Raw genomic sequence first — 67,123 nt, 5'->3', positions numbered from 1 at the left:
TGTAAAATCTTCACCTCCCGCTCACTTTGACCCTCCTCAGTTCCATTCACTTAATAGGACCCATGTGAACATACTGGGCCCGCCTCACTAACCCAGGATACATCATTAACTTGATCATGTTTGCAAGCTCCCTTTTGCCAGACAGCCGTGCATTTACAACTTCTGAGGCTTAGGATGTGGCCATTGTGGGGGGCTATTAATCTGCCCACACCTGTTGTGCTCAGGGATGTAAACACAGAAGGGATGTGTCTGTGTGCATCCAAAGCTGAGGAGCTGGGATGCCTGCAGGATATCTGGGGGAACTTCCCCTTGGCTTCCATCTATTCACCAAACACTACGCACCTCTGATGAGTCAGTCACTGGGGATATAAATGTGAATACTGTATTTCATTGGTTCTAAAACATCTGTTTTTTCACTTTGGAACATATCTGAAATCAGGATGCAGCTTTGATTTGAATCAATGACATCTTACAACTGCAACAGGCAGGGTTTTCTAACACATGAAGACATCTTACAACTGAAGGTATTTTGAAGTCAGTGAAATCCAGGTCTGGACAAAGCACTAGAGTAGGCTCCACTGCTATAGACATTATTATAGAAGGTAGCTGCCTCACTAGAGAATCAAGTATCCCCACCCAGCCCCTCCACCCTTTCCTGGTTCTTGGCCTGCCTCCTTCCGCCCCAGGATGCCCATTGCCCCATGGCTCTGCTGCTCAACTCTTGGCTAACTGACGCCACCAGAACCATGGCCACACCCACGTTCAGCTCTAACACATGAACTGGTCCGTGAACCAGGCCCTCTCCCAGGTGTAACCTCGAGTTGGGCCCTGTGGTTTTCCACCTGGATGCACATGGGAAACACCTGGAAAACACTTGGGAGTTTTTCAAAGACCCAGGCCATCCCTAGACCAAATCATTCATAATGTCTGAGGAGTGAGGTTACAGTTCCCCATAGACTCCAACAGAGAGCCAGGTGGAGAACTAATTGGTGTGAGTAAGGAGAGGCCTGAGGCAGCACCAGTGGGAGGTGGAAAGTGTTAGGTCCAGACTACACAATGACACCTATCGGTCTTCCTCCCAATCCTCCCCAGACGCACTCTGAATGGAGAGGACCAGCCCAGTTCTCGCAGTTTCCTAAAGGAACTAAACTGAGTCAAATATATTGTAGGAGCCCAGGAAATGTAAGCTGTACAGACTCCAAGGCCAGTCAGAAAAGACCTGGTGCCAAGAAAGGCCTTCGAAGGGAGTCCACTGGGTCGAGGTCAGTCCTCTGATTCACTGTGTAACCTCCAGCGAGACATTGCCCATCTCTGGGCCTGTGCAGACTGGCCCGGGTGGCCTTGAAAGTCCTTCAGGTGCCAACATTGAGTTTAGACTTTACCTCAGAGACCATTTCTATCTGCTTCTAAGAAGTCTGAGACAGCGGGGAGCAAGCCAGTAAGCATCAGCCTTTCTGCTCACTCCCAACAGATGTCTCAGCCCATCCAAGCCTCAAGATTCCACTTCTGGGGCTCTATCCTATATTGGTTACAAGGCAGAACATCTTAGGTCCTTGAAGCCAAAGACCTAAGAACAGCAAAACGGGAACCCTCAGGGGATTCTGGAGAACAGCATGTGAGTGGAGAGATTTTTCAGCTGAGAACAAAGTCCAGATTGGGAGGCCACAGGACACCTCAAAGGCCCGGCCCTGCCCCAAGGAACGGGAAACAAAGGTGAGGTGGTTCGAGGGACCAGAGAGAAACTCTCAAGGAGGAAATTCATGAGAGGAAACGCTAAGGGCAAGAACAAGTCCAAAGGGACCTGGAAGAGGTTCCCAGCTCCACCTTCTGGCCATCAGCACAGCCAAGGCCCCTAATACACAACTAAAGGCTTTTATTGGGAAAAGGAAGTTGACTGAAAAGTGGCCCCCAACATCTTCACTGCCTGAGGCAGCCGGGGCCTCCTCCACAGAGTCCAGCAAAGAAGGGACCACCAAACTGGGCCCTCAGGAGGCTCAGGTGTAGAGGTCAAAGTCAATCCGTTTGGAGTTGTAGAACTGGCCACCCGGGGGGTCCAGCTTCCGGCAATAAACGCCATCTGGGAAATAGCCTTCGTTCACCCAGGTCTGCAGGAAGAGAGGGCAGAGCTAGGAGAGGACTGATGGGGTGGGGGGAGGGAAAGAGGCACAGCAAAGTAGAGAGGAGCTTACCTGCATCTGGGTGCTGGTGAAGGGCCCGTACAGCTCAGCATCCCCTGTGTTCTCCCACTTATATTCCCACATCACGTCTGCAAGACCATCTCCAGGTAACTCTGCTTCTAAAATAACAGGCCAAGTCATTTGGGCCTCCAGTGGCCTGCCCCCTGCCCACAACCCCCCTCCTCTGCCCTTCAATCTTACCTTCCCTCTGGGCAGGGGTTGGGGTCTCCAGCTCCCCTTCTGTCACTTCCTCAGCAAACATGTCCAGGGAGGGGGGCGGTGTGGGGTCACGGGATCCCTGGGTCTGGCACGCCAACCCCTTCAGTCGCATGGCCAACCGTTCCCTTGTCTCCTGATACACTCCCAGGTTGCCCTGGGCCACCATCTGGTCAGCCAAGCCGGAGAGCCGGTCGAGGCGCTGGGGGGAACTGGGCCGCCCGGGCCCCTTGCTGCCTTCTTTGCTTCCCCCTCGGGCTCCCAGACGCCTCAGTGCCCCAGCCACTGTCTCTCTTGGCAACATCAGTTCCAGAAGGCCCTCCAGGAGGGCTTGGGTGCTCATTGGCGTCTGGCCCAGGCTGTCGTCCTCCTCTGAGTCTGACGGCGGCCGCTGATCAGGTGGCCGCTCCCTGATCTTTACCTGTAATGGGGAAACAGGAAGGTTTTATTTCTGACAAACTGCCAGCAAGGCCCAAGCCCAGCCATGCTAATCTCCGGGCCTCACCCAATCAATGTTATCCAGCCAGCTGTCTCGGATTTGAGCATCCCGGTTCAGGAAATAGTTGCCGTCTGCATCAAAGTGGCCTTCCTCCATCTCTTCCTGCAAGTTGAAGGGTGTGATCCGCACACCTCCCTCACTGGGGAGCGTGGCTGCTTCCTGACCTGTACCCAGACAGACACAAGAATCCCATGCTAGGCATGCAAGAGACAGGAGCCTCCCATCCTCCATGGCCCCAGAGGTCCCTATTTGTTCCCCCAGCAAAAAGTCAATTCTTGGTACAGCTCACCTTCCACATCCTCTGAGGCCAAGATGTCATATTTGCTGGACCCTTCCTCCTCCTCCTCCTCCTCCTCATCGCTGTCCAAAGAGTGTTTGCCTTTGAAGCGGCTCCCGGGACCCCCTACCCCAGCTACAGGGTCCACCAACTGTGGGCAGGAGACAGAAGTTAAGAAGCAAGTTACTGGCTATGACCCCAAATACTCTAGGATCTACATTCAAACTGAAAATCTTGCAAAACCGTATCTCAGAAATACGCGGAAAAGCTAACCCTTTCCATCCTTTCTTTGTCCCTCCAGATCTCTCTTCTGGCTTCTAATTTATTTTTTTTCTCCCTTCACACCGCCACAGAACAGAGGAGTCTGGCCCCCCTCACCTTTTTCTTGGGGACACTGATTTCATCCTCGTCATCATCTCCCACGCCTTGGAAGGTCACTTTCCTCTTTGGCATGACTGGACAGAAGGGCTTTTCCAAACTGAGCAGAGGGAAAGGGTGCAGATTAAGGGAACTGGGTGAGGAGGCAACTCCCCGCGAGGGGGCCCCCTGCACAACAGATCTTTTACTTGGCGGGTACTAGATCCACTTTGGGAAGGGAGTACAGAATCAGGAGCCGAAAGGGGAGCTGGTAGTCCAGAACAACCCCCCCCCCCACCCCCCCGGGACTTGGCTTAGCATCTAAAAGAGCCGCTGGAGCGGAGACGCAAGAGCGGACGGGCGGAGGAGCTTCTACGGGCACCCCCACCCTTGACGAGAGGAGACGGGCTCGCCCACGTGACCACCCTTATTCCAGGCCCCAGCAGTACTGGGCGCGATGTGCTTCGCGGGTAAACACCCGCTCCACCACCCCCAGCTTCCTCGGAACCCGAGAGGCCCCGGCAGACCCAGGACCTAGCGCCCTGGCAGCCCCGCTCCTCCCTGCGCCGAACTCCCAACTCCGCGGGGTGACTCCCAACTGTCTTGGGCTGTGTACAAATTAGAAAGGCGGCAGGGCCACGGGGACACCAGCAGTCCCGCCGGCACGCGCTCACCTAAGGATCCAGGAAAGGTGGGGGAAGAAAGGGAGAGAGGGTTTCACCAGGGCTACATCCGGGCCACCCGCCCGCCACCACCCGGAAGAGAACTGCGGAAGGCGTCGGGGAAAGCCGGAAGTGGCTTCACTCGGGTTAGATGAACAACTGAAGGAGCGGGCGGAAGTACGCGCCGCGCGGGGAGAGACGCCCCCTCCCAGAAGTGACGCGAGCCGTGTGGGGCGACTATGGTGAGAAGAGGGGACATTTGAACGCCTAGACCCTGATCGGACGAGGATGGCCGGAAGTGGCCTCGGTTTCCTCCTACAACACTAGAGGCTCTGAGGAGAAAGGGGCGCCCAGGTTCACGATGGAGGAACAAAGTCCCAGCAGGGCCGGTGGGTTCCTGCCCTAGTTTTCTCTTTCCCGGGTTGAGTCTCCTTTTCCCCACGGCTGGTTCTGCGCCCTTCATGATCTCATTAGAAATCCTGCCTTCCTACTCTTGGCGTCCAGTTGTCCGCCCTTTGCTAGTCCGAGGCGTAGCCTTGCTGTTGTCCCAGAGGTTCTCCTGGGACTTTCCGAACCCAGCTCCTTTTAGGACCCAGGGGAAGTCTAAAATCAGCCGCCTCCTATCCCCTGGGCAAGTTCCTGGTTTCTGAGGTGGGAAGAGTCAAATAGGAGAGGTGGCAGTGGCACCTGTTCCCAGTACCGAGGCCTGAAGTCCCTTGTGCCCTCATCTCAGGTAGGCCTGGGAAAGGGCCGTAGTGGATATCCGCCAACCCCAACCCCAAACAGGACCCCAGCACTACAGTCCTGCCCAGGTTTTGTAATTTGGCCCAAGGGGCAGAGCTGAGGTTGGGAGGTGGGTGGAAGGTCCTTCTTGAAAACTCAAGAGAGTTTGAATCCCTCTAGACCAAGACCAAGACAGTGCCCAGAAAGAGCCTACTGGAACCAGAGGAGGGCAGTGCTGGGGTACCCCGGATAACCAAATGCACCACTCCTCCTTTCTCCGCTCCTAGGGTTTCTTCCCACAGTGGGCTACCATGAAACTGCACCGAAAGTCCGTGCTCCGTTTCTTCCGTGGGTATAGAACACAGGCTCCAGACCGGGAGGGCATCCTGCTAAAGAAGGGGGCCCGAAATACCAGTTATCAGCGCCGCTGGTTCATCCTGCGAGGAAACCTCCTCTTCTACCTGGAACACCAGGCTGACCACACACCCCTGGGTCTCATCCTATTAGAGAACTGCCAGGTGGAGCCACGCCTTGGAGCCACAGAACCTTATGCCTTTACCATTCGGACTCCAGGGGGAGATGGTGGGCGGGCCTACAGGCTGGCAGCAGAAAACCGGGAGGAGCTGAGAGCCTGGCTGTGGGCGTTGGCCGGAGCCACCTGGACGCGGCTGGCTGAGCTGCTACGCCCCCTGGAGGCCCAGTACCGGGAGCTGTGCCAGGCAGCTGGCCAAGAGCCCGGCTCACCCCCAGAAGACTGTGGCTCCCCAGCCACCCCCAGGACCCTCTTCAGCTTCCAGGAGTTGCACGAGCACTTTGGAAAGGAGATCCGGATGCTGCAGGCTGTCCACAGACAGTTCCAGGAGGCCAGTGACAACGGAGGCAGCAGATCCCCAGCAGGTGGAGGTGAAGCAGGAACGCAACAACTGTGTTGATGAGTGACTAATAGACTAAAGGCCCAAAGGTATCTGCCAAGTCCAGTCAACAGCTTCCAGAGACACCCAGATCCTTGCTAACTCATCACTCCCTCCCTCCTTGTCCTTACTTTAACCCCACTCATCAAATAACAAGGCAAAAGACAGGCCCAGGTACAACAGCAGGTTCTTTTCCGGTTCCTCAAAGCGGCCGCACAGGGTGGGGGCAGAGACAGAAGAACATGTAAACATTGGGTTCCACCCCCTGGGGCTCAGGGGAAGACCCTTACCCAGGAAGGGGCTGGAGGGTTGGAAGGGACAAAGTGAAAGGCAGGGGCCCTGGTCAGACAAAGCAGGGGAGGCCTGAGAATACAGAGAAAGGTGGGTGAAGAGGAAGGAGAGCAAGGAGGGTGGTGGTGGGAGGTGGGAGACATTTCCTGTTCCAGTGCGTGTCCCCTTAAATAAACTAGAGTGCAAGAACACTGAGGAGGAAGAACCAGAGAACAGAAGATGGAGTGAACACCCCCACCTGGGGCCCACCAGGTCCTCTGTACATAATTACAACACAGAGATGTCCAGAAGGAGAGCAAGAAGAGCCTGGGCCCCCAACCAGGAACTGGGGGAAGACAGGCAGGACTGAAGGGGGTAAAGGAACCCAGCTTCACTTCACGGGTAAGGGGAGTGACTGGAGTGTAAGAATCTGAAAACTGCTGACTCCCACTGCCACAGGTCACCCCTGCGGTAACCAAAGGCCAATCAGGAGAGCGGCACCTGGGAAGGGACCCCAGTTGGGCCGAGCTAGAGGTGAGGTGTCCACTGCTTCCCCAGGGAAATGCAGCTGCCCCCCGTTCTGACTGTCCTGGCCACGTGGGGATCAGCGGCTGGCACGGAGACGGGGAACAAGCCACTTTCCTCAAAAAGAGGGACAGCCTGCCAAGGGCGGGCTGGGAGCAGCACCCCAGGCTAGGTCTGCTCTTGGCTGAGGGAAAAGAGGGGGCCACGCAGTCCAGCCCCAGGGCAGAGGTCAGAAGTACGCATCCTGCCGGGCCTCTGATGCTGAGGACCTGTCCCCGCCGTCCTGGGGGGCAGGCGGTCCATCTGCCTTTCGACGGAGTGAGAGCTTCCTGCCCTGGGCCTTCTTCTCCTGCTTCTGCCGCTCCTTCTCCTGTTTCTGCTGCTCCTTCTCCTGCTTCTGCCGCTCCCTCTCCTGCTTCTCCCGTTCTTTTTCCTGTTTCTGCCGCTCCTTCTCGCGTTCCTTTTCCTGTTTTTGCCGCTCCTTCTCCTGCCTCCGGGCCTCCTTGCCGCTAGGGGCCAGAGGGGCGCTGTTGCCAGTAGGCGAAGGAAGGGATGGACGCAGTCCCTCGGCGGTGACCACGGGCCCTGGGGCAGGCCCCGCGCTGGCCCTGCGGACGGGAGGGGGTGGGGAGGGGACCCCTCCACCTGCCCGGGAGCCCCGGCTCTTGAGGCCAGGGAGGCTGAGGAGGCTGGAGGAGGGGCCCAGGGGGGGCAGCTGCCGCCGGCGCTCCTCGTGGATGGCCCGGGAACCGTGTAGTCTCCGTGAGGGGCGATACTGCAGCTCGCCCCGGGTTTCCAGCCACTTCTTGAGCTGGGCTGCGTTCTCTCGCTCAATCAGTGCTTCTGTCACTTGGAGGTTGGTCACCTAGATGGAGAAGACATGGGTACCAGGGTGAAGTGGGGGCTGGGGATCTACTGAAGCGGGTGTGAGGTACGCTAAGGCCAGGACCTACCTCGTGCACCAGGAAGTCCTCCTGCATGCACTGCTGGGGCAAGTTCCGCAGCTGCTCCATGGTCTCATACATGCCTTGGCAGGAGCGCAGCTTTTCCACCGAGCCCAGCGTGTGCCGCAGCAGCACCAGGGCCACCCGGAAGATGATCTTGACGCCTGCAGGCCCGAAGAGAAGAGGCCATGGGTGATCAGCCTGGGGGTCTCAGCCTGGCCCATGCAGGGGGTACTCACAGCCCCCATCCCTGTGTATTGTTGACCCGACAGATGAGGAAGTGGAGGCCTCAAGGAGAAAATGAGCCGCCATTGGTTTTAGGTTCCTGGGAGGCAAAGCAAGCTGTGGCTGGTGGCAGAGCCAGTAAGATCAAGTCTCAGTTTCTCCAGCCCCGAGATGGATCTCAGCCACCATGGAAACCCCAGTCCCCCTACTGGCCTACGTGGCTACAGAAGTACCTTCACAGAAGAACATATCCCAGACCCGGAGCACTGAAGCCCAGGGCAGGGTGCGGGCAAAGATGCACATGAACCACTCTGTCATGTAGAGCACGGGATCGATGCGCTGCCGTCGCAGGTGCCGATGCGCCAGTGGGGAGGCCCGGCGCAACAGGGCAAAGAAGATCTCTCCGTCCAGCTGAATGGCCTCCTGGAGATGGGATGAACCATGAGAGGCGCCCTGGCTGTGGGCCCCCTGGGGTGGGACTGGCGCTGGCAGTCGGATCCCATCCGTGAGGCGGGACCCTCAGCTCAGTGGGAGGGCCCAGAGCAGCCAGCCAGAACGGCAAGGCTCAGCCCGCCCCGCAGTCCTAGGGACAAGCCGTAGCCCCAGGCGCACCGGCCTCCACACACTCACCAGCCCTGCGCTGTAGTAACCAGGCAGATACTTGTCGCAGATCTGCACCAGGCACCAGAAGGCTTGCTGAGAAAGACAAGAACGAGGGAGGGGTGGGCCAGAGGAACAGGGGGCAGGGAGCTCCCCCATCACCCTTACAGGCCCAGCCCCTCCCCGACTAGGTCCGGCGTCTGCTGACCTCAGCAGGCATGTGCATGAGCAACACCGCGGCCACGGGGGCCTGGGCCTGGCAGTAGCCCTCATCGGGCCGGTAGATGGTGTAGGCCTTCAGGATTCGATACAGGTCCTGCTGCCTGTGGGCAGAGGGAAAGACCATAAGGGCAATCACAGGACTTGGGACTCCCTGCCCCTGAACAAACCCCAACCCCAACCCGACCCCAGACTCCCCCAGAGTTTTACCAGCACACACCTGATCTAGCTACCTTCCCACCTCCTGAGCTTAAGCCAAAGTCTCAGATCATCATGGAGGCTTTCTCCCAGGCTCCAGCCTTCCACCCTTGCTGCACACCCATGTGCTCCCTACCCATTCCCCACAGGCTCTGCTCTCCATCTGCCACCATCCCTAAACCCTCAAGGTCACCTTTTCCAGGAAGCTCTCCTCTGCAGCATCGGCCCTCCTCTGGCACTGTCTGCGTGCTTTAACCTCCCAGCAGGTGCTCTCCCAGGGCAGAGCCTGCCTTATCTGACTGGATTTCAACAGTTTCCCCCCAGGCCAGGGCCTTGGTTCTTGTGGAGTCCTGGGAAGCCAGCTGGGCCTCAGATTTTCCTCTTATCTCTGCATCCAGAAGAATACACGCTCTGCCCCAGATCTGTCCCTTTTGCTTGAGGGTGCTCCATAGCTGTATGAGGGAACTCCAACCCCTCAGCCCCCCATTAGAAAGCAGAGGGCCTGCCACCCCTCCCCACGGCTGGTCATCACATCATATCAACACTAAATTCTGAATTTCACTCGTGTCTAGGCCTTCTCTCCAGCTTCCCTGGTGGCACAGAGGTTGAAGTGTCTGCCTGAAATGTGGGAGACCTGGGTTCGATCCCTGGGTCAGGAAGATCCCCTGGAGAAGGAAATGGCAACCCACTCCAGTATTGTTGCCCAGAGAATCCCATGGACGGAGGAGCTTGGTGGGCTACAGTCCATGGGTCGCAGAGTTGGACATGACTGAGTGAGGCGGCCTCTCTACCTCCACAGTTACTGAGCAGCTCAGCCCTTCATCTCTTAACCAGGGAAATGTTCATAACCTCCCAGATCTTCTCCCTGCCTCCAGTCACACACTCCTGACCACAGCTTACAACAGTGTTTCTCAAAATTCAGTCACTGAAGTGTGACCTTCATTTGTGGTTTATCTGCACACCGCCCCACTGTTATTTCTCTACTTTGTAATAACATCCATGAAATGACAGGTTTGATATACTAGTTATTTCACCTAATATGTATTAAATATGTAACTTCCACAAGTTCTCACGCTACTTTCACCCACCTGCCTGATTCTGTGCCTCTGCCTCCGCCCGCTGCTATGAGTGAACTATTTGTGAATCTGACCAACCACAGCCTTTCCAATGGGTCCCATCCCTTCTTGCCTACACAGGCCATCCTCCCAGCAACCTTCCCATCACTTGGGTATCATCCATTTTTCTCTAACTACAGATGCTGGCAGCATACCAACATGTCATTTCCTCTAGCTTATAAAAAATAAAAAAGTCTATTTACCCAAAGTTCCCCTCTGAATATCACACCATTTCTTCCCTGCCTGTTCAGGCAAACCCACCCAGAGTACAGATTTGCTATCCTCAGTTTCTTTCCTCCGATCCTCCATTTGGGCTTTAGTCCTTGCTCCACACAAAACCGCTTTTATCAAGGTCACCAATGACCTCCACATTGCTAAATCCAGAGGTCAGTTTACAGATTTGACTTGACTTGATCCATCAGCAGCAGCTGATCCTGAAACTTCACTTTCCTTCCAGGAAACACTCTCCTGGTTTTCCTTCTAGCTTTTCCCAGTTTCCTTTACAGGTCCTTTGCCAGCTTCCTATTCGTGAAATGTTAGCGCTGTACGCTCAGTCTCTGAACACCCTCCTTTCATACCTACACTTCCTACTTTGATGACCTCATCTAGTCCCACGGGTGAGATCTGGTCCCATCTAGAGGCTGACATCTCTCAACTTCCAATTTATCTCCAGTTTAAATCTCTCCCAGACTTCTCTGGTGGTCCAGTGGTTAAGACTTCACACTCCTAGTGCAGGGGGCACAGCTTTGATCCCTGGTTGGGGAACTAAGATTCTACATGCCAAATAGCATGACCAAAAAAAAACTTCTCCCTGGATGTTGTGTATATTGTATATCCAGCTTACCTGGCATCTCACCTGGATGTCCAGTGAGTATTTCAAACTTCACATTCACAAAATGAGTTCCTGATACACCCCTCAAGGTTACTTTTCCCCAACCACCCGTATCAGTATATTGTAACTACATTCATGCTAGTTTCTAAGATCAAGAACCTTAAGAGTCTTCCTTATCTACTCTCTCTCTCACACGCACCACTCCACATCTAATCCACTGGCAAATCCTTTTGGCTCTACCTTGAAAATATATTCAGAGTTCAACCCCTCCTCCCCACAGTTCCACTGCTACCACCCTGGTCTATCTACCACTGTCTCTGTCTGCGATTATGGCAACAGTCAACCTGGTCTCTGTTGCTGCCCTTGTCTCCAGTCATCTGTTCTCACCACAGCAGCCAGAACAATCCTAGGGGTTTTTTTGGGCAGAGTTGCACAGTATGTGGGATCTTAGTTCCCAACCAGGAATCCCAGGGATCAAACCCATGCCCCAGGCAGTGGAAGCACGAGTCTTAGCCACTGTACCACCTGGGTAGTCCCAGAATGATCCTTTTAAAACACAAGTCAAATCAGGTCACTTGTAACCCCATCTCCACTCACATTCTCTATTGGCCTTTCTTGCTTTAAACTCTTCTATTTATTACCATTATACATACAACGTATTTTCATTCTTTGTTGTCTATCCCTACTAAAATATAAAAAGCCTGGAGAGGGCAGGAGTTTTTATCTTTCATTCACTGCTATCATCTGTAACTAAAACAGTACCTGGAAGATAGCAGGTGCTTGATAAGCACTTGCTGAGAGGATGAACTTACTGTTAAAGTTTATCCACGTGCTCCCACAAGGAGCTGAGAACCATCTAAAAACATCTGGCACACTACTAGGAAGCGATATATAGACTTCTTGAGGAAGTCTGGCAAACAGAACAAAAATCGAAGGGCCCTGGCACAGCATTTAAGGGCTCTTAACTGCTTTGCCAGTTTCAGCAGCTCTATCCAATGCCACTGCCCAGACAGAGCTTACATAACCCCCCAGCCAGGAAAAACCCTGCCCCTTGCTCTGCTTCCATCTATCCTTCAAAACATCACTCACATGCAACCTCCCCAATGAGGCTCTGATGTGTCCCACCTCCCCCTTACCAATACCCCCACACCACTCCCCCATCACCCCAAGTCAGTGTCTCCCTCCCTGGACCCATCCTTTAGTATGTCTTGACACTCAATTCATCAAAGACCACTCCTGCAGAATTCCTGGGAGGCAAGAACTGCTTTCAGCCCAGACTTGCATCCACCCACCACGGGCTCACACAATCAGGTTGCCTTACCCGTGCCCGCCTCGAGCAGCAAACATCTCGTGGAAAGGGAACTGGCGGTGCAGGTCCTTCTCAATCACATCCAGCCACTTAGGGTCCCCAGGAGCCCGTTCCAGCTCCTGCAGTGGGACAGCTGAGATTACCTCAGACTCTGGGGGTATGGATGATGGCCCTCACACAGACTCTGTCATTGGCCCCACACCCTGGAGCCGTACGCACCTCAAACTTGCCCGGGTTCTGCTCCAGGAGTTCCTTGCTATTGGACAGGTACTGCCAGGCCTTGGCTCTGAGGGAGGAGGGGATCCCCTTCCGGCAACGCAGCTTCACCTAAGGCAGGGTGGCCAGCAGGGGAACAGCTTCAGTGACTGCCACAGCCTCCAAGCCTTCCCCTGAAGCCCTCAGGCTCCCTGGGACACCCAACCTGGCCTTCTATCTTTTAAAGTTACTCCTCCCCCAGGCCCAAGAACCACCTACCCGCAACATGGTCCAGAGAGCAGGTAAGACTAGGTTCCTGGGCTTCCCCAGCGCCCATGGGCCCACCCTGTCCTCCCCACCCCCACCACATCCATGGCCCTGCCCACTACAGCCTTCTCAAACCTTCTGGAAACGCCGTGACAGCCACTTATCCCAGTGACTGAACATCTCCAGCCATTTGAGCTCCCGCTGCCGAGCCACATCCACAGGAATGGAGCTCTCTCTGAGGATATGGGGAGTAGGAAAGAAGTCAGTAGCAGCAGTATAAATCCTGATGCTGCAGAAACTGAGGCAAGCCCTCCCAATCTCCAATGAGAGGCCAGACCACAAACACATTCTGTGAGCTATCAACACATCAGGATGTCTGGTCACTCCGCCCTCCAAGGCCCTAATTCACCACACTGAAAGGAATTCCCTTTGGACGGAATCTCTGAACAGAGATCACATTCTCATGTTGGACCTCTGTACAGAGGCTGTGTTCAAATCCCACTTCTGACACATAAAAGTTGGGGAGAGAGTACAGGATATGTATAAAGTATACTTTGTACTGGGGCTTCCCTGGTGGCTTAGATGGTAAGAACCTGCCCGCAACGCAGGAGACACAGGTTCCATCCTTGGGTTGGGAAGATCCCCTGGAGAGGGGAATGGCTACCCACACCAATATTCTTGTCTGGAGAAGTCCATGGAAAAAGGCGCCTGGCAGGCTACAGTCCATGGGGTCGCAAAAAGTCATACACAACTTAGCAGCTAGCACTTTCACTTTCACTTCACATATTTTACATTAGACCTTCACCACTTACTCACTGTGTGGCCTTGGGCAAGTCACTCTCTAAGCCCCAATTTCCTCATTTGTAAGATGGAGGAAAAAACAGTATCACCTAGCACGGCCTCAGTGAGTAAACAGCAATTATTATCCACAAAATTAAATACAGAACAAATATCTGTCTCCTTAGAAGCAACTGAGTTTCCTTCTACCAGACTCTTGAGATCCCTTGAACCATCTGCAATCTCCTCTACCTCCTCCTCCTTGGAATCACCCCAGAATACCAAGCAAATGAAGCTCTCCTTGCACGGCCTGCTCATTGTTCTAGCAAAGCTTCACACTCAAGATACCACATCAGTCTTAAAACAGTTACTTGGAGGAGCCAGCATTAGGTGAGTGGAATGGAAGAAAGTGCATGTTCCCAGATAGACCTGAGCTCAAATCCCACTTGTCCCTTAGAAATTGGGGAGTCTAGCAAGTGAGAATCAAGTCTCTTCCTTAATCTGTTAAAAGGGATGCCACTGCCTACATCACCAAGTTAGGGGAGGACTACTGAGAAACTGTATATAGAGGACTGTTAAATGGAAGGTTTAATGTTAGTTTCTTTTGTTCCAGAAGCTCCTTAAACTGAAAGGTGATTTCTCATTAATCTCTATCTTAAAAGTCAATTCCAAACTCTGCTAAAGGCCAGGAGGAGTAAGATCCCTTTCCGGCCCTCGAAATGTCACAAGCTAGCAGAGGGATGATGGCAATGTGATGAGGGAAACGCAATGCCAAAGATGCACGAAGAGGCAGCTAACTGAAGTAGGGGCAGCAGATATCAGAGAAGGCTTCCTGGAGGAAAGGACATCTGAGGGAAGCCATGAAGGACTGAGTAAAAAATGGCAGGAAAAGGCCAGGAGAAGGGCATTCCTGGCTGATGATACAGCCTGAGTATGAAAGGAGAAAGACTACCATCACTTCAACAGCACACAGCACATGGTGAAAAGTGGGAAAGAGGACCAGAGAGGTTGTCAGGGCTGATAATAAGGAACCTGTGTCCAGGCTAAAGCTTAAACTTTATCCCCTGGACAGTGGGGAGCCGCTAAAAGTTTGTAAGAAAACGTGCCCCACGGTCAGCCTGACCTCAGAAGTAGATTCTGCCAGTGTGAAGATGGGTTTTAGAGGGAGAAAACCACAAAGGAGAGAGTTAGCACCCAGCACGGTGCCTGGTACACAAGAGGGGCTCACTAAAATCCAATTCAATCCAAGTTCCTTAGGGCAGGATAGCACCATAGGTCACGCGGATCCAAATTATTTGAATGGGGCAATTCACTCGATTGCTCTAATCCTGTTTCTTCATCTGTGAATTAGGTACAACAATGCCTCCGTCATGCATGGGAAAGCACCAGCCTTCCCCACATAGGACCGCGAATGTTGATGCTCGAAGATTTTCTGAAATTTTGTTGTTGTTTTTGGATTATACACCCTGCATTCTTTAGAATACCCTCCCACAGGGCTTCCCCCAACACCAGGCAGGTCCCCCTGACCCCAACATACACAGCCATGACTAAATTCTCCTCATTCTCCACAATTCAGATCAGTCTGCCTGAATTCCCAGCCTGGGCAAAAGATCCCTCCCCTAGGTGCTCACAAAACCCCGTGATGATCTCCAGGCTAAACCTAACATATGATGTCGAAACCAACGGTTTAAGTATTTGTCTCTCCCTCTAGATGATGAGCACCTTGAAAAGACCATTTGATCCTTAGTACCCAGCACAGGGCCTGGCACCGGGGTTCTCTGGTGAAGCTGTACACTGAACTGACCAGCAGGTTAAAGGGGTACAGGACCAATGGGGAGCATCCAAAGAGAGGAAAGGAAGAAGTCAGAAGTAATTACACCCCCACCTTAGGAGTGACTCAGGCGCCTGGAGGGAACTAGGAAAGAGTAAGCCCGGCTGGGGAGATGAGGAAATGGGGAAGAGGCCTCCCCCACCCCCTTTCCTTCAGTGAAGACACAAGCCTGCTCTTCTGTTTCACAGAGATGCCCTGCCTTCGGGTCTCTCTTCCATCAGACTTCCCCAACTCATCACCCCATCAGACCTAGGGCTACGGGGGAGAGGTGCTTGCATCCCTCCAGACTTTGCCCCTAAGGGACCAATGATCTCTATCAGAACCCCTGTCTGGTCAAACCTCCAGACTATCCGGCCTGTAGCTGGAGACTCCCATCAAGGAGCTGGAACAACCGGAGGTATCATCTCATTCTACCTTTCACTTCACAGAGGAGGCCCTAACTACAATGGGGAAGGCACTCACTCAAGGGCGCGCAACACACCACCAAAGGCAAGGCTTAGACTCAAACCCAGAACTCCTGACACCTGGTCTGAAACCTTAACAGGCTGGTGCCACAGAAATGGATGTTCTAGGTTCCATGCCTCAGGATGCTCTAGGCAGGATAGGATCCTTAAGCATCCCACTCCCAGTCACTCCCTGGATCCTCAGAGGAGGATGCGCCAAGAGAGTGTAGGCAAGGTGTATCCTTTCCTCCCCATCCCGCCCCACCTCTGCTTCCTTGAAACAGGCCCACTGGATACTCACAGGCTGCCTGAATACTGGCTGCCCCCAAGGAAGCCGTACTTGTCCGTCTTGCGCAGGGCCAGCCCGTTTATCTCAGAGTCTGAGCCCATGGAGCTCACATCATCCGCCAAGGACTCCAGGGTCCCAGACATGAGGCTCACGGAGTCCAAGTAGCTCAGGGTGTCTGGGGCCTGCCCTCGAGGCCCAGAGATGCCAGGTCCCAGGCTGGACATGGAGCCTAGGTCCTGAGAGTTTTCAGCGGGCTCCGGAGCTGGGGTCACCGTCACGACAGCTACCTGGGCCTCACATGACCCTGGAGGGCCTGTGCCAGGCCCTGAAGGGTCCTCGGGAGCCTGTCCGGTTGATGCTGATGTTGCTGCCGCAGCTCCATGTCCACTTGTCACCTGTCCTGCTGTCACAGCTGCAACCCGTGCAGTCACACCTGAGGCCACTGTGGTTCCCGGCTTGGGGGCGAGAGGGGGTTTGGCTGTCAGGGCCCCAGGAGCCGTTCTTGAAGGGGTCCTGGTGAGGGTCCCGGGTCCAGGATCGGGTGAGGTTATAGCCTCCTCCGTCTTCGGAGGGTCTGCCCCTGGGGCCTGAGCCACGGACATCTCGGCTCCAGCCACAGCCTCGGGCACCAAGGGCTCCGGGTTGGAGACCTGCGCCCTGCGGGCATCGGGTGAGGCCTCCAGAGGCAGTCCCACCTCCGTGCTGCCTGTGACCGTCGGGCTGGGAGCCGAGTCTGAGGTCTGGGTCGGACCCGGTACCCATGCGGGCCGCGCCTCCCCGGGGGCCACCAGGGTGACCGGGGCCGAAGTGGCCGTGGTCACTGGCGGCCCCGGAGCCACCACCAGGACGGGCCCGGCCCGAGAGCCGCGGGGCGGCGGCGAAGGGGCCGCGGGGGCGCCATGACGGCGCGGCGGGGCCACCAGGGGCGCCGGGCCCGTCTCCATGTCCGCGGGCCGCCCCTCACATCCCCCCGCAGCGGCGGCCGCAAAAGGCGCCGCCCCTCAGGCCGCTCCGCGCCGCTCGCCGAGGAAGGGGAGAAGGCGAAGGGCGCGGCCCAGCGCGCGCCGGGGTCGAGGGCGGCGCGCGGGCGGTTGCCCAGCGCGCGGAGCCGGGGAAAGGGTCCCGGGGCGCCAGGCGCCGGGGTCTCGCTCGCGCCCTCTACCTCCCTCTCGCTCTCTCGCCGCCGCCCCCTCCCTCCCGCTTCGGGCGAGTGGCAGACCTCGCGCCTGCGCACACGCCCCGGTGCCGGCCAAGCGGCCTGCTTCTCGGCGCTTCACGCCTGCGCACGGGCAGTCCCATCGCGCTCCTTTTTTCTCCCGCCTCGTCAGAGGTCTTGGACGAATAATAGGAGAGAGGGAACTGGGTTTCTGCCAATCGTTGGGAGGGTGGGTGGGGCTGGAGGTGGGAAGGGGTGGGTAATTTGGGAAGAGGAAACAGAGAAGGAGGAGGGTTATAAAACCAATGAGAGGGCGAGTGAAACCCAGCGGAGGCGGGACGAAGGTATTAACTAGTAGGAAAGCGGGAAGCCGAACCTCCTGGCCAATAAAGATGACTGAAGAGTGACAGACCGTGGAAGGAGGCGGGTGCTGTGCGAGAAGAGGCGGGCCTATGTAAAAAAGAATAGTTAAAAGGAAGCCAATGGAAAGGGAAGTGGGAGGAGGTCAGGTTGACAGACAGAGATAACTATTTGGGCGGTGACAGACAGTATCCGCAGTCAATAGCAGCAGAGGGATTCTTTGGGTGTCCCAAGAAGGTCCGGAAGAAATGACAGCTGCGAGGGGCGGGCCAAATTTGCGATTAATTTGCCTTGTAAGCCAGTGAATGCATCCTCTCACTTTAGTGATAAGGGAGGAAGAGAGACAGCTGTCTCAGCCAATGGCAACATCCAAAGGAAGGGGGTGCTACCAGCAGGCGGTGCCAAGCCAGGGATGTCGGTGACAGCCGGAGACAAGCGCGGGAGGGGGTGACAGTTGGGGACAGCGCTGAGAGGGGCGGGGTTCGGGAGCATTGGTGAAACCCTTAGCCAATAAGCGCCACGCTTCCTTGCCTGAGTCCTCTCTTGGGCCAGTTCTTTCAGCTCCCAAACCCACCACGGGGCACTTGATTAGGTGCTGTCTGATCGAGTACTCTTGCCCTTCACTCTGTCTCTGATTCTTATCCCAGTCCGCTACAAACCCCAGGTGACTATAACAAGAGCCCCCAAATCCTGTAAGTGACCTATCCTTCTGGATCCACCATTTCCTGCGGGTATCCCAACCCCTAGGTCCCTGTCCTCAGATCCATCTATCTGAGCTCCTCCCAGAATCCAGGCTCCGGTTCCTCAGAACTCATCCTCTGAGTGCCCCCTCCATTCTAGTGGAGATCCAAGACCCCAAATCATGGATTCCCACTACCATGAACTCCCATATCTCTGTTCTTATTCTCTGGAGGATGCAGAACAAACCCTCTGGACGCCTCTCTCCTCATTGACACACCGTTCTGTGCTCCTCCTTTTCTGCCAGGAAACCAGACCCCAATCTCATAATCCCCCTACTCCCCCCGCACCCCACCCCAGGCTACCCTAGACCACAAACACAAAGCCCAGACTTTACCAGCCCCTCCTCTCTCTGGGCTCCATCTCCCTGGGGCCCAGGATTCAGGATTCAGCCCCAGAAGGGCTCCAATTTCTGTGCAAAATCCACCATCCTGAAATTTCAGTCAGGCCTAGCTAGCTCCCGGTTTCACAGTTCCTTGGTCTCTGAGTTCTCTGAGGCTCCTTTCCCCAGCTCAGACTCAGATCCTGTGAACTCCAGTGTCTGAGATCTGCCGCTCTTGATCTCATTCTCTTCAAACTCCCCACTTTCCATTAGGCCCAAGCTTCCTAAGCACTTCCTCCATTCCCTTCTATTGAGTTCTCCTCCCCTCCCACAACCCGGTAAGAAGTGGGCTCTTCCCTGCGCCTGGACCCCCATGGTAACCTTATAAGGTGAGGCAGCTGTTGACTGAGGCAGGGAGGGCCCAGTGCAGGAGGCCAAGGGCAGCTGCTAAGTTTAGGGTGGCTCCTTCTCCCTTCTTAGAGACAACAGGTGGCTCGACCTCAGTGCCCAGAAAAGAAACTGTCTTAGAGGCATTGGCATGAGTCTGGAGGAGGGAGCAGGGAGGAGGCAACTTCTTCAGGACATCAGGTCCTAAACGGAGCAGGAGGAGGAGGAGACATAGGTGTCCTTGCCAACCTTGAACCTTCTGGGGCTTCCTCAGCCACTATTTCCCCAGGCCTCCACTGTATGGAATGGACAGGCACTGAGGCCCAGAGGGTTGGGAGAGAGGACCTCAAAATCTCACAGTCAACCAAGTTGGTTCTTGCCCAGATTGGAGAGAGAAGCCATTGGCCATCCAGCCACCAAGGTGGAGGTGATTAATTAGCTTCTCTCTTGGTGTCTTTGACTCCCCTCCTCTTGAGTTCCAACTTTTACATCCATATCCAAAAAAGTGATTAAAGACTCACACTAGACCATGTCTTTCTCCTGTTTCAAAACTTTTCAAGGCTCTCAAGGTCTCAGCCCTCAGTCCAATCTCTGGTGTCCAGGTCCTTGTATCCTCTGCTCAAGCCCCATCCCAATTCTGGCGATCTGAACACTTCTGATCTTTGATTTTTCCAGGCCTTTGCCCATCCTTGCCCTCCACTTAGCATGCCTGTTCCTCCACTTCTACCTGACACTTCTAGCGGCCTTCATAAGGTCATTTCAGTACTCCTACACAGGCCTGCTATGCCCTCTACTTCTGTATTCCAACTGGTGTGTCATTTTCTGCATTTACCCTCTCTCCAGAGCTAGACTGTAAGTTCTACCAAGGCAGGGCCTGAATATTAATCGTAATGATTGTAAGAAATCCCTGGATGTCCAGTGGTTAGGACTCCAGGCTTTCACTGCCAAGGGCCCAAGTTCACTCCCTAGTCAGGGAACTAAGATCCCACTAGTTGTGCAGTGCTGCCAAAAAAAAGAAATTATAACGATCATACATCACTAATTGTTTCCCAATATGTTCACATCCACAAGTTCTTTGGCCTGGGAATTACCTTCCCATTTTACAGAGTGGGAAACCAGGGCCCAGAGAGTTGGAACACAAAACCCAATGTCACAGAGCAGGCTCTCTGCTCCAGGCTTTCTAGTCTCTTCATACTTAGTGATTCCATGCCTCACATCTTCCCTCACAGACTGCCCCCTCTCCTTGAAGGGGATGTAGACTTTCTGATCCTTCAGCTTCCCCAGATAGCTCTCTCCCACTTTTAATCTGTCACTACCCAGATACATACATACTCTTGACTGTGAACTCCACAATGGAGGAGGACTGTGTTTGCCCAAGTGCTCCCACGTGCATCCACATGGTGCACTTGGAAGGACAGCAAGGGGTGTCTTTGGTCAGCCTTCAGCCTCCCTTCTCCAACGCCTCCATGTTTGATCAGACCCAGATCCAGGAGTTCAGAGGTGAATATGGGGAGAAGGGAGACTGAAGTATGGTCCAGTGCCTGGTACACTATTGCTGCTTAATAAATTTACTGGGTTTAAACCTTGCAGGGATACAGGAGCCTGGTTCCTCTCTCTCCTAGTCCTGTGTCTCAGCCTGGGCCCTCTCTGAACACTGGCACATTCCAGCTTCCTTTGGGGAGAAAGAACATCCCTTCCTGCCCAGGTCCTGGCAAGACATGTCGCCCAAGACACCCTCCCTCCTTTGTCCCTCGCTAGGCTCCAGCTGCTGCTGGCCCTCCAAGAAAGGAGAGGCCCTGAGCTGGGCTATTTTGGTATCTGGGGTGGGCACCCACAGGGCTAAGGTTACAGTGGTATGTTAAGGGCTCCCTGGGGCAAGACTATATAACTTCAGAGGGAGTGCTCCAGACGGACTCTCTGCTCCTTTCCAGCCAGAGCCACTGCCTTGACCCCAGGAGACCTAAGACATGGTGAGTGAGAATCCCCCAGCCCAAGCTCAGATCTCTCAGACCTCAGGGCAGCCTAACCCATTGAAAGAAAGGAGCTAGTTCCAAGTCTGGCAAGAGGAAAAAAGATGAATCTTCCTTTTCTTGGTATCGTTAATGGGGAATATATAGAATGATGCCCTAAAGGACCCAACCAAGGATAATCTGCCCAGACACTCCACTCTCAGGAGCCCAGTCCCTCTGAAAGCACACTCCTTCACCTTCCTAAATCCCCTGGAACCAGCCAGGCCAGGATTCCCATTCCCATTTTATAAATGAAAAGGTAGAGGTTCAGACAAGGTGAATAAGTGGATCATGGACACACAGCAAGTCTAGGACTCAGAGGAGCCAGGCTCAGGGCACTCAGAAGGCAAGAAACATTTCCCTTGTTGGGCAGGGTGGAAGGATGGGTACTGAGGGCTTCAGATAGAAATTTGACAATCCAACTGAAACAAGTCCCCTCAGCAAAGAGTCGTAAGGAAGGGGAAGCCTAGAGCCAGAAGAGTTGCTTTAGAAGAATGAACTCAAAGAATCCACCGCCTCCAGAGGAGTAAGGATGGGTCCACGAACCCCTCTGCCCAACCCTCACCCTTCAGGCACCCAAGAAGGCCAAGAGAAGGGCAGCAGCAGAGGGCGGAAGCTCCAATGTCTTCTCCATGTTTGATCAGACCCAAATCCAGGAGTTCAAGGAGGTAAGTATGGGGAGAAGGGAGACTGAAGGCTAACCAAAGGCACCCCTTGCTGCCCCTCCCCCCACCCCTCCCTGGAATGTGCACCTGTCTGGGGGAAGGAGAAGGGCTTAGATTCCTTACTCCCCTCCCTGCTTGGAGTGTAAGAGGACCTCTGGCTGGCAACCAGAATCTCAGAATCTGATCTGCCTGGAGTAAGGATGCTGAAACTTGGCCATGGGAGACCTAATCTCTCCTTGCCTCTGCCCTCCACAGGCCTTCACAGTAATTGACCAGAACCGGGATGGCATCATTGACAAGGAAGACCTGCGGGACACTTTTGCAGCCATGGGTGAGCTGCCTCCTCTACCTGTAAAGATTCAAGGCTGCAGAGTCCTGGGAGTTCAGCAGCTGTGGGTCCCAGTCCTGCCAGGCCACCTTGGGACTCAGTCTATCCAGGATAAAATTGGATGGGATAAAAAAATAAAAATGGATGGGATGATCTGAATTTATAGGAAGCATTATTCTCTGGCTGCAAGACCCCACTCCAGCCCCTGCTTTCCCGACCCTGTTCCAGGGCGTCTCAATGTGAAGAATGAGGAACTAGACGCCATGATGAAGGAAGCCAGTGGGCCCATCAACTTCACTGTCTTCCTGACCATGTTTGGGGAGAAGCTCAAAGGTGAATGAAGTATGACGTGTCCTTGGTCCAACCCCTCAGCTGCCTCTCCTCAGAACTTTCAGGGACTGACCCTTTAGCAACCTTTCAGCTACATGTGCCCTCTGACCCCCTCTAGGTGCCGACCCTGAGGATGTGATCACTGGAGCCTTCAAGGTCTTAGACCCTGAGGGAAAAGGCACCATCAAGAAGCAATTGTAAGTGACACGCTCCAGCTGCTCCCACACAGAAAGCCTCTTTCAATTCCCACCAATAACAGGCACTGCCAGTGATAAGGGTGGCTCAGACAGTAAAGAATCTGCCTGGGCAATGCAGGAGACCTGGGTTTGATCCCTGGGTTGGGAAGAACCCCTGGAGGAGGGCATAGTAACCCATTCCAGTGTTCTTGCCTGGAGAATCCCTTGAGAAGCTCTTCAGAGGAATCTGGCAGGCTACAGTCCATGCGGTCTTAAAGAGTCGGACACGACTTAGCGACTAAGCACCGCACAGCACAGGGATAAGGGAAAAATCAGGACTGTGGAAATGGGCGATGGAACACAGGAAGAAGGGCAAAACGGGAGGTCAGAGTGTTTGGGAGACCAATGAGGAATCCAGAGTGACCCTGGTTTTCAAGATGAGACTGGGAATGGCAAGGGGGATGAGGTGGGAGGGCGTGGAAAGGAATCACGAAGTCCAGTCTCAAACCTCCCGTACATCAATCACCTCTCTCCAGCCTGGAGGAGCTGCTGACCACGCAGTGTGACCGCTTCTCCCAGGAAGAGGTGAGTGGAGGAGGGGTCTGGAGAAGCGGAAGGATGGGGGAAGGGGAACGTAAGGAACCAGTTGGTGATACTCTGCTTGTTTTCCACAGATCAGGAACATGTGGGCTGCCTTCCCCCCCGACGTGGGCGGCAACGTAGATTACAAGAACATCTGCTACGTCATCACGCATGGCGACGCCAAGGACCAGGAGTAGAGCGGACCCTTTTCGGCCTCTGCTAGTCAAAGCCTTCCTGCCAGTCCGATCTCCCCACCCAGACTCCTAATAAATTGAAAGGGTCTCGTTTCTTATCCGCGGCGCCTTCAGTGCGTTTGTGTGAGTGGGATTCAGGTGGCAGGCTGGGCAGACACACCGGCTGGCACGAAAGGAGTGCCCAGCAAATGAATTAATAAATAGTGGCCCGGAGGCCTGGGTGGAGCGGTTCCACCCGCTAAGCTCGCACTTATTCCCGCTGGGAAAGAGAAGACTTCCGTGCCCTCAGAGAAACTCAGTTTTTATTGAAGTCACGGATAGGGCGAAGTGGGGAGGAGATGGGGGTGTTCAGGGTTGGAAGAGGAGGTCGCGCTCCAGAAGTGAGCTGGGGCGGAGCCAAAGGCGGGGCTACAAATTCCAGGATTGGGAGAACCTGAGAACCCGCCCCTTAGAAGGGCGGGCTTTACAGGCTGGGGCTCCGGGATTAGGCGCCTGGCAGCCTGGGGCTCAGGGATTGGACAAGAGACGAACCGAAGGCGGAGGCGAGGTAGAGAAAGCCCCGATGGGGGCCTCAGAGAGCGTCGGACTGCTCGCCTTGAGCCTGGCTCAGCTGCATCTGGGCCTGCATCTTCTCCAACATCTCTTGCATGCGGCGCAGCTGTGCGGGGCAAGATTGCAGGCATTGGGTCCGGACGAGGCCAGAGAGGGGCTCCAAAGAGGACTTGGGGGTCTTGGTCTGGGGGAAAGCTCACCTCTTCGTCTTTCTCGCGAATCAACTTCTCCGTATCTGCCAGAGGCAGCATGGGCAGCGGGATCTCTGTGGCGCTTTGGCGGGAAAGCTTACTAGGGGATGGGAGAGAAGGCAAGGAATCAAAGGCGAGGGCCTTGGTTGAGTCATCGCTGCAAGACAGGATCTGGAGTTAGTTTGGAGTCTAAGATGCGGAGCCATATCCTTAGGTTAGGGAGGTAAGCAAAGGGGATGGGGAAAGAAAGGCCCTGGGAGAGAGAGGTCTAGAAGGTGAAGGTCGAGGTCATGGAGAGTGAGGGTGGGGCCTTGGAAGCACCTAACTCTCCGCGCTGGTTCTCACCTACGGCTGGCTCGATCCCGCGCCCCAGGCCGGGCCAGGCTCTGTAGGCAGCGGGCCCGGTAGCCCTCGTAGAGCAGGTCGTGCGTCACCTCCTTCAGGTCCTGCAGGTGTGTCTGCACGAGCATCCGTCGCAGGTTCAGGAAATCGCAGTGATGTGGATTCTCCACTGGGGGGCGGACCCGCGAGCGTCAGGGAACTTAGATCGGGTCGGTTGCCCAAGGACCTCTCTTGGGGCTCCTAGGACCCCTGGTACCAGAACTTTCCCCAACTTCACATGTTGGGTACGGTTAGCTGGGAGGCGGCCTGGGCTCCCTGCTGGCCTCAGGACGCGTACCCGGCCTTACTCACCCTCTACAGTGCCCCAGGAGTAGTGGCGTCCTCTCACCGGTCGGGGCCCGCCATCCCGCACTACTTCGCAGGAACCGACGACGGCAAAAGGGATGCTTTCCTAGAGCGGAGGAGTCAACGATCTCCATCCTCTCCCCTTCCCGTGGACAGAAACCTTTCTCAGCTCCCACCTCCACATCCGCCTCCCCTGGCTTCTCAGTCTCGTCCTGCTTTGCCTCTGTACCTTCATCTCCGCATCCTGCCTCTTGAAGTCTTCGTCCTCATCAGAGTCACATTCGGGGAACTGGTAAATATTGATCTCTTCCTCCTTCAACTGTTCCCGGATCTTGGAGGAGACAAATGCAGACAGAAACACAGAGGCTGTGAGCCACAAAGGCCACCAGAGACAGTGAGATCTAGATACAGACACAGGATGAAAGAGACAGAGAGGAAGGCGTGAAAAACAAAGATGGTGAGAGATGGGCATCCAGGAAGACTGAAAACAAAATCTCAGACGATGAAAGAGACATGCTGCTGCTGCTGCTAAGTCGCTTCAGTCGTGTGCGACCCCATAGACGGCAGCCCACCAGGCTCCTCCATCCCTGGGATTCTCTAGGCAAGAACACTGGAGTGGGTTGCCATTTCCTTCTCCAATGCATGAAAGTGAAAAGTGAAAATGAAGTCGCTCAGTCGTGTCCGACTCTTACGAGCCCATAGACTGCAGCCTACCAGGCTCCTCCATCCATGGGATTTTCCAGGCAAGAGTACTGGAGTGGGGTGCCATCGCCTTCTCCATGAAAGAGACATAGAGGATGAAAAACTGAGACCTTACCCTAAGAGGGAAAAGACTGATGTTTGGGAAATTTTGAAGGTGAGCAGACACCAAAAGATCAGGAGAGAGAGACATAAGTGGAAACAGAGGGAGAGGGCGCTGAAGAAGCGGGGAAATGGGGGCATGGTGAGCATCCTGGGGCCAGACGGATAACATGGGTCGTTATGTCCACACTCCTGCCCTCAGACAGATCTTAGCCAAGCATCCAGCCCAGGGATTCTATTCTGAGCCTCCAGAGATGTGGCTTCCTGAGGCAGCTTATGACCCACCTTTCTTCCAGTCTAGCCTGACACGTCACGCTCCGAAAAGGCTACCCCAAGATCAAAGAAATCAAAGCTGAGTTCAGCTTTTGTCCTGACTTGGCTTCATGTGCAGACCAAAGGTCAGAAGCCACCACACATACCTTCTGTTTGAGGGCCTGTGTTTCCTTTGGCATCAGGGCATCTGCTTTGCCAATGACCGGGATGATGTTGACCTTCTCGTGCACCGCCCGGAGGAAGGCCACATCTAGGGGACGGAGTCTGCACCCAGAAATTCGTCAGGGCTCAGTTTCAGGGCACAGAGACCCACCCCCCGCCCCCCGCCCTCCCCAAATGTCCCAACCCCCTAGGGTGTCCCACAGACCCCCGGCCAAAGGGTGAGATGAAGTAGAGGCAGCAGTGGACACGGGAATCCTGGATGTTCTTCCGGTTCAGGCCACTCTCATCCCGAAGATACTGCTCAAACTGCTCCTCGATGAAGCGCACCACAGGCAGCCAGCTGGGGGTGTGGGGAGAGTGCCGGCAGTCAGAGATCTGGACCGCAGTGGAGGGCAGGGGGCAAGGCTAGCCAGGACTGTGGGGGTGAAAAGCAGGGTCTTTGGCTTCAACCAAAGATGTCAGAGGGAACTGGCAGTTGAGATGTTGGGAAGCACAAGGCGTTTTGGGCCCCAAGACCACCAGAAACAGCTCCTGCTGTTGCAGGGATGTGAGTAGGGCAGGGCAGACCAGCCCTGAATCCGACCCCTCGATCTCAGAGTAGCCACACTGGGAAGCTGAGCCCTGGGCTCTCCCCATTCCTCACCAGTCTGAACAGTCCACTGAGTCCCCAAAGCCAGGTGTGTCCACCACAGTCAGCTTCACCTTAATACCCCCCTCCTCGATCTCCACGCCCCGGCGCTCGATGGTCAGCGTTTGCGTCAAGCGAGCTATGAGGATGGGGAGAGGTCAGGGAGCTGGCGAGGGGTCTGAAGCAGGACTAATTTCCTTTCTCAGACTCACAGTTGCCCCCCACCCATTTTTCAGGGGAGGAGACTGAGTCTCAGAGAAAAGCAGTGAGCTGCCTGAGTTCCCCAGAATGTCATGGGAGACCCAGAAGCAAAGGAAGAGTGTGCAGTCTGGGAGGAGAGGGGTCAGAGGGCGTGGGCAGCGTGGTGAGGAGAGGGGCATCTTACCACTGGCTTCTGGTATTTGCCGATCCTCATAGAGGTTGGTGAGAAATAGGCTGTTGATGAGGGTAGATTTTCCCAGGCCTGACTCCCCTGTGGACAGGTCAAGCCCAGCTGGTCAGGTGAGGGGACAGCCAAGGTCTCTTGAGGACCCCCTACCGGGCCCCTCTCCAAAACCCTCAGACCTGCCACCATGAGTGTGAAGTCAAAACCCTTCTTGACAGACTTGCGATGCAGCTGGTTGGGGAGGGCGGCAAACCCCACATACTCCTTGTCCTGTTGGTGAGGGTGGGCGATATGAGGCTGCTGGGGGTGGCAGGCAGGGTCCCCCAGTATGACCTGATCTCAGAGGCTAGGAGAAGTCAGCCTACTGTGGGTTGACCTGGACCTGGCTACCGTGGGGGCTGGGGACGGAGAGATGCCTGGATTCCTGGGCGTAAGGACTCACCATGGCCCCGATAGCTGTTGCTGCACCTGATAGCTCTCCCCACTTCCTCTGGTGGGGCAGGAAGTTGAGGGCGGCAAACAAGGGGGCGGGCAGTATAGGAGCTGAGATGCTCCAGCTGGCCCAGAGAGTGGGGAAAACCAAGATCGAGAACAGCTGGTTCTCAATTCCTGGGTCCTTTTGCCCATCACCCTGATAGGAAGCCTCAATCCCTCTGTTCTCTCTACACGTTTATTCCAAGCCCCGCTGTGGCCCCATCACCCTGATGGAAGGTAGGGTTTAAGCAGAGAGGAAGGAAGTGGGTTGGTCTCTCTAGCAAGTGAGGTGAAGGCTTGGATAAAGACAGTTTAAAACAGTTTCAGCCTGGTGCTCTGTGATGACCTCGAGCAGTGGGATGGGGGTGGGGTAGGGAGAAGGCTCAAAAGAGAGGGGATATATATATATATACTTATGACTGATTCATGCTGTGGTATGGCAGAAACCAACACACCATTGTAAAACAATAATCTTCTAATTAAAAAATAATAAAATTCTAAACAATTTCCAAGGGTCTGAGTGGACCAAAAGCAACAAGATTGAGGGTAGGAGGGACTATCTATTTTCCTCCCCAGCTCATGCACTGGATTCTTAAAAAAGGACTTCAGGTCTTTGGATACTACTGCCAGAGAGCCTGCCTTCAGAATCCTAGCGAAGGCACTCCTCTGCTCAAAACCCTTCACTGACTTCCCGGTGATCTTAATCAAGTCTGAGAGTCCTGGCCAAAGCCTCCTGCATCTGACCTTATCACCTCCTCTGATTCGCCCTTGGCAAGTGCCCACATCCTTGGTTCTGTCTACAATTTTGTTTATTTTTGCCTGTGCTGGGTCTTAATTGCTGCAAGGGCTTCTCTCTAGTTGGGACGTACAGGCTTCTCATTGCGATGGCTCCTCTTGTCGCAAAGCACAGGCTGTAGGCGCAAGGGCTTCAGGAGTTGCAGCTCCTGGGCTCTAGAGCAGTCTCAGTAGTGGTGCACAGGCTTAGTTACTCCTTGGCATATGGGATCTTCCCAGATCAGGTATGGAACCCATGTCTCCTGCACTGACAGGTGGATTCTTTACCGCTGAGTCACCAGGGTAGCACCCTTGGCTCTGTCTATATTGGACTTTTCCTTCTTCTGCACCAGGTGAACTCTGTCTTTCAAGAGTTTGATTCAAAGGGTTCTTCTTCCTCCTTTATGAAATCTTCCCCACCCACAAAAGGAAGAGTCATTTTCCATCCTCTGGACTCGCCAGCACCTTTCATAGCCCCTCCAATGCCCACCTTTGCTTACCTGGCTGTCTCTTCTACTCCTGGCTGAGCTTTCTGAGGGCAGGAACTATGTCTTCCTAATGTTTACATCCCTGGTGTCTTGCACAGGGCCTTGGTGCCAATAAATAATATACCAGATGAATGAATGGATGAAAGAGTGAGTGATTGAAGTTAGTCAGGGAAAAGGCAGGGAGGCTACAGAATGTGTAAAAGGAACTTGTCTTTGGAGTCAGAAAGAACTTCCCAGACCTCAGTTCTACCACTTGCTGTGTAATCTTGGGCAAGTCATTTGCCCTCTCTGAACTCCATTTTTTTCATAGTAAGATGAAATGCACACACTTAGACTTTTTATCAGGAATCAGTGGTTTCGGATGACACAGGCTTTGGAGCTAATCATTTATGTAAACAACATACCATATATACATATATATATTAATATATATGTATACTTGTTGTTGTTGTTTAGTCACTAAGTTGTGCCTGACTTGTTTGCAACTCCATGACTGTAGCCCACCAGGCTCCTCTGTCCAGGCCAGGTAAGAATACTGGAGTGGGTTGCCATTCCCTTCTCCAGGAGATCGTCCTGACCCAGGGATCGAACCTGCATCTCCTGCTTGGCGTGCATGTGCACGCGCACACACACGCACACACACACACACACACACACACACACAACTTTAGAACTTATAAACTGAATGATCTCTCTGAACCTTAATATGACCTATAAAGCACTGTTTGGGGTGGGTGGGTGTGTGTGTGTGTGTTAGTCACTCATTCGTGTCTGACTCTGGAAAACTCCATGGGCTATAGCCCACCAGGCTCTCCTGTCCATGAGATTTTCCTGACAAGAATACTGGAGTGGGTAGCCATTCTCTTCTCCAGGAGATCTTCCTGACCCAGGGATAGAACCCACGTCTCCTGCATTGCAGGCAGATTCTTTACCATCTGACCCACCAGGGAAGCCCATTGCTTGGTCTGGATCCTGCCTATTGCTCCAACCCCATTTCTGTCCTTCACTCCTTATGGTTCTATTTTTCATTTCCCATTTAGCCCCTGTTGTGTCCCCCCTCCCACCTTCATGTGTTGGAGCCCTTACCCTCATGACTATATTCGAAAGTAAGACCTTTAAGGAGGTAATTAAGGTTAAATGAGGTCAGGAGGGTGGGGCCCTGATTGGATAGATCTGGTGTCCTTATAAGAAAAGACACCAGCAATCTCTGCGCATGTACAGAGAAAAGGCCATGTGAAGACATAGTGAGAAGGTGGCTGTCTGCAACCCAAGAAAAGAGGCCTCACCAGAAACAGCCTCTGCTGGCATTTTGATCTTGGACTTCCAATCTCCAGAATTATGAGAAAATATATATCTGTTGTTTAACACTTCTAGTCTGTGGTTCTCTGTTATGCCAGCCTGAGTTAATACAGCCTCATAGCACCCTCCTTTATTCTAAGGCAACCACTCTAATGTGCACAATGTGTAATGGTTTTTTTTGTTCGTATATATTTTGAAAAATGTGTAGTTCACGGTACACAAATGTTTACAGAAATAGTTGTATGTGTTTGCATATGTGTTATATATATGTTATGTATGTAATGGGCTTCCCTGGTGGCTCGGAAGGTAAAGAATCTGCCTGCAATGCAGGAGACCTGGGTTCAATCCCTGGGTTGGGAAGATTCCCTGGAAAAGGGAACAGCTACCCACTCCAGTATCCTGGTCTGGAGAATTCCATAGACAGAGGAGCCTGGCAGGGTACAGTCCATGGGGCCACAAAGAGTTGGACATGACTGAGCGATTTCCACTATATAATACATGTTCATAGTACACAAATGTTTACACAAATAGTAGTGTAGTAGTGAAAGACATTCAGTCGTGTCTGACTCTTTGCAACCCCATGGACTATACAGTTTGTGGAATTTTCCAAGCTAGAATACTGGAGTCGGTAGCCTTTTCCTTCTCCAGGGCATCTTCCTAACCCAGGAATCAAACCCAGGTCTCCCGCATTGCAGATTGATTATTTACCAGTTGAGCCACAGTTATCTGTGTTAATATATATTTCTACTTATTAATTTATTCAATTAGCATTAACTTTTAAGATCCATCCATGCTGACATCTTATCCTTGTTTCAACCTCATTTTTATTATATATATGTATATTTCAAATTATTAATTTTTGGCTGTGCTGGGTCTTAGTTGCTGCACGCAGGCTTTCTCTAGTTGCAGCAAGTGGGGGCTACTCTAGTTGCTGAGCACAGCCTCTAGAGTGTGGGCTTCAGCAGTTGTAGTGCCTGAGCTCTGTAGTTGTGGCACACGGGCTTAGCTACCCCATAGCATGTGGGATCTTCCCAGACCAGGGATCAAACACATCTTTGGCAGGCAGATTCTAAACCACTGGACTACCAGGGAAGTCCTTCAGCCTCATTTTTAGTACTCCCTTTCTGTAACCCTGGGAAAACCACCCCTCTGGCCCTTACTTTCCTCATCTATCATATGGGATTGCATACTCCTGCCACACTGAATTCACAGAAGTTGTTCCAAGTTTCATATGCTTATAAAAACATATAGGGATTAAGAGCTGTGTGATCCTGACCATCTTTAACTTTCCTGTGATTTCGTTTCTGTATCTGTTAAATGATTCATTAATAATTTCACCTCATAGGGCCATGATGAGGATTATCTATCTGATACACATAAAACTCTTAGCAGTGCCTGACATAAAAGATGAGCTTGAACGCTAGCTCTTGCTATGACGTGAGCTGAGAGGTGTGACAGTGCCAATAGCTCCAACCTAGCGACTGCTCTTCTGGATCAGTTGCTGAGAATCCAGACGGAGTGAAATCAGTCAGGGTTGCTGCCCTCTGGGGAGACGGAGACAGCCACAAGTAAGTGTAACACCAGTGCTAAAAATGTAGTGTAATAAAGAGATAAACAGAGTACTTTGAGAAGCCGAGGGACGGGATAATTACACCCTTCCCCTGCACCACAACTCTTCCTCCTACACTTCTCATCAGGCTAAGCAGCCCTACCGTTTTAGTTAAAACTCTGAATGCCTCCCTCCCTTGCCCTCTGCAAATATATCCAGTTGATTTTCAAGTCCTTTCTACTGATGAGAAAAAGCAGCCCTTCCTACCTACATCCCTCACTGTTTTGCCCCTGCCCTGGTTTCAGACTCAAATCAGGCTCTTCCCCGAATTACTCAACAACCTTTAAGAAAATAACATGGACACACCTGTCAGAATGGCTATCATCAAAAAGACCACAAATAACAAATGTTGGCAAGGATGTAGAGAAAAGAGAACCCTCGTACACTGTTGGTGGGCATGTAAATTGGTGCAGCCAATGTGGAAAACAGTATGGAGGGTCTGTAAACAACTAAAAATAGAACCACCATGTGATCCAACAATACCACTCATGGGCATGGATCCAAAGAAAATAAAAGCACTAACTCAGAAAGATACATGCACCCCAGTGTCCAAAGTATGGAAGCAATAAGAGCCAAAATGTGGGAGCAACCGGTGCCCATCAACAGATGAATGGATAAATAAGATGTGGTGTTACACACACACACACAATGGAGTACTACCTGCTGCTGCTGCTGCTAAGTCGCTTCAGTCGTGTCCGACTCTGTGCGACCCCATAGACGGCAGCCCACCAGGATCCCCCGTTCCTGGGATTCTCCAGGCAAGAACACTGGAGTGGGTTGCCATTTCCTTCTCCAGTGCATGAAAGTGAAAGTGAAAGTAAAGTTGCTCAGTCGTGTCCGACTCTTAGCGACCCCACGGACTGCAGCCTACCAGGCTCCTCTGTCCAGGGGATTTTCCAGGCAAGAGTACTGGAGTGGGGTGCCTCAGTCATAAAAAAGAATAAAATTTTGCCATTTGCAACAACATGGATGGACTTGGAGAGTAATATGCTTAGTGAAATGTCAGACAAAGACAAATACTATATATTATCACTTACATATGGAATCTAAAAAATAACGCAAGCTAATGAATATAACAAAACAGAAAGATACTCACAGATCTAGAGAGTAAACTGGTGGTTACCAGTAGGAAGTTGGGAGGGACAAGGGTAAGATAGGGCTGAGAGATTAAGAGATACAAGATCCTATGTGTAAAATAAATAAACTACAAGGATATATCATACAGCCCAAGAAATAGGGCCAACATTTTATAATAGCTATAAATGCAGTATAATCTTTAAAAATTGTGAATCACTATGTCATACACCTGAAGCTTATATAATATTGTAAATCAACTGTACCTCAAGAAAAAAAAAGAAAACAAGAGAAAAATAACATGTATATTCGTTTATTTATTGTATAACCAATACATATTCTCATGGGAAAATGAGCAACTGCAAATGGTTAGAAAAACATACATCTAATATCATTGCTGATATAACCTCATTTTGATTTTCATCCTTCTGGATTTTCTCATATGCCTATGTATATGAATAAATATGTAGTCACAAAACTAAGATCATACTATAATTTTAGAAACCTGTTTTTGTCATTTAATATGTCCTGTAAGTCTATGATCATAAACACACATCTACATTATCATTTTTTAATAATTTTATTTCATTATCATTTATATACACTTATATTTCATTTGTATTTATTTATTTATTTGGCTGTGCTGGGTCTTAATTGCGGCTTGGGGGATAGAAGCTGGACCCCATGCATTGGGAGTGTGGCGTCTTAGCCTACATTATCGTTTTCATAGCTGCTTAGTATTTAGGTTGATGGGCTTAGTATTTAGGTGGCACTAGTAAAGAACCCACCTGCCAACACAGAAGACATAAGACATTTAGATTTGATCCCTGGGTCGGGAAGATACCTTGGAGGAGGAAATGGAGTGAAAGTGTTTGGGCTGTATTCTTGCCAGGAGAATCTCATGGACAGAGAAGCCTGGCAGGCTACGGTCCATAGGGTTGCAAAGAGTAGGATGTGACTGAAGCGACTTAGTCCACACAAACACATTTAGGTTGATTCCCACTCTTCCCCGTGATAAACAACGCTGAGCTGGGATGACTATGTTGTGCTATCATTGTGCACTTGTCCAAACCATTTCCTTGGGCCTCATTTGTATAAGGGGAATTACAGAGTCAAAGGAAGTCACACATTTAAGGCATTTGTGCATATTAACAAATGCCCTCAAAAAAGGTTTGTGGCCTGGTTAAGTTCAGAAATGACATGAATTAGTAGTGACACAATATCCCATTTACATGCTTATTAATTCCAACAAATTATGCTTAGTCATTTCTGGGATAAAGACTTTATAATGATAAAATTTGGGGCCTGTTTGGAGAAAGGAAGATCCCCTCTTGAGGTTTCTATGGGGCAGTGAATGGTAGACAGCAGTCTTACCATTTCATAATCACCTCGATTACTTCTTTTTCATCTCACCATCATATCTTCATAACCACCTATGGCCCTACCAGACATCCCTGGAAGGGCTTCTATATCTTCAGACCTGAGTTCAGATTCAGACCCAATAACTCCAGGTTTAATCTTCTCAAAGTTAGACCTTGTTCTACAAGTGACTATGGCATGAGGGCTGACCAGCCTTTGGGGGGTTCCCTCCAAGAGGGACTGGCTCTTTGCCATTTTGGTACCCTCTTACCTCCATTTCCCAGGAATGTGCCTGGTACATGTTGGACCCCCAGGAAATGTTTGTGGAACTAATCATTAACTTACCATCTTATCTGCAGCTTCCCTACTTTCCTATTATGTAAACTTACGACACATTAATCAGAGCTATTATTTATTTTCCTCTTTTGAGGACTGATCATAATCATGGAGATTGTCATGTCATAAATAAATATATATACATATATAAATCTGTATGCAGGTCAGGAAGTAACAGTTAGAACTGGACATGGAACAACAGACTGGTTCCAAATAGGAAAAGGAGTACGTCAAGCCTGTATATTGTCACCCTGCTTATTTAACTTATATGCAGAGTACATCATGAGAAACGCTGGGCTGGAAGGAGCACAAGCTGGAATCAAGATTGCCGGAAGAAATATCAATAACCTCAGATATGCAGATGACACCACCCTTATGGCAGAAAGTGAAGAGGAACTAAAAAGCCTCTTGATGAAAGTGAAAGAGAATGAAAAAGTTGGCTTAAAGCTCAACATTCAGAAAACGAAGATCATGGCATCCGGTCCCATCACTCCATGGGAAATAGATGGAGAAACAGTGGAAACAGTGTCAGACTTTATTTTTTGGGGCTCCAAAATCACTGCAGATGGTGATTGCAGCCATGAAATTAAAAGACGCTTACTCCTTGGAAGAAAAGTTATGACCAACCTAGATAGCATATTCAAAAGCATATTCAGAGACATTACTTTGCCGACTAAGGTCCGTCTAGTCAAGGCTATGGTTTTTCCAGTAGTCATGTATGGATGTAAGAGTTGGACTGTGAAGAAGGCTGAGTGCCGAAGAATTGATGCTTTTGAACTGTGGTGTTGGAGAAGACTCTTGAGAGTCCCTTGGACTGCAAGGAGATCCAACCAGTCCATTGTGAAGGAGATCAACCCTGGGATTTCTTTGGAAGGAATGATGCTAAAGCTGAAACTCCAGTACTTTGGCCACCTCATGAGAAGAACAGACTCATTGGAAAAGACTTTGATGCTGGGAGGGATTGGGGGCAGGAGAAGAAGGGGACGGCCGAGGATGAGATGGCTGGATGGCATCACTGACTCGATGGACGCGAGTCTGAATGAACTCCGGGAGTTGGTGATGGACAGGGAGGCCTGGCATGCTGCGATTCATGGGGTCGCAAAGAGTCGGACACGACTGAGCGACTGAACTGAACTGACTATATAAAGATAATTACAGTCTATATGGGGCTTCTCTGGTGGCTCAGGCAGTGAAGTATCTGTAGAATTTGCTTGCAATGCAGGAGGCCCAGGTTTGATCCCTGGTTTGGGACGATCCCCAGGAGAAGGGAATGACTTCCCACTCCACTATTCTTTACCTGGAGAATTACATGGACAGAGGAACCTGGCAGGCTACAGTCCATGGGACTGCAGAGTTGGACACAACTGAGTGGCTAACACTTCCATTTTTCATATATATATACATATATATATATGTATGTATTTGCCTGCTCCAAGTCTTAGCTGCAGCATGCAGGATCTTCAATCTTCATTGCACATCAGGGATCTTTTAGTTACAGCATGTGGGATCTAGCTTCCCGACCAGGAATTGAATCCGTGTCCTCTGCACTGGGAGCTTGGAGTCTTAGCCACCAGATGACCAGGGAAGTCCCCTTAATCATCTTTGGATCCCCAAGCTTCTAGTGCATAGTAGGTTTTCCATTAGTGTGTGAGCCACTGTGCCTGGAGTTCTTCATTCAGGGTCCCCTTCAGCCAGGCTCTGGACTTCGCTGAAATCTTAGCTGATTGAAAGGATCAGCTTGAAAACACCACCTTCTTCCTTGGTTACTTCAGCCCAAAGAGTCACAACTGATATTTTTTACTGAGTACTTTATACATATTATTCTCAACCATTCAAATTAGGTAGTATCTCCATTTTACAGTTCAGGAAACAGAAGTAACTTCCCCACTCAAGGTTAAAGGGAGTAAATGACAAGATCAGGAATAAAACTTTGCATGAATGACCTTAAAGACAATGTCCGCAGCCACTAAACTCTACAGGTTTCTCTCTGTACCACATTCCTATCATATCTTTGTTCATTAGGTCATTGTAGATTGTCCACATATCTGTATGTCTCCATGTTCTACATGTGATAAATTGGGCCATAAAGAAGGCTGAGCACCAAATAATTAATGCTTCTAACTGCAGTACTGGAGAAGACTTTTGAGGGTCTCTCGGACAGCAAGGAGACCAAACCAGTCAATCCTAAAGGAAATCAACCCTGAATATTAATTGGAAGGATTGATGCTGAAGTTTAAGCTCCAATACTTTGGCCCCTGATGCAAAGAGCTGACTCATGGGAAAAGACCCTGATGCTGGGAAAGATTGAGGGCAGGAGGAGAAGGGGGCAACAGAGCATGAGATGTTTAGATAGCATCACCAACTCAATGAACATGAATCTGAGCAAACTCCGGGAGACAGTGAAGGACAGGGAAGCTTGTCATGGGGTCACAAAGAGTTGGACATGGCTTAGCAACTAAACAACAAACATTTGTGCACGCTCATTCCCACAAAGCCCTCTTCCTGGTCTCCCATACTATATCTTGAATTAGCGCACATAACTCTCACGCCCTTACAGTTCTTATTTATCATGAATTGTGTGCTTGCCCCTTTAAAATGGTAGCACCCCAAAGACAACTTACATGTGCTTTATCTCTTTATCAAACTGTTGGCATAGTCCTGAGGCACTAATAAGTGTTGACTAATATACAAATCTTAATTAACTCTCTCCATCATTAGATGAGCTGCAAACAGAGGCACCCCACCCACTCCCCAAAGGCAAACATGCCCAGAGGAGATACTGGGGATCACACCCCTGGGACCACTGAAACAGCCCCAACCTGGGCCGCACCAAGCTGGGAAACAAGGTTTAATGTTTTCGCTTCTCCCTGGGTCCTTTTGTAGCGCCGTAGGCCTGTCCCTAGTCTTCCCATGGCCTCTTTTCTATGCGTCTGTCTCTCTTTGTCTCTGCCAGTTTCTCTCTTTGTTCCTCTGCCTCCGGGCTTGTTTCTCGCCAGGTGCCCTGCCCAGTTCCTCCGACTCTGCTTCAGCGACTTTATATCTCTCTTATCTGTTTCTACATGTCTTTGTTTCAGGCCAATCTTTTGCTCCTGCGTGTTTGGTCCGCTGCAGTCTCTCGGTCTCTCTGCCTTTGCATCCTCTGACTGGGGGCTCTTTGGGTTACGACTCTGAGTCTCCGGATCCAAGTCTAAGTCCATCGGCCTGACTCTCCCCAGCATTTATCTGGCGTCTGCCACTAGCTCCCGATGCCGCCTCGGTCTCCCCCAGCCCAGCCCAGCCCAGCCCAGCCCCCACCCCCGGCCCTCGGCCTCGCGGACCAGCCCGGCTTTGTTTCCTGCGTCTCGGCGCCCCGCCCCCGCCCCGTCTGGGGTCTCCGCCGCCCTCTGCCGCCCTTTGTCTGCCTTGGTCTTTCCCCCACCCCTTTCCCTGGGTCTGTCTTTGGCTGTCTCTTTGTTTCTCCAGGCTGGGGTGGCTGGAGCTGTCTGCCACCTCCGGAGGTCGGCGCGAGTGGCCGGACACAGCGACAATTAGGAAGAGTCTTCGGCCCTCCGCATCCAGCTCCAGCCCAGGAAACACACGGTTAATACCACAGAGTTCGGGCAATTGGACTTGGCTCAGAGTAGCCCTCTCCGCGGCACGCGGCTGCCCGCCGGCCACCGAGCTCCAGAGGACACGGGCGGCCCCCACAGGCGTGCAGCTCCTCCAGGGTCCTAGAGCGGCCCGGTGCCGCCCGGCGCTTCCGCTTCCCGTCCCCGCCCCCGGCGGCCGCCCCCGGGACGCCCGGGTCCGAGCCCCCTCCTCGTTTGGCGCCGAGCCCGATCCCCTAGCCCCTGGTGGCACGGGCACCGGAGCCCCGCGGAGGAGCTCCGGGGGGCCCCGGACTGGCGGAAGCGGCGGCTGAAGCGGCAGCGGCAGCGGCGGGAGGGGAAGGGGGCGGCTGCGCGCCGGAAGGAGCAGCAGGTGCAGGGGGGACCGGTGGCGCGGGCGAGGGTCACCGGAGCCGCGCCCCGTACCTCGGACACCCGAATGCTGTCCGGTGCCCGTGCCGGCCGGCAGAGGGCAGCGGCAGGGCCCCGCCGTCCGCACATGGCTGTGTGACCGTGAAATTGTGTCTGTCTCCTTGCTCAGGGCGGCGTGCCGGCGATGGAGCGCGCGGTGGAGCCCTGGGGTCCGGATCTCCGTGGCTCAGAGGAGAGAGAGCAGCTGAGAGGCGCCCGCACAGGTGAGGGCCGAAGCGGTGCACCTCCATGGGCAGGTAATGGCCGGGTGGGGCCCCCGGTTCTGGGCTTTGCCTAGCCCAGACCCAGAAAAATAGGACGTGAACTGTGCTGCCAGGGAGGGGGAGGGAACCAGTGTTTCTGAGCACCAGCTAAGCGACACGCCTTGAGGGGCATCATTTCAAGGACTCTCTCCCCGTCCCCTGCAGTCATCATCATCCTCGCTGCTTCAGTCCTACTTCAGGCCTCGTTCTGTCTCATCCTGGCAAATGCAGCGTCCTCCCCTCAGCCCTTTTCTCTCCAGTGTTGCACTCACTGTGCAGCCACATTGATCTGAGTCCTGGTCTAATCCTGTCTCTCTCCACAAAAATCTTCCCTAGCTCCCTTCTGCTACTAATTAAAAGCGTTAGTCTAGCGTTCAATTCAGATCTTCCATGCTTCATCCAGTCCCAATATCCTTTTCCAGCTTTATCACACATTCCTTTCCATGGTTTACTTTTTTTCTGCGCTGTGAAAGCCTAGCCCTATCTCTCTAATGTCCTCTCTCTAGTGACAGCACAGTTCATTCTGAGCCTGCAGTTATAATTATTTGTGTTTTATCTTATTTCTCCTACCAACGCTAAGTATCCTGAGGGACAGCTGTGTGTCTGGCTCCTCTCAAGTACATACAAGATGACTGAAGAAATAAACTGCAGATTGGGATAAAATCTAATTAGTAAATACCAGGCTTTCCACATAGAATATAAGGTAGGGCTTAACAGCAGGCTTGGGAATCAGACCCGAGTTAGAAACCTGGCTTTGTTACTTTAGAACCTTGAGTGAGTGACTTAAAATTCTCAGAGACTGCATGTCTGTAAAATGGGGACAGTTAATAGTACTACCTCATAGGATTGTTTGCAAGGATTCAGTAATGCTTACTTAAGTGATTGGCACATATGAAAGGCATGGTAAAAGGAGGTTACTGTTACTGAGAGGCACAGACAATATAAGGGCTTCGGAAATTCAGAGGAGAGAGATCTTTGCGACCACAGATTGTCAAGGATGCCTTTCTGGGGAGACTGCTATTGAAGATAGTGTGTTAATCGCTCAGTGTGTCCAACTCTGCAGTCCCATGACCCACCAGGCTCCTCTGTCTGTGGAGTTCTCCAGGCCAGAATACTGGAGTGGGTGACCATTCCCTTTTCCAGGTGGTCTTCCCAACCCAGGGATCGAACCTGTTTTTCCCACGTCACAGGCTGATTCTTTACCATCTCAGCCTCAGAGGGAAGGCTGAGCCAAAAGGCAGGATCTACCACTCCTTTTTCTTTCCCCAGGTCTAGGGAGTGAGCATGCGGAGATTTCTCAGCCAGATGAGTTTGAACATGCCCCACAGGAGGATGACTTGGAGTTCAAGGAAGAGGAAGATTTGGCCCCAGGTCATGAAGTAGGAAATGCCTCTCTCAAACCTAAAAGCATTCAGACCTGGGATGACCTGTGGGTCCAGAGGGAGGGGCCTGGAAAACCTCAGGCTCGGGACAGAGGCCCTCGCCTCCTAGGAGAACCACGCTGGGGCCAGGCTAGTGATCGGGCTGCTGTATGTGGCGAGTGTGGCAAGAGCTTTCGGCAGATGTCAGATCTGGTGAAACACCAGCGAACCCACACCGGGGAGAAGCCCTACAAGTGCGGGGTCTGTGGCAAGGGCTTTGGGGACAGCTCTGCCCGGATTAAACACCAACGAACTCATAGTGGCGAAAAGCCCTACAGAGCCCGGGCGCCAGCCCAGGGGCCCCCAAAGATTCCTCGGTCCAGGATCCCGGCTGGCGAGCGCCCCACTATCTGCGGTGAATGTGGCAAGAGCTTCCGGCAGAGTTCGGACCTGGTGAAACACCAGCGGACACACACGGGCGAGAAGCCGTACAAGTGTGGCATCTGTGGCAAGGGCTTTGGCGACAGTTCTGCCCGTATAAAGCACCAGCGGACACACCGAGGGGAGCAGCCCCCCCGGCCCGTGGTGCCCCGGCAGCAACCATCTCGAGCCGCCACGGCAGCTGCACGGGGACCTAAGGCCCAGGACAAGCCATACATCTGCACCGACTGTGGCAAAAGATTTGTGCTCAGCTGCAGCCTCCTGAGCCACCAGCGCAGTCACCTGGGGCCCAAGCCCTTCGGCTGCGATGTGTGTGGAAAGGAGTTTGCCCGGGGCTCAGATCTGGTGAAGCACCTCCGAGTGCACACAGGAGAGAAGCCCTACCTCTGCCCTGAGTGTGGCAAGGGCTTCGCTGACAGCTCTGCGCGAGTCAAGCACCTCCGCACCCACAGTGGCGAAAGGCCTCACGCCTGTCCTGAGTGTGACCGTACCTTCAGCCTCAGCTCCACCCTCCTCCGCCACCGCCTCACTCACATGGAGCCCCAGGACTTCAGCTTCCCAGGCTACCCTCTGGCCCCCCTGATCCCCAGCCCACCCCCTAGCTCCAGCCCGCCCCCACCTCCTCTAGGCACCAGCCCCCCGCTGACACCTCGAAGCCCTTCACACTCAGGGGATGGCCCTTTTGGCCTGCCTGGCTTGGAGCCGGAGCCTGGGGGCCCACAGGCTGGAGAGCCGCCACCACCACTGGAGGGTGACAAGCCCCACAAGTGTCCTGAGTGTGGCAAGGGCTTCCGCCGGAGCTCGGACCTGGTGAAACACCATCGTGTACACACGGGGGAAAAACCCTACCTCTGCCCAGAATGTGGCAAAGGTTTTGCTGACAGCTCAGCCCGAGTCAAGCACCTCCGCACCCATCGTGGGGAACGGGCTAGGCCACCACCACCATCCACTCTCCTGAGGCCACATAACCCCCCTGGCCCAGCACCCACTGCCCCTCGATCACGAGTCCGGGCTCAGCCCTCTGGACCCAGCCAGCCCCATGTGTGCGGCTTCTGCGGGAAGGAGTTTCCCCGGAGCTCAGACCTGGTCAAACACAGGCGCACACACACTGGGGAGAAGCCATACAAGTGTGCAGAGTGTGGCAAGGGCTTTGGTGACAGTTCTGCCCGTATCAAGCACCAGCGTGGGCACCTGATCCTGAGGCCCTTTGGGACAGGAGATGGTCTGGCAAGGCCTCTCAAAGAGGAGCCACCAACGGGACTAGAATGATGGGGTCCAGGGAGGGTGGAGGCCCAAGAGACCAAAGGGAGGGTATCTGCTGCTTAAGCAGAGAAGAAAGGGCCTGGGAGGTGGTTGGGAGGGAGAAGGAAGGGAAGAAACAAAGGGGAGAAAGGAGTGAATAGATAGAAATAGAGATTTGGAGACAAACGATCTTGAAGCTCAGGAAACTGTCCTGGCTGGGCTGGGTCAGGACCTTGCCAGTTTGGTTTATACCCCCAGCTTCTAGAACACTGCCTGGAATACAATAGGCAATAAATACCTGTTAATAAACTAGGGTTAGCCTGAGGGCCCTTAAAGAATTCTAAATTCCTACTGCCTCTTAACCTGTAAATTGACCCCTCCCAGCCTTGCCTTCCCCTCCACCCCCACCCAGACCAAGCATCCTGAACCAGGTTTGTTAGACCTAGAAGCAATGAGACTTCTGAGGTTAAGGGTGAGAGTGAGGCCGGGCCATCTTGACCATCTTGCTGATGGGGAGAGTACTGTTGGTAGGCAGGCAGTACCCAGCCTCAGGCCACTGGACATGGTGGGAGCCAGGAAGAGGACACTTGGAGTGAGTTCAGACCCAACTGCCCTGACCACCTGGACACAACAGAATATGTGAGACAGCGGAATGAGCACTCATTTGCTCTGGATGCCAAGCCCAGGTCCTGGTGGATGGCAGCAGACACACATTGGCTGGGAGAAGGGCAGTATAGGAGTGAGGAAAGGCCAGGGAACTACCAAGGCCTGACAGCCACATCTCCATATGTCTTCTCACCAATAAACTGCTTCTTATCTGAGGCTTGGACTGGTGTGTGCGTGTGTGTGTGCATCGTGAGGGGTGAAAAAGGTGCTGAAGGGTCACCACAGGCAAAGCCCACAAGCCATGTGTAAACTTGCCATCTTTGAGCCCATCAAAGAAATTGGGTCGTCAAAGCTGCTTTTTAGCTCAGGCAACGGGTTAAAAAACGGCCACCAGGTCTGTCAGTTGATGCCCTAGACCTGAGAGCTGGCTGCCCACAGGCGCCACCTACGCCACAGGATCTAGCGCGACCCTTAAAAGGAAAAACGCGACGCCACGGGTGGGAGCGTGGGGGGTCAGTATTAGGCAAGCGCTGTTGCTATGGCGACAAGTACCCGGAGAAAAAGTGGCCAGCCGGTCTGGTAGGGGCGCAGAAGACCCAGACGCTGATGCTCTGCCTTCAGGGAAACCCCGCCTTCCTACGACCCCTTTTTATTTGTCGAGAAACGGGTCATTAGGCTGCATAGCCCAAAGGCGATGTCTCTATCCCCTGGAAAAGGCAACCATATTTCCCAGCCATGCGTGCGTCGTTAGATGCTGGACTCTTAATTCCCAGCTTTTTCCAAGGAGGGCGCCAGTAGGGAGGAAGGGGGGAAAAGGAACTGACCTAATTGGCCAGGGACCAAAAAGACTAGGGCCGCTCACCCATCTAAGAAACGAAGTACAAGACTGCTCTGCAACTTCGCTGGCTTGGCATTTCAGCTAATCTGCGTGCGGTAACGGTCCCTGGGTAGAAGTTCTCGCGACATCTTAACCACTGGCCGGGATTCCCTAGAAACCAATGAAAGCTTGCTGCAGCGCGGTTCCTCCCAGCCTTCCCATCCCTACCAAGTTGTTACACAGACTCGAAATCCCAGTGTTTTGACTTCAGCCCCGGGGTTCTTTGCGGCTTCTGTCCTTAGATGCACACACCCCTCAAAGACTTTAATGGAGGCCTTTGGGAAGATTGTTTCTGCTGGTTTCCATGTCTCCCCACACTACCAGGTCGGCTTCCAAGCTAATCTGCCGTGAACTTTGTAAAAATTTGACCACATCACTCCCCTATTAAAAACTCGGCAGTATAGCAGCATGTCCTGTCTGTAAAACTTAACTCCTTAGTTGGCATTCAAGACCTTCCACTTGTGTGGTTTCAACTCTGTGCCTCTTAAATGTTTTGTTTTCGTAACTTGGAATGCTCCCCACCCCCAATCCAAATACCTTAAGCGTTACTTCCTCCCAGAAGCCTTCCCTAAACTTCCAACCTGGGTTAGAACCCCCTTCCTCTGAGCCCTTAACACATCAAGAGCTTCTTTAGGATAAAGAGACACTCAACAACAGCATTACCTACTGCGTGCTGGGTATAGGGCATAGAAAGATGAACAAGACAAAACTTCTGCCCTCAGTTTCTATGCAGAAGATAAACATTGAACAAATATTTTCAAGTGTGGTAAAGACTACGCAGGAAGCTTGCAGGTAGGAGAGAATCCTACATGATCCAATGCCTCTTCAAAGAAGTGGCAATTATGTTAAGACCTAAAGAATGATGGATGCCAGATGGTGTGTTCTCTGTACCAAGTCCTTAGGGATTCAGGAGCTCAGGTAAGGCAAATAGTGAAATGCAGAATAGTGAAAAGTAAGATAAAGACTTTTCCAAATTCAATTTTCTACTGCCTAGTCCTAAACGGGGCCTGGCACATAATAGCGCTCCCTCAATACTTTGGTGAATGATGTCCTTGAACATGATGTGCTCTTCACAAGAGTTCACAATCTCACAAACTGCTACCTGTTTGTCCATCTGGCAAACCCCCACTCATCTTTGAAGGTCCTTTATCTCTTCAGTGGAGAAGGAAATGGCAACCCACTCCAGTACTCTTGCCTGGAAAATTCCATGGACTGAGGAGCCTGTTAGGCTACAGTCCATGGCGTCAGAAAGAGTTGGACATGACTGAGCGACTTCACTCACTCACTATCTCTTCAGTGAGGCCTGTACCCAATATCCACTCCCTTCCAGGGAGTTATTCACTCATCCCACTAGTCTCCTGCCAGAACACCTATTGTTTCCCTTTCATATGTATATTTCATATGTATATTTTTCATATAAAATATTATCTAGGCTTCCCTCATGGCTCAGACAGTAAAGAATCTGCCCACAATGCAGGAGACCTAGGTTCAATCCCTGGGTTGGGAAGATCCCCTGGAGAATATATTATTGGGTTTAAAAACTTTTTATTTGTGGCTGTGCTGGCTCTTTGTTGCTGCACGGGCCACTCTCTAGTTGCAGTGCGCAGGTTTCTCATTTCAGTGGCTTCTCATTGTGGAGCACAGGCTGTAGTCGCACAGGCTCCAGTAGTTGCGGCTCCCAGGCTCTAGAGCACAGGCTCAATAGTTGTGGCACACAGGCTTAGATGCTCAGTGGCATGTGGAATCTTCTCCGATTAGGGATCGAACCTGTGTCTCCTGCACTGGCAGGGGGATTCTTTCCCACTTAGCCCCTAGGGAAGCCCTACATGTGTGTTTTAAAATCATGATCTTCTTTACTAGACTAAGAGACCCTCAGGAACAAGCTTGGATTCCAGACAGGTACTTGTTCATGATCCTCCTTTTGCAAATGTCTGTTCCCAAATCCTCCCACAGTAGGAGGACCTTCCAGTGGGGACTTTCACTGCTCCCGGCTGAGTCTCCTCACTGATTCTCCAATTCAGGGCGAAGCACGTCTGGCCTTTTGCTAGATTTCCAGCCATAATCTGGCCCCTGCCTGCCTCTCTTCCAACTCCCACATGACATTTCTCCTCACTTGGCTCCAGCCACACAAGTCTTCTCTCTTTCCCTCAGACATGCCAACTTTAATCTCACCGTAAAGTTTCTGTAGTTCTGTCTAGAACATTCTTCATCTAGATTTTCAAATGATTAACCCTTTCTCATCATTCAAGTTTCATTTCATGTATTATTTCCTAAGAGATGCCTTCCCTGCTCACATTAAAGAAGCCCCCAACCATAGCCACCCCCTGTTGCACCATCTGGTCCTATTTCCTTCTGATACTTATCCTTAGCTGAAATTATCTTATTTACTTGTTGACATTTTGTACACCCTGAGAAGTGCCATAGTAGTCAAGGTTTTCATCTCTTTTGTTCATGCCTGCATCTCCAATATCTAAAATGGTGTCAGGCACACAGTAGGGTTCAATAAATATTTGATGAGAGAATGAACACAAAGTGATTTGGGGGATCCTGATTGTATCATACTCATTTACCCTCTTTTCACAGGTCTGAGGAAGAGCAAAACTTTGACCAGATGTAATCCCAACATCCAAATTATGCTCTGGGTTCTGCAGACTGAGGATCAGGCTTCACTCCTGGCTCTGCTACCGATTTCCTCATGTAACCTCAGTTCTGAGAGATAATTTGGTGCAACAGAAGCAAAATGAGCTTTGGAATTTGTTACTTACCAGCTATGTGACTTTGAGCAAATTACTTAAGCTCTCTAAGCTTTTAGTTCCCTCATTTGTCAGAGGAAGATAATATTATTGATCCCCACAGGGTTGTTGTAAGGACACTAGGGATTGTAAGCACTTACTGAATGTTATTTCTCTTTCTTTCATCATTTCTGAATTCACATTGCCCCATTCATAAAATAGAATTAGGTATATTTTTCAAGAGAAGTGGGAAAATACAGATCTTTATATATGAACTATCTCAATTTTTAAATATTGGGAATTAAAATTTGTAAAAGACCTCTCAGGCTTTTTTTGAAGTTTACTTTTAAACCTGAGGGCCAAAATACTTCTGTGGATTGGATCTGGTCTGTGTGCTATAAATTTCCACCTAGGCTACTGGGCTGTCAGAGATGCTATGACAACACTTACTGTGAAACTTAGGTAAATCATTTTACCTCCTTGAACTTCAGTTAGCTCATCTGTGAAATGGACCCACCTTTGTGAGGAGATCAGGGGTGTAAAAGGCTTAGCATAACGATGGCGCCCAAGAGGCGCACCACACAATAAATGGCAGCGATAACTTGGGTGCCTGTTGGTAAGTATGTACTAAAGGGGCAAGCTATCCCAGAGACCGCTGCCCGAAGGCAATGCCGGGAAAGCAGAAAAGATGGAAGAAGAGGCAAAAAGAGGGAAGGAAAGAGGTAAGGAGGCAACAGGGTCCGCCCTCCAGGCGGGGCGCCAGCGAGAGGCCCAGGCAGGGGCGGGAGCGCACGTGGCCTATTTCGGGCGGAGCAGACGCGCTTGGCCGCCACGGAGACCTCCAAGCTGGCCACAGGAAACGAGCCTTGAAGGTAGGTCACAACTGGACTGTGAGGACGTTGAACACCGAGTAGGCCGGCCTGGGGTCTTTGGGAGTTATGGAATAGCGGAAGGCGCTGGGTGTGGGCTTGCCACCCTCCCAGGGCAGTTTGGGCCGGACGCCTGGGTCCTCTGACCCCTCCCCCTCGGGGGCGGAGTTATGCGTTCTGAACCAATGGCCAGTCGCCTATGGGGCCCCGCCCATGCCCCGCCCCTGGAGTCGCAGCGTCGCAGAGTGCCCAACCGCCCGGCGCCCTGGCCTGGGGCAGCGCGAGCGCCCGAACCCGCGGCTGGTGAGTGCGCACCCCCCAGGGTCTCCGCCCCGATCCCGCCTCCAGCCCGTGCCCTAGAGCTCCGGGCCGCTGACCCAGGCTCCTGGGAGTGACTCAGCGCGGGGAGGGTGGCGTCTCACCGGGGCTGGAGATTCGAAGTGTTCAGGGCCTTGAATGCCAGGATGAGTAGCGTGAACGAGTCTTTCGAGCTGGTCCCGGGACAAGGCTGGGGCCTAGGGCCGGGCTGGGATACAGGGAAGAGGGTCAGACACAGATCTGGGCATGGGAGAAGCCACGGCTGCATCGCCTTGTGTGGGCCAGAGCCATGGTCGAGGGGGCGGGTCCTGAGCTGACTCAGCTCCCTGCCCCAGGACACCAAGATGCCTGGTGAACAGCAGACGGAGGAGGAGGAGGAGGAAGAGATGCAAGAGGAGATGGTGCTGCTGGTGAAGGGTGAGGAGGAAGAGGGTGAAGAGAAGTATGAAGTGGTGAAACTCAAGATCCCTATGGACAACAAGGAGGTACGTGTCCCACACCACGGGGGTCCCATCGGCCCTAAATCTGGTTCAGGTCCAACCTCCCTCAGTCAGAAGCCAGGGATCCTACCCCTACTTTCCCAGGACTCTCAGGCTTAGAATCTGAGTTGGCCACCCATCCTTCTGTCCCATTGTCCATGCTGCCACAATACAGATGTCACGCCTACTGTGCCAGGCTCTGTGCTGGGTGCTGGGGAGTAAATGCCCTCCTCGGTTTCTCGTGGAGCTTGATGTGTAGCAGGGTTAGACTGACAAGGGTGTGGAAGGTTTAAAGAGGGGTTTTAAGGAGATCAAAGTATGAGATTTCCCCTTTCAGGACCCTAGCTGCCACTAGGTATATTTCTGTTTCCCAGAACTCTACAAGACTCCCATCCCCAGCCAGAGCAGCCCTTGTGTCCATATGCAGGGTTTCTGGGCCCGGGTTCCCTGATTTCTTCCTGCACAGGGGCCAGTTCCCAGGAAAAGAAAGTTCTGCTGCCCCCTAGTGGGTGTGGTGGACCCTAGGGGGAGGGGGCTAGCTTCTGTGGCCTCCTCTTCCAGTCAAAATAACTATTTAGGGAATTCCCTGGCGGTTCAGTGGTTAGGACTCCGCGCTTTCACTGCCTTGGCTCGTTTAGTTCTGTTTTTCTCAGGCCTCCTTGGCCCATCCTCCTAGCTCAGCCTGCCTCTTCCGGCCCTGTGAATCCCCTGGTCTCCTTTGGCCTGTAAGTTAAGAACTCAAGACTCCAGAGTTTAGGGTGGACTTTCAACTCCATCACTTACTTACCAGCTGTGTGACCTTTGGCAAGTTTAACCTCTTTGTGCCTCAGTTTCCTTATTGGTAAAAGTGAAATCATAATAGCACCTACTTCTTGGGATTGGAAGGATTAAATGAGTTAATACTTGTAAAGAGTAAGAACTGTGTCTGGCACACAATAAACATTCTGTACATATTTGTTGCTATTATTATTCATTCTTCCTCCTACAGTTCAGGACGTTGGGCGAGGTCATCCTTCTGGAGATGTTTCAGCTCATTTTTATCAAGGCCTCAATAAGGCTGAATCCTGGGGCTGGATGTGAACAGGGAAACCAACATGGAGGCCTAGACTGAGGATTGAAGGCAAATAACTCAAGGCAGTAGGAAAGGTTTCAGGGAAATAACTTTGACATGGGCCTTGTAAACTTAGTGGGAATATGGCAAATAGAGGAGGAGGAAGGGCATTCCAGGATGAGGAAACAGCAAGTGCTCAGAAAAGATAAGGCCAGAGAAACAGATGGACCAGACTGTTTGCGTATAGTCAGCCTATAGATTTGTACCTACTGTGTTAGGTTATGCAGTGCCGTGAGAAGCTTCAGATCAGAGAAGAGGTATGATCACATTTCCTTTTTAGAATCGTTGGTTGTTACGGGGAGACCAGGTCAGGTAAGGCTGATAGCCTGCTCTAAGGTAGTGGCAGCAGTGGAGGGAAGATGGAAAGAAGGAGATATTTGGGAACATTGATTGGAGTGGCTGGAGCTAAGGATGGGAAGGGTGGAGGTAGGCATGGCTAGTCATGAAAGGGAGGTAGGGCTACACTCTGAATGGTGTTACTTAGTGGTTAAAAGCGTCGGTTCAAATCCTAACAACCACATTTACCAGCTTTGCCTCAACAGCTTTCTCATCTATAAAATGAGATAATGAAAGTAAAATCCTTGAAATCCAGTCTAAATATCACGTGGGTGACTGGATTTGGAGGAGAGTAGAAATGAGTTACACACACATCCCACAAAGATTTAGCACTGTGCCCACAAAATAGCTCATCAACTTGCTGTGTGGTCTCCTTGAGTCTGGGTTCTTATGAAATAGTGGTCTCCAAAGCTCAGTGTCCACATTCTATGAGTCTCAGCTCTCACCCAGTCCCATGGCCAGTCATTGTCCAGGACAGGCCCTAATTATGCTGCACACAGGGATCAGTCTCTTACCCCCTTATCAAAATCCAAACTATCTTAATGAATAGAAAGATTTTTTTCCCAGAGGGTTCTATGTACATCCAGTTCTGTCTTTCCTTGCTTGGGATCAAACCTTGAGCGGTTTTGTTTCCCTAAGCTCCCACGCCTGGCATTCCAAGCTCTTCATCCTTCGACCTCATGGCTTCATCTCTAGTCATTCAGCATCCTTCCCATGCTTCAGTTTCAAGTACACCTGACCTCGAAGACTTTGCCCATGTGGTCTTTTGGCCTGTAAAATGCTCTTTACTTTTCCCATCTGCTTTCTCTGGGAGTAGTGCGCCTCTCTTCTAGATCAGCTTTCATTTTTAACATGCATACATTCCACTTGGGGATCTTGCTAAAGTGAAGATTCTGATTCAGTAGGTTTGGAGTGGGATTTGAGATTCTGTATTTCTAACAAGTTGCCAGTGACGCTGCTGGTCTGTGGACCACCCTTCTTGTAGCAATGAATGAGGGAGGTCAGGATTGTATTTTATACTCTGTACTCCAAAGAAGGGAGATTCGGATAGCTAGAAGAATCCAGGGAGGCAGACAAGCTGTGGAGGTGACCTCAAGCTTGTCAGTGAGATAGGATTGCATCATGGCTGAGAGAAAAGGCATTTTGGACAATGACAGCCTTCCAGTGTAAACCCTGGCCCTGCTGATGGATCAGCTGTAGGGCCTTGATAGTCACTTACTTCTGAGTCTTCTATCCTTATTTTAAAATGGAGCTAATACAATCTAACCCAAAGGGTTGGGAGAATTTAAAACAAGAACATGGCTGAAAAGTATTTATTGCAGTTCCTGGCACATAGTGAGTGCTTAGTAAATGGTAGTTATTTATTAATTAGAAAAGTAATGGTTGAAGAAGAAACTGGAACGTTTGCTCTTTTTTTAAAAGCAGAAAGACAAAAATCACTAACTTTAAATACTTGGATTATCATATTATTATACTACATTATCCCCCTAGTGCTCTCATGTTAAGAGTGCAGACACCCATTATTCTAATTTTAAAATCTGACAGTTGTAGAATTGAAAAGACATGTAAGTCTGGTATTGCCAAACTTCATTCACGTGTCTATTACTCACCTGTTGTGCTCATTTATTTAGTTGCCTTCTTCAAATAGATTCACGTTGTTTTGATAAATAAATTTACCTTCATCTGAACGATAATGCTGATAAAACTGGGATTCATGTGATCTGTTGTTTTTCTAATAATCATGAAGATAAATACATTATGATCATACTAAGATAAAAGCCTACATAATACTTAGAAGCCTCTTGCATTCTGTGATGTGCATACTTCAAGTCTGGAAATACTTGATGTTACCTAGCCTACCTTGCCCTCCTTGGTTCAGTGAGGCAGGGGGAGGGAGGGACTTGCCTGGGGTCTTAATGAGCTAGACTCAACCCCTCTTACCAAGATTCTTCCTGGAGCACCCAAGGCCTCTCCTCCTGGAGTTGGAGATTCCAAGGGTACTTGTGCGAAGAATTTCTTTTTCCCAAATTAGTGAATCCAGGGTTAAGAAAGTCCTCAGACTGGTCAGTCACCTAAAAGAAGGATGCCAAAGAAAAAAATGGGCCAGAAAAATATAGACATAATGAGAAAAATTATTTCCACGATATAAACCCCTTGGTTGTTAAAACCAGGGCAAGACTGGAAAGTGTGACCTTGAATTCAGACTGTGCCAAATTGCTGTGGGGAGTTTCTCAATTTAAAGTATCAAGTTGTATTTTAACCTTGAATCCCTCTTGGAGAGTGCCAGGCACTTGGAATCCAGCCGCTGGCACATCTTGGCACTCTGAGTGCAGGGAAGCAGTGTAGCCTACGGCTGAAGGATGAGAACTCTAAAAGTCAGTCCTGACTCTCATGGGCTATATCAATTTAATCTCTCTCAGCTAAGTCTTCTCAGTTACCAAAAGATAATGCCTGATCCTGGGGGCAGGGGTGGGGGAGAGGGGTAACAAGAAGATTTAATACAATAATGTACATAACAACACTGTCAAATCTTATACTCTAATGTTGTTATCACTAATATCATTATATAACTGTTGTAGCCAGGGTTGCTTTGGTTGGTGACTAGTTTTTCAAACTGCTTCGTTTCCACATTTCTGAAAAAGTGAAAGTGAAAGTAGCTCAGTCATGTCTGACTCTCTACGACCCCTTGGACTATATACAGTCCATGGAATTCTCCAGGCCAGAATACTGAAGTGGGTAGCCTTTCCCTTCTCCAGGGGATCTTCCCAACCCAGAGATTGAACCCAGGTCTCCCACATGGCAGGCAGTTTCTTGACCAGCTGAGCCACAAGGGAAGCCCCACATTTCTGAGGTGGTTACCAAAAAGCTGCTGTCTTTTTAAAATTAATTAATTGATTATTTTGGCTGTGCCAGGTCTTAGTTGTGGGATGTAGGATCTAGTTCCCTGACTAGGGATTGAACCTGGGCCCCCTGCATTGGGAGCATGGAGGCTTAGCCACTGGACCACCAGGGGAGTCCCAAAAAGCTAGTCTTTAACAAAGGATCTTGAAGGCCCTGAAGCTGCTCTCCTTACAGCTTCAGAAAAAGGCCTTACTACTCCCTAGTTGTCACCTCTCTTAAGCTGTTTCTTTATCTATAAAAGAATAATGATAATTACTTGGTAAAGAAGGAATATGGGGAGACAGAAGCTAATGCTTTATCCTTAATACATGCCTGTTTTTTCACTTGGTCATGAATTAATATTCTATTTGCTTAGTCCATGAAAGTGAAGTCTCTCAGTCGTGCCCGACTCTTTGTGACCCCATGGACTGTAGCCTACCAGGCTCCTCTGTCCATGGGATTTTCCAGGCAAGAGTACTGGAGTGGGCTGCCATTTCCTTCTCCAGGGGATCTTCCCAACCCAGGGATTGAACCTGGGTCTTCCACATTGCAGACAGGCACTTTACCATCTGAGCCACCAGGGAAGCCCTGCTTAGTCCATAGCAAAGATTCAACATCACTTTTGCTAGGATGAGCCTTCTCTTTTCTACCAAGGAAGCAGTGTATCCTCAGTACTCCTCTTTACTGTTAGTACAAACTGTTTTCCCTTCATCTGCCTCTTATAAAGCATTTATTTTTTCTGATTTTATCTCTAGAGACCCAGACCTCATGAAACTGATTTATTCTCAAATTCTTTTCATTTCAGGCCTCAGAGTATTTGGGTTTCACCCTTGCCGCCTTTTGTGCAGCTTAAAAAAATGATAGGTGCTTGCTCTTAAAAGTTTATTAAAGAGCCTGAACTTGATTGTAGCCTGGCTCTAAGACACCATGCTCTCCTGGGTCTCTGACCTCACTGGCTGCTCAGTCTCCTTTGCTGGCTGCTTTGCATCTTGCCTCCCAGTTCTCTCTAGTCCCTGGGTGAACTCATCCAGTCTCAAGGCTTTAAAAATCCCCTGCAGGCTGATGTCTTCCCAATTTACATCTCCAGCCTGGGCCTCTCTCCTGAGCTCCAGATGTGTCCAGGACAACTGCGGATAGGATCAGAAACAGATCACAGGTACCAACTCGTTGTTCCCCCGCAACCCTCCACCCCCCACAACCATTCTGTAGATGATAATTCCGCCTTTGCAGTTGCTAAGCTCGAAGTCCTTGGAGTCGTCTTGACGCCTCTCTTTCTTTATATCTCATGTCTAATCTATCATTAGCTTGGCTGTCTCCAATTGCAGAATATATCCAGAAGCAGACCACTTACCACTTTCACTTTCCATCTCTGTCGCCTGGGTCCAAGCCATTGTCTTCTCTGGCCTGCAGTACAGGGGCCTCCTCGGTGGGTTTCTGCCCCTTCTCCTCTATTCTGTGGAACCTTTTAAATATGAGTCTTATCTGTACCTCATTGCTCAGAACCTTCCGACATCTCCTCTACTGGTTCCTCATCAGATTCTCATTCAAGGCTCTATGCTAAGATAACGCCTTAAGGACCACTCCATGGATTACTCCTCCCCTCCTGTGTTCTGCCCTAGGCACTTTTTCTTGCCATTCCTGGAACAGAAAAACTCCTGCCTCGGGGCCTTGCTTTCCCCTCTGGAACCTGCTCTTTCACCTCCTTTAGGTAAAGGCTCATGACATCAGTGAGGTTTCCTAACCCTATTTAAATTTGCACCATCCCCCCGTACCAGCACCCCTTTCAGCCATTCTTCCTGAAATTATGAATTCAAAAAATTTTTAATGCTGAATCCTCAGTTCCTAGAACAGAGTCTGGCACATTACGCGCTCAATAAATTTTGGTTGAATTAATAAAGAATAGCTGGAACGACACCAGGCATTGTGATATGTGCGTTAATTATCTCATTAGACGCGCACAACCGTCCTGAGAGGTGCACCCCTTGATTTTAACTACTTTACAAACGAGGGACGGAGAGGCTGCAGCTGGTGGAGCCCCAGGTCTCCGGCTCCTGGGTCTCTCCGTCAGGGCTGACCTGTCCCCCTCTCCCCGCAGGTCTCGAGCGAGGCGCCAGCGCCGTCGGCGGACCCGGCACGTCCACACGCGTGCCGGGACTGCGGCCGCGCCTTTGCACGCCGCTCCACACTGGCCAAGCACGTCCGCATACACACGGGCGAGCGGCCCTTTGCGTGCACGGAGTGCGGCCGGCGCTTCTCGCAGAAGTCGGCGCTGACCAAACACAGCCGCACCCACACGGGCGAACGGCCTTACGAGTGCCCGGAGTGCGACAAGCGCTTCTCGGCCGCCTCGAACCTGCGGCAGCACCGGCGGCGCCACACGGGCGAGAAGCCGTACGCATGCGCACAATGCGGCCGCCGCTTCGCGCAGAGCTCCAACTACGCACAGCATCTGCGCGTGCACACGGGCGAGAAGCCGTACGCGTGCCCGGACTGCGGACGCGCCTTCGGCGGCAGTTCATGCCTGGCGCGCCACCGCCGCACGCACACGGGCGAGCGGCCGTACGCCTGCGGCGACTGTGGCACGCGCTTCGCCCAGAGCTCGGCGCTGGCCAAGCACCGGCGCGTGCACACGGGCGAGAAGCCGCACCGCTGCCCTGTGTGCGGCCGCGGCTTCGGCCACCGCTCCAACCTGGCGGAGCATGCGCGCACGCACACTGGCGAGCGGCCCTATCCCTGCTCCGAGTGCGGCCGGCGCTTCCGCCTCAGCTCGCACTTCATCCGCCATCGTCGCGCGCATATGCGGCGCCGTCTCTATATCTGCGCCGGCTGCGGCCGGGACTTCAAGCTACCAGCTGGAGCCACTGCCACCGAGCGCTGCCCGGATTGTGAGGGCAGCTGAGCCGCCGTTTCTTTTCTCCGCGGGGTGCGAGCCTCCAGGTGGGGAGGGGCACTCTGGGATCTCAACCTGGGGCTGCGTTAATCTGGACAACTCCCCGCCCCACCACCAGCGTCTTGAATAGGATGGGACTGGCAGGCCTGGCTGCCCTGGAACTGGGAGACAGGATTCCCCTACTGGGATCCCTGGAAACGTGCCCACTTCCCCCTCATTACATCCCCTCCGCCCATGTTAGAGTGAATAAAGTATTATATCCTTACCCCACCCGTGCCTGTGTTTGAGGTGGGTGGGGAGAGGCGGAAAGTTGGGGGGGGTCTCCCTAGGCTTAGGTGAATCGGCATGGATTCAAGTGGGGCTATAAGCCCCAAAGGGTTCCAGGAACTGGGTTTGTGGGTGTGGAGTCATTCTACACTTGCTCCTTGGTTATGTCTTCATGAACTCAGATCTAGAAGGGTTCATAAATTTGTCACATTTGTAATCAATGGGCACTGCATTTCGCGGAACTTTGGTGAGCGGGCATAAACCTCATGCAACTCAGTGTAGCAAAGAGAAGCAATAGTGGCAACTTTGTGTGCAGGTGTATGCTCACTCATGTCCAGGCCCCTCTGGCCATGTAATTTCCCAGGAAGAGTACTGGAGCAGGTTGCTATTTCCTTCAGAATTTTCCCAACCCAGAAATTGAACTCATGTCTCGACTTTCCTGCATTGGCAGGCAGATTCTTTACCATTGCACCACCTGAGTTTAAAGGCCTTCAGTGCTAGCTCATTCTCATCGTCAAAGCATTCCAAAGTTAGGTAACTCATCTTACCTCTGTTTCTGCAGATAATCAGATAGGGACTGACAGTGTCAGTAGTCCCTTGGGGGACTGACAGCAGTCCCTTGTCATTGGGACAATGATGGTGGAGCTGTTGGATAGGAGAGGTCCTCAGTGCTATCTTGGAGTTTAGAGAAGCTCTTCCCAGAGGTGACTGGAAGCGTGGAGTCTTAACCACTGGACTGCCAGGGAAGTTCCCTCAGAGGTGATATTTAAGCTGATCTTAAGGTCAAGAGAGTTGGGGTTGGGGAAGTATGGAGAGAGCCCCTGAAGCTGCATAGCAGACTTGTTAGAGCTTACAGACATCCTGGGGGTGGAATGTAGGGACAAAAAGCAAGGAGGTTGGCAGGAGACAGACCACTAAGGACATTGAAAGCCAGGTGAATGGTTCGGAGGCCACAAAGAAGCCTTGAGGGATTAGAGGGGAGGCAGGGACCTGACATAGAACTAGAATTCATAGGAGTTAAAAGTGGACCTGGGACACAGGAGAGTTGGAGCTGATTTCACTTCTTAGCTTGGGGGACTGCAGGCAGTGTCACTGAAATGGGGCCACAGGATGAGGCGCAGGACGGGAGTTGAGGTGGCAGCCACTGTTGCAGCCCAGTCTGGACACACTGAGTGTGAAGTAATGGAGGCGTCAGGGAGGTGACAGAAGTAACAGCTCAGGGGTGTCAGGTCTGGAAGGTATGGCACCACATCCAGAAGAGGGTACTCGAGAACTTGAATCTGTGAAGGAACAGCCAGAGGTAGAAAGAAAACCGAAAGTGTCTGGGACATCTAGAGGAAAGTGTTTCACAGGACATTAGCTGTCAGATGCTGCTCTGGCGACCACTGTGTGTGTGTGAATTCAGGGAAAGCGAAGAGAACAGTTTCCGTTGAGGTGTGTGCATGCTCAGTCCTGTTGTGTCTGACTCTTTATGAGCCGATGGACTGTAGCCCGCCAGGCTCCTGTCTGTGGAATTCTCCGGGCAAGAATACTGGAGTGGATTGCCATTTCCTCCTCCACAGGATCTTCCTGACCCAGGGATTGAACGCAGGCCTCCTGTATCACAGATGGATTTTTTACCCCTGAGCCAACAGGGAAGCCCCCCCAAGGGAGGGGTGGGGCTGAAAGCCAACCTTGAGTGGGTTAGGGCAGAAATGAGGAAGCAGAGTGGGTGGCTTGGCTATGAAAAGCATGATGGAAATAGCTGGAGTTTTGTCGGTTTTGCCTTATCAATAGGGAAGAGGCTCGAATAGGCTTTATGGGCTGGTGGGAAGGGCTAATGGAAAGGAAGAGACCTTGATTATATAGAGGAGAGAAGATAATTGATCAAGGAGACAGGATGAAATAAGAGATCAATAAGATAAAGCTCTTGCTATCACTGTTAGGAAGAGGAAAGGAAGGTTTGGGAATTTAAAGCAGTTCCAATCTGATGGATTCTCTTACCAGGGAAGTAAGAGAGGTCACTGGTTAAGAGGGAGTGAGGTCATTAATAAGAGGACTGAGGCCAGTAAAGTGGAAGGCTTCATTTCACTGATGTGGAAATAGGGTGAAGGAGGCAGGCCACAGCTATCTCTGAAAAGGAAGTGATGTGCCTGAGGTCACACAATGTGTGAATCATAACGTTCCCAACACTATCTTTAGGTATAGAAGTGGAACAAACTGGCCTTGGGAAGGAAGGCTGCAGAGGGAATGGGGAATGTTAGGCATTCCAAGGTCCAAAAGAAAAGAACCCTTGTTCTGCTCCACACCAGACAGACCCGACCCTGATCTGTGCTGGGGGCCAAGGGAGAGGGGCAGAGGGCTCTTACAGCTCTGGGGTCTGATGGACAAGACTGGGGCCTGGGACTCAGCCCTAGGCCCAGGCTGGCCTTAACATGATATTTCCTGCCCTGGGCCCCTGAAAGTTTTGAGTTGAAAGAGCAAACTGATAACGACAACTGCAAAGTTAACAACGACCTACTATGCACCAGACACTGTCCTAAACACTCTACTTTTTTTTTTTTTTGACCGTGTGGCACGTGGGATCTTAGTTCCACGACCAGGGATCAAACCCAGGCCCCCTGCATTGGAAGTGGGGGGTCTTAACCACTGCACCACCTGGGAAGTCCAGCACTCTATTTATAATATAATAGCTTACTTAAACCTTACAACCCTATTAAGTAGATACCATTATTTTCATTTTAGATGAGGAACTGGAGGTACAGAAAGATAAAAATATAATGAACATCGTGTTGCATGCTAAGTTGCTTCAGTCGTGTCCAACTCTTTGCAAACCTATGGACCGTAGCCCACCATGCTCCTCTGTCCATGGGATTCTCCAGACAAGAATACTGGAGTGGGTGGCCATGCCCTCCTCCAGGGGATCTTCCCCACCCAGGGATCGAACCTGTGTGTCTTGTGTCTCTTGCATTGGGAGGCGGGTTCTTTATCACTAACACCCCACCTGAGAAGCTCCATAATGAACATCATTTAGTACCAAAGATGGCATCTGAGCTCAGATAGCCTGGCTCCAGAATCTGGGCTCCTATCCAACCCTACATAAAGCCTCTGATCTTATTTAGAGAAGGGGAAGGGACTTACATGAGATCAGACAGGGAACTTTCTAGAAATCAGATCTCTCTGCTCTGCAGGTGGGACGTACAATAGAAAAACATGGGAGTTGGGCTCGCAGGCATTGCGGGTGCCCCTCTCCAGCGTGGACTGAGACAGAGCCTCCCCGGCTGCCCCAGGAAGAGTCTAGAAGCTGATAACCGAAAGTTTTATTGAGGGAGAAAAAAACAGGAGGCTATCTTCTGGAGGTTCTGGGCCCTTAGACCTCAAGAAGTGTAGCCCCCAAGTCCGTGATCTCTTAGGAAAGAACTAGAATGAGATACCTTGGCCAGGCACCCTCTGCTCCTCAGAGGCCATGCTGAGCTGCAGGTTCTGTGCCCATGTTTCTAGGTTGAGACCTGACCTGTGGACTCAGAGGCAGGGTCTGTAGGCCCCATGGCCTGGTTTTCAGAGGTGGCCCCATGGGGCAAGTCTGTATACTTGCAGGCAGAGCCACGGGATAGATGCGCTGGATAGCGTCGCCGGTTGGTGTCCATCTTGGAGAGCACTGCTTGGGGCAGGTCTACACGGCAGCGGGCTGCCAGTGCTACCAGGTAGATGAGGACATCACTGAGCTCCTCTTGAAGGGCTGCTCGTTCCCTGGGGGACCAGGCTTGGGGCCCAGGCTCCTCATCAGGCTTCCACTGACTGGGGACAGAACACACAAGACAGGCACACACACATAGATGCTAGCTAGGACAGTGGGTTCCACCTCTCTTAGGAGCAGCCCAGACCTTGAAGCAGTGAACTCCCACCTCCTGGTAAGTTTCTTCCAGGACAAGTCAACCCATCTGGGCCCTGGACTCCTTATGGTGGGGAAGAGACCTCATCAGATGATTCACCCAGACCTCTGTGTCCCTACCTAAGCCAAGGAGAGGACAATTCACTTGTTGGGACCCAGTCCTACTTGCCAACCCCCAGTCACTTCTACCCCAGACTAAACCTTAGACCTGGACCACTGCAAAAGTCTGCTAACTCATCTTTTCTTCTTACCCTACCATCTTTTAAAAGAACAAATCACATTTCATCCCTCCCCTGCTTAAAACTCCCCCAACTGGACTTCTCTGGTGGTCCAGTGGTTAAGAATCTGCCTGCCAATGCAGGGGACACGGGTTCGATCCCTGGTCCGGGAAGATTCCACATGCCATAGGGGCAGCTAAGCCCATGTGCCACAACTGTGAGCCCATGCACTGCTCGAGCGCCCTAGAGTCCATGCTCTGCAACAAGAGAAACCACTAGAGAGTAGGACACCTAGAGAGTAGACCCTACTCACTGCAACTAGAGAAAACTCACATGCAGCAACAAAGACCCAGCATAGCCAAAAGTAAAAATGACAACTCCTCCAACTGTTCTTGGAATAAAATCCAACCTCCTACCTCGCCCTCCAGGTTCTGCATGAAATGACTCCTGTCTTTGCCAATGTTATTGTCCACCACACTCCCTCTGACCTGCCCCCCCACACCCTTAAAGCCATTCATTCTGGCCTCTTCTGTCTTGCAAACAGGCCAAACTGTCACAGGGCCTTTGCACTTACTGCTCCCTCAACCTTGAATGCTCTACCCCAGCCATGCTTCCCATCAGGTCTCAGCTCAAATGTTACCTCCTTAGAACAGCCTTCTCCCTCTGTTACCTTCTTTCTTAACACCTCGTGTTATTTGCCTCCTAGCACTTGTCACAATTCCATATCTTTTAAAGTGAGTTCACTTATTTATTGTCAGTCTCTTTGCACTGTGAGTGTATCCATCTTGTCCAAGACCATATCTTGATTCTAGATGACCTAGCACCCAGACAGTGCTCATGCACCTGTAATGAATGAATGAATGGATTGCCCTCCCACACATCTGTGCTGTCATTTCTCCATGCCCCTGAGACTACCCTGGTTTAGTCCTCACCACATTTTGCCTCATCTACACCAGTCTCCTCACTGATTTCCCCTGACACAATTCTCCTAGGGGATCAAATCCACTCTGCAGGTACAGTGATCTTTCTACCACTCAAATCGGGTCAGGTGTTCTGTCCAGAACTCCATTACTTCCCAGCCGAATCCTACCATTCTGTGTTCCTATCCTACCCCTCTCCTCTGCAGCCACAAGAGATACATGTATCAAGTACTTATTGTGTGTTGGGTACTTGAGACACACCAGAGAACAAGACGGATACAAAACCCTTGCCCTTTGTCAAGAAGCTTACACTAAAGGAATCCTACCTTGTAGCTGAATTCCTACATTCTCACTGAATTTAACTCGCCCTTTTCCATCTCACTACCTTTGCAAATGTGGTTCCCCCTCTCTGGAATGCCTTCTATAGAAGATCAGCCTTTCTACCCCAGAGGCAGAGGTAAAGGAAGGTTGCCACCACCTCTTCTCAGACCTGGATCTACCTTGCTGTTTTTACACCTTTCTCTCCCAGGAGACTGGGAGCCCCTAGAGGGCAGCGGACCCATAAGTCATCTCTCTGAATGCCCAGCAACCAGGTACAGAAGAGCTTAGCAGTGAGGAGCGGAAACTGGATCCATGGATATTTGATGGTCAAATGAATCCTCCCCTCCCCTCCTCAACACAGACTCTTCCAGAGAGCCTGTCATCTACTCACAAGAGCTCTGCCAGCTCCCCCACTTCCCCCACCAAGGCCAGGAGGAGGTTTCGAGGCTGATGGAACTGCTCCCAGTCTCGTTCAGCAGCGAACTCAGCATGGAGGCGGCGGCTGGAATGGGAGAAAGAGGTGGAAGTCCAGGTCCAAGGTTAGGGGATGGGGGAGGAGATGCAGGGCCCTGGCAGGTACTCAGTGAGATGCAATGGGGGCATGCGAGTCAGAGGGGATTCTGCAACTAATTCTTTGGATGGCCTAAACAGGTCATCTCTTTTTTAAAGGATGTGGTTTTCTCATCTGTAAAATGGGTGCATCCTTACACAGACCCTAAACTATCGAAATCTAATAATACCCTCATTTTCATTATTCCACTTCCTGTTGCTGCTTCTACAGTTTTCCTCCACCTGGAATAACCCTGTCTCTGCATATCTAAATCCTATTGATTTTACGGAATGCAGCCCCAGGACACTTCCCCCAAGAAGCCCTCTTGGATTTCCTCCAGAAAGAAATGTCTTCGACGTCTCAACACTGCATTTGCTCCCATCCTACCTCCCGCTCCTGGAGGACAGAGGCAGGGCAGAAGCATCACCGTACTCCGGCATGTCCCCTGCCTCAGATGTGTATAGTTAAGCCCATTTTGCAGAGGAGAAGGTTAGAAGTTCGCCTGGGGTCAGCCCCCAGAACTAGAACCTGAGCACAGCTGCTAGCCTTTTTTTCCGAACACGTGGAGGGACCCTACCCGAAAGGAGGGAGTAGGGGCGATCTACCCAGCTCAGGCTGGGCAAGGACGGCTTACATGTCCTCCAGCGTTGGTTCCGAGCTGAAGCTGAAGGGGCCGGTAGCGGTAGTGCTCTCTCCTCTGGCACCTCCACGAATCTCTTCATTCGCGGACATGCCGCCCACCGAGCTGCAGCGGGGACAGTCAGGGAGAACCAGCAGCCAAGCTCGGAGCCCCCGCCTCCAGAGCCCCTGACCAATCACAGGCGTTTGTGATTGCTTCACAGGGGCGGAGCCAAAGGAAAGACCAGTTACTCTTGTGGAGTTAGCGAAATCCCTCCCTTTACCCGGACTGGACCAACCTGAGAGGACTTTAAGCGGGTGTTCTTTGGCTCTCGCCCCTGAATTCTTGAGTCTTGACCGAAAACCTTAAAGATATAGGTACCAGATTCGACCAGGGGAAGAGACAAAGGGCAGAGAGCGGAGAGCGCAGGCGCGTCATTTCCCTTTGGGGCGCCAGATGGCACCAAAGCGAAATGACAGAGCGGGGAGCCTCGTGGCGAACCCCAGAAACGAATGGTTTAAAGGAGAGAGGAGAGTTTATTAAAACGATACAGGAATGTCTCCAGGATAAAACTGAGCCTGAGGAATGAACTGGAACTAGGGTTGTTCAGTCGCTCAGTCGTGACCGACTCTGCGACCCCGTAGACTGCAGCATGCCAGGCTTCCCTGTCCTTCACTGCCTCTCGGAGTTTGCTCAAACTCGTGTCCTTTGAGGACTTCTCTGTAACCTAAAAGGTAAACAATCTGCCTGTAATGCCAGAGACCAGGGTTCGATCCTTGGATCTGGAAGATCCTCTGGAGAAAGGAATGGCAATCCACTCCAGTATTCTTGCCTGGAGAATCCCATGGACAGAGAAGCCTGGTTGGCTGCAGTCTGTGGGGTCGCAAAGAGTCGGACACGGCTGAGCCACTAAAACACACACACACACACACACACACACACACACACACGTCCATTGAGTCGATGATGCCATGCAACCATCTCATCTTCTAGGGGAACTAGGGAAGCTGTTTCAATTTTACATATTTAATCCTCACAGCTATTCATTCAGTCCTCAAATCAGCCCTCTGAGGTAGTTAATATTATAGTCATCATCTCCATTTTACAGACACAGAAACTGAGGGATTGAGTAATTTAACTCTACAGCTAGTTAAGTGGTAGCCAGGTTACAAATTTAAGCAGTTTGGCTTCAGAATCTGGATTAACTCCTACACTGCTGCTACTGCTGCTGCTGCTAAGTTGCTTCAGTCATGTCCGACTCTGTGAGACTCCATAGACGGCAGCCCACCAGGCTCCCCCGTCCCTGGGATTCTCCAGGCAAGAACACCGGAGTGGGTATATTGTCTCAAATGGTGATAAGTACTATGGTAGATAGTAAGATAGAAAGGACCTGAATCCTTGATAACATTGCTGAGCCACTTATTTTAAAACAGGTTACAGAGATGCCCTGATTTAAGACTCTGGTTATATAAGATAATAAATCCCTTTATTGGTCAAACCACTTTTAGGGTTTTGTTTTTGCTACTTGTCTTTGAGAAATTGACATTTAACCTGAGTAACAATTAATAAATCAAGGGAAATAGGGGACTTCTCTGGTGGTCCAGTGGCTAAGACTATGCACACCCAATGCAGGGGGCCAGGTTCAGTCCCTGGTCAGGAAACTAGATCCCACATGCTGCAATTAACTATCCCAAATGCCTCAATTAAATCTCCCAAATGCTGCAATGACGATTAAAGATCCTGCATGTTGCAACTAAGACCTGGCATAGCTAAATACATATTTAAAAAAAAAAACATTAAAGAAAAATCAAGGGGAATAGAGTACTAGGTAGAGAGGACACCAGTGGTTAAAGTAGGGAAAGCTTGGCATGTTCTAAATGCAAAAAGAGTTCCAGTGTGGCAGTAATGCAGTGAACAAACAAGGGGGAGAATGGTGGGATGTGGTGTTGGAGAAGTAAAAAGAGATGAGATCAGATCAATCAACCATTGATTTTATTTCATTTTTTATTTTATTTTAGATTTTAAGTATGTGGGAACCTTTTGAAGGATTTTAGGCAGGGAAGCCATATGATCATATTTTGTATTTCTGAACCCTCTTACTGCTATGTTAAGAATGAACTGGAGGAGGGACTTGCCTGGTGGTGCCTTGGATAAGAAGATAAGGTGGCATCCATCTGCCAATGCAGGAGACATGAGGTCGATCCCTGATCCAGGAAGATTCCACATGTCAGGTAACAACTAAGCCAGTGCACCATGACTACTGAGCCTGTGCTGCAACTGTTGAAGCCCACATGGCCTAGACCCCATGCCCCACAACAAGAGAAGCCACTGCAGTGAGAAGCTCTCATATGGCAACTAGGGAGTAGCCCCCACTCACCACAACTAGAGAAAGCCCTCGCAAAGATTCAGTGCGGCCAAAAATAAATAAACAAATAGTTTCAAAGAGAATGAACCAGAGGAGGGCAAGAGTAAGAAGCAGGAAGATGCGTTACTGCAGTTTTCTAGCAAGAGATGTTGATGAATTGGCCTGGGCTGATGGCAGGTGAAGATGAAAAAAAATAGATGCATATCTTGGAGATAGACCTGTAGGTTTTCTTGGTTTTGAACTAGTGAGATGGGAGAAAGGGTAGAATCAAGCATGGCTTGCAGGTTTTGAGTGCTGAGCAGCTTGGTGGATGCATGGTGACTAATACTGGGATGAGGAAGATGAGATGCAGGATTGAACACAAGAGGCATCAGAAGTGTGGTTTAGGACAAAGCAAGTGAAGACCCACATCAAGTTGGCAGGTGGATTTATGAGCCTAAGGCTTAGAGGCAAGATGAGGGCTGAAAATTCAGATTTGGTAGTCTCTGTCATTTAAACACTAAAGTTTGGGAATTCGAGAAGAATAACTAGTACAAGAATCTAGGTAGGCAAGACTAAGATTTGGGGTACTCTGACATTTAGCAGTTGAGCAGAAGAGAGGAAAAGGGCTTCCCTGGTGGCTCATTGGTAAAGAATCTGCTTGCCAACGTGAGAGAGAGGAGGATCGATCCCTTGGTCGGGAAGATCTCCTGGAAGAGAAAATGGCAACCCACTCCAGTATTCTTGCCTGGGAAATCCCATGGACAGAGGAGCCTGGCAGGCTACAGTCCATGGGGTTGCAGAGTCAGACATGACTGAGCGACTCAATAACAAGAGAAGAGAAGGTGAGGTAGGAGGAAAATTGACAGTGTGAAGTTATGGACACCAAGAGGAAAGTATTCCAGAATGAATGGACATCTGATGCAGTGGAGCAGCTGGGTAAAGTGAGAACACAGAATTTGCTACTGGATTAGGCAACATGGAATTTAGATATGGGAGGTCGGAGATATGAGGGTGTCCTGGGTAACTCCTGGGTTTCTGGCTTGAGTAAATAGATGAATAGTTCTGTCATTTGCTGAAATGAGGACATAGAAGATCTGGAAGTGGTGGTAGGAGGGAAGATACTGAATTCAGTTTGGGACAGGTTGAGTCTGAGATCTAGGCAAAACATCCAGGCAATGTCCAGCAGGTAGGTGGATATACAGGTCTGAAGTTTGGAGCATTGAGCTGCCTTATGGATCTGGGTACTAAAAGTTTCTGGAGCCAAGTACCACCCCTAGCACCTTCCTTGGTGTTTACTAAGCTTCTCCAGTTGTGTGTGTGCCACGTCTGACTTTGCTTCCCCATGGACTGTAGCCTGCCAGGCTCCTCTGCCCATGGAATTCTCCAGGCAAGAATACTGGAATGGACTGCAATTTCCTACAGCAGGGGATCTTCCCTGATGGCAAAGGTCAAACCCTCATCTCTTGTGTCTCCTCCACTAGCAGGCAGATTCTTTACCACTAGTGCCACCTGGGAAGCCCAGCTTCTTTAGCCTGAAGACAAACTCTTACTGGAATATAAAATACCACTTGGAGAGCAACTTTCTCTGGAGTCCTCTGCATCGTCGCAGATTTTTTAAGAGTCAGGTTTTCAGGACTTCTAGAGTTCACAGGTCAAATGGTCCTTGGAGACTGATCTGAAGGAGGAGGCACTCTCACTGAGACTGCCTCTGCCCAACCCCCCTCCACCCCTCAGGAGGTTCCCTGGCAGAGCTGTAAAGCTCTTCCAAAGCATCCTGCAGGGACATCCAAGTTCTTTGCTCCCACGACATCATCCTCTAGAGACCAACCGGGACTTCTCTAGCAGTCCAGCGGTTAAGACTCTGCTTCCACTGCAGGGGGCCTGGGTTCACCCCTGGTCAGGAAATTAAGATACTGCATGCTGGGCAGCGCAGCTAAAACGAACATACAAAGGTGTTTCTCCATTGCCGGCTAATAAATGTTTAATGACAGAGTGGACGGAACTTTGTTTTTGCTGAAACAGGCACACATACACCCTTGTACCACTCAAGAGTTTGGCCACCTTCCCCACTAGAGCCAAACAGGTGCAACTGGTCTCAGTAAGGCTCTTTGGGAAAACTTGGAGTGGAAGTGGCCACAGCAGCCGGAGAACAAAGCAGCAAAGGCCTGTAAACTGCAAAGGTGGTGTCAGGGTAGGGGAACCTGGGCCAGTCAGAGGTCCCAGAGACAACAGAGAGCAATGGGAAACTAGGACTCAGGTGATTGATTGGGAACCTACCTGCCAATGCCCTTGGGAAGACTGTTTCTCTTCTCTGAGCCTTGATTTCCCTATCTATATAATGGGGATCTGGCCTAGGTGGCCTCCAAGGACACTTCATAGTGTGCTAGGAGGACCAGGACAATATGTATTTTGTCCATGGGTGGGTCCCAATAATCTACTTCAGTTTTGTTTTCTTTTTTTGCCTCGCCAAACAGTTTGTGGTATCTTAGTTCCCTGACCAGGGTTTGAACCTGGGCCCTTGGCAATGAAAACTCGGAAAGTCCTAACCACTGGATTGCCAGGGAATTCCCAGTGCTGTTCTTATTGGAGGTAGATCTATAGGCCTTACTGGTTTTGAACTTGGGAATGGGAGAAAGGGTGCTGCTATAATTAAAATGGGCTTCCCGGTTGGTGCAGTGGTAAAGAATCTGCCTGCCAGTGCAAGAGACATGGGTTTGATCCCTGGGTCAAGAAGATCCCATGAAGGAGGAAATGGCAACCTGCTCCAGTATTCTTGCCTGGAGGATCTCGCGGGCAGAGGATTCTGGCAGGCTTTAGTCCATGGGGTCACAAAGAGTCAGACACAACTGAGTGACTGAGCATGCACGCATATAAATTTTTCAGGGCCAGTCATAACAGAGCTTTTTTCAGAAACTCTAGCCTAGCCCTGTCAGGCCAGAGAGTCCCCAAGACCCTTGGAAGTCCTTCGCCAACCTATTTGTCTGGCCATATCCCCCTACACACAGGCTGAAATCCACTCTCCCTGCCTTTGCTCACCCACTCCCCTAATTCTGGAATGCCCATCCCCATTCTCTGCATATCCAAATCCAAATTCCACCCATCCTGTAGGGCCCTGCTTCAAAGCCTCCTCTAGGAACTAGCCTTCCGAAACTTCCTCCAAAAGGACAGAATTTGGTTTTATATAGTACTTCCTTCACTCTTATTGCCATGGCACTTACCACTTCTTACTTTAATTTGGGGGAGACTGGTGACCCTGTTCTAGATCCACCCTCAGTCCAGTCTCCTGGAGAACAAAAGCAGTGTCAGGCTTTTGTTTCCCAGGACCTGGTACTTGAGTTGATCTATACATACATTTAGAGGAGGGTATCTCACGGGATCCTCTCCATGACTTGCCTGCCATAGGTGAG

General features: G+C 51.3%; 7 protein-coding genes across 9 annotated transcripts; 3 read left to right on the top strand and 4 right to left on the bottom strand.

The window, feature by feature from the left end:
• Positions 1–1,856: 1,856 nt before the first annotated feature.
• CD2BP2 (CD2 cytoplasmic tail binding protein 2) lies at positions 1,857–4,282 on the bottom strand. The gene is made up of 7 exons (XM_052636062.1): positions 4,201–4,282; positions 3,548–3,647; positions 3,182–3,320; positions 2,899–3,056; positions 2,379–2,814; positions 2,190–2,296; positions 1,857–2,105 (listed from the first exon to the last, which is right to left on the bottom strand). The coding sequence occupies exons 2-7, from the start codon at positions 3,620–3,622 to the stop codon at positions 1,995–1,997; spliced, it is 1,026 nt and encodes a 341-aa protein (XP_052492022.1). The 5' UTR covers positions 3,623–3,647; positions 4,201–4,282; the 3' UTR covers positions 1,857–1,994.
• A 46-nt stretch (positions 4,283–4,328) lies between these two features.
• On the top strand, positions 4,329–6,184 carry LOC128043697 (sesquipedalian-1-like). Of its 3 annotated transcripts, none has more exons than XM_052636064.1 (2): positions 4,329–4,577; positions 5,199–6,184. In XM_052636064.1, exon 2 carries the CDS (start codon positions 5,223–5,225, stop codon positions 5,841–5,843), a length of 621 nt encoding a protein of 206 aa, XP_052492024.1. In that variant the 5' UTR covers positions 4,329–4,577; positions 5,199–5,222; the 3' UTR covers positions 5,844–6,184. The 3 variants fall into 3 exon arrangements, with proteins under 3 accessions (XP_052492024.1, XP_052492023.1, XP_052492025.1); XM_052636063.1 differs by having other exon boundaries at positions 4,359–4,430; XM_052636065.1 differs by lacking the exon at positions 4,329–4,577 and adding an exon at positions 4,850–4,921.
• On the bottom strand, positions 5,998–16,805 carry TBC1D10B (TBC1 domain family member 10B). Its single transcript, XM_052636061.1, has 9 exons — positions 15,874–16,805; positions 12,657–12,756; positions 12,279–12,386; positions 12,072–12,178; positions 8,595–8,709; positions 8,417–8,482; positions 8,020–8,209; positions 7,571–7,725; positions 5,998–7,482 (listed from the first exon to the last, which is right to left on the bottom strand). Exons 1-9 carry the CDS (start codon positions 16,803–16,805, stop codon positions 6,847–6,849), a joined length of 2,409 nt encoding a protein of 802 aa, XP_052492021.1. The 3' UTR covers positions 5,998–6,846.
• A 3,848-nt stretch (positions 16,806–20,653) lies between these two features.
• Positions 20,654–23,206, top strand: MYL11 (myosin light chain 11). Its single transcript, XM_052656222.1, has 7 exons — positions 20,654–20,794; positions 21,406–21,501; positions 21,754–21,829; positions 22,055–22,159; positions 22,275–22,353; positions 22,869–22,917; positions 23,007–23,206. Exons 1-7 carry the CDS (start codon positions 20,792–20,794, stop codon positions 23,109–23,111), a joined length of 513 nt encoding a protein of 170 aa, XP_052512182.1. The 5' UTR covers positions 20,654–20,791; the 3' UTR covers positions 23,112–23,206.
• Positions 23,207–23,504: 298 nt separating this feature from the next.
• SEPTIN1 (septin 1) lies at positions 23,505–38,288 on the bottom strand. The gene is made up of 12 exons (XM_052652172.1): positions 38,047–38,288; positions 27,230–27,344; positions 26,967–27,057; positions 26,788–26,874; positions 26,418–26,541; positions 25,980–26,114; positions 25,759–25,876; positions 24,768–24,869; positions 24,545–24,644; positions 24,197–24,362; positions 23,861–23,951; positions 23,505–23,766 (listed from the first exon to the last, which is right to left on the bottom strand). Exons 1-12 carry the CDS (start codon positions 38,286–38,288, stop codon positions 23,680–23,682), a joined length of 1,458 nt encoding a protein of 485 aa, XP_052508132.1. The 3' UTR covers positions 23,505–23,679.
• Positions 38,232–54,866, top strand: ZNF48 (zinc finger protein 48). The gene is made up of 5 exons (XM_052636251.1): positions 38,232–38,422; positions 39,731–41,523; positions 46,704–46,892; positions 47,243–47,392; positions 53,809–54,866. The coding sequence occupies exons 1-5, from the start codon at positions 38,344–38,346 to the stop codon at positions 54,610–54,612; spliced, it is 3,015 nt and encodes a 1,004-aa protein (XP_052492211.1). The 5' UTR covers positions 38,232–38,343; the 3' UTR covers positions 54,613–54,866.
• A 3,301-nt stretch (positions 54,867–58,167) lies between these two features.
• On the bottom strand, positions 58,168–61,515 carry DCTPP1 (dCTP pyrophosphatase 1). Its single transcript, XM_052635976.1, has 3 exons — positions 61,385–61,515; positions 60,592–60,702; positions 58,168–58,647 (listed from the first exon to the last, which is right to left on the bottom strand). Exons 1-3 carry the CDS (start codon positions 61,480–61,482, stop codon positions 58,347–58,349), a joined length of 510 nt encoding a protein of 169 aa, XP_052491936.1. The 5' UTR covers positions 61,483–61,515; the 3' UTR covers positions 58,168–58,346.
• Between the last annotated feature and the right edge of the window lie 5,608 nt (positions 61,516–67,123).

The sequence above is a fragment of the Budorcas taxicolor genome, chromosome 2 (assembly GCF_023091745.1).
Source record: "Budorcas taxicolor isolate Tak-1 chromosome 2, Takin1.1, whole genome shotgun sequence".
In the NCBI taxonomy this organism is placed as follows: Eukaryota; Metazoa; Chordata; class Mammalia; order Artiodactyla; family Bovidae; genus Budorcas; species Budorcas taxicolor.
The sequence above is the reverse complement of the archived record's forward strand: the minus strand, read 5'-3'. Positions and strand labels throughout refer to the sequence as shown.

What these genes read in the sequence shown, in the direction of transcription:
- CD2BP2 (XM_052636062.1), bottom strand. Translation starts at nt 3,622, where the DNA reads ATGCCAAAGAGGAAAGTGACCTTCCAAGGCGTGGGAGATGATGACGAG. An exon ending in TCAGTGTCCCCAAGAAAAAG is followed by an intron (nt 3,321 to 3,547) that starts GTGAGGGGGGCC and finishes TCCTGCCCACAG; the next exon opens with TTGGTGGACCCTGTAGCTGG. An exon ending in TCACCAGCACCCAGATGCAG is followed by an intron (nt 2,106 to 2,189) that starts GTAAGCTCCTCT and finishes CTCTTCCTGCAG; the next exon opens with ACCTGGGTGAACGAAGGCTA.
- TBC1D10B (XM_052636061.1), bottom strand. Translation starts at nt 16,805, where the DNA reads ATGGAGACGGGCCCGGCGCCCCTGGTGGCCCCGCCGCGCCGTCATGGC. An exon ending in TGTCACGGCGTTTCCAGAAG is followed by an intron (nt 12,387 to 12,656) that starts GTTTGAGAAGGC and finishes ACCCTGCCTTAG; the next exon opens with GTGAAGCTGCGTTGCCGGAA. An exon ending in GCTGCTCGAGGCGGGCACGG is followed by an intron (nt 8,710 to 12,071) that starts GTAAGGCAACCT and finishes CTCTGCCCACAG; the next exon opens with GCAGCAGGACCTGTATCGAA.
- MYL11 (XM_052656222.1), top strand. An exon ending in GGCACCATCAAGAAGCAATT is followed by an intron (nt 22,354 to 22,868) that starts GTAAGTGACACG and finishes ACCTCTCTCCAG; the next exon opens with CCTGGAGGAGCTGCTGACCA. An exon ending in ACCGCTTCTCCCAGGAAGAG is followed by an intron (nt 22,918 to 23,006) that starts GTGAGTGGAGGA and finishes TGTTTTCCACAG; the next exon opens with ATCAGGAACATGTGGGCTGC.
- SEPTIN1 (XM_052652172.1), bottom strand. Translation starts at nt 38,288, where the DNA reads ATGTGCGGACGGCGGGGCCCTGCCGCTGCCCTCTGCCGGCCGGCACGG. An exon ending in CAACAGCTATCGGGGCCATG is followed by an intron (nt 27,058 to 27,229) that starts GTGAGTCCTTAC and finishes CCTCACCAACAG; the next exon opens with GACAAGGAGTATGTGGGGTT. An exon ending in GGCAGGATGCGGAGATGAAG is followed by an intron (nt 24,645 to 24,767) that starts GTACAGAGGCAA and finishes CCTCCGCTCTAG; the next exon opens with GAAAGCATCCCTTTTGCCGT.
- ZNF48 (XM_052636251.1), top strand. Translation starts at nt 38,344, where the DNA reads ATGGAGCGCGCGGTGGAGCCCTGGGGTCCGGATCTCCGTGGCTCAGAG. An exon ending in GCTGAGAGGCGCCCGCACAG is followed by an intron (nt 38,423 to 39,730) that starts GTGAGGGCCGAA and finishes TTCTTTCCCCAG; the next exon opens with GTCTAGGGAGTGAGCATGCG. An exon ending in TCCCTATGGACAACAAGGAG is followed by an intron (nt 47,393 to 53,808) that starts GTACGTGTCCCA and finishes CTCTCCCCGCAG; the next exon opens with GTCTCGAGCGAGGCGCCAGC.
- DCTPP1 (XM_052635976.1), bottom strand. Translation starts at nt 61,482, where the DNA reads ATGTCCGCGAATGAAGAGATTCGTGGAGGTGCCAGAGGAGAGAGCACT. An exon ending in GAACCAACGCTGGAGGACAT is followed by an intron (nt 60,703 to 61,384) that starts GTAAGCCGTCCT and finishes CTCCCATTCCAG; the next exon opens with CCGCCGCCTCCATGCTGAGT. An exon ending in GGGGAGCTGGCAGAGCTCTT is followed by an intron (nt 58,648 to 60,591) that starts GTGAGTAGATGA and finishes TTCTGTCCCCAG; the next exon opens with TCAGTGGAAGCCTGATGAGG.